A 72,089-nucleotide genomic window follows, 5' to 3' on the forward strand; every position below is an offset into this window, starting at 1 on the left:
TTACAACAAGTCGCTATTTTCATTCTTAAATTATTACTAGGTAGCGTGCCCATACGTTACTACGGGATAGCTAACAATTTATACTAAAAACACACAGATCGCACGATACGATAACAATTTAATGATGCTGCATAATCTGTTTTGCCAAGTTACTTATGGTCAGTTATTCATTCATGTAGTAGGCTTACCCTTTTCTCATCTTCTGATTAATTTTTTGCTTCTCTAGGTGCTATGATAGGTATAGTACCTGTTAGCTATACAGCCTGTTCGGGAGGCCGTATCGTATCGTGGATTATTTACTGCTGGCTGGATTGGTGTGAGAGAAAAACACTGTTCCCGGCTGGAAATTTACGATCGTTTACGAGCAAGCGAACAGGCTGTATATGTTTTAGATTGTAATGCATTGATGTGTTTGTTAACCTTCAATTTTGATTGGTTGTCTGTCCCTAATTTGCTACTCTGATGCATGTCCAGTTGGATGTTGAAGTTGTGCACCGTTCCTTATATATTATTGATTTTTTTGCAGGAAAGTCCACGCTTACAGATTCCCTTGTGGCAGCTGCTGGGATTATTGCCCAGGAAGTTGCTGGTGATGTTCGCATGACTGATACTCGTGCAGATGAAGCAGAGCGTGGTATTACAATCAAATCCACTGGTATCTCTCTTTACTATGAGATGACTGATGAGTCACTAAAGAACTACAAGGGCGAGAGGGATGGTAACCAATATTTGATCAACCTTATTGAGTCACCTGGGCACGTCGATTTTTCTTCGGAAGTTACAGCTGCTCTTCGGATCACCGATGGTGCTCTGGTGATGGTTGACTGTATTGAAGGTGTCTGTGTGCAAACTGAAACTGTGCTCCGCCAAGCCCTTGGTGAGAGGATTAGGCCAGTCCTTACTGTGAACAAGATGGACATGTGCTTCCTTGAGCTTCAGGTTGAGTTCGTGGAACACTTGTCCGTTTTGCGGGTCTTGCAGGTTTTGCATACAAGTTTGTTGTGTCCGCGGAACACTGGTCCGCGAGATCCGCAGCTTTGTGGCAAGCCGCAAGCCCGCTAATAAACTTTGCGCCAAGCGAGGCTGGTTAGCGGCCGGCCGCGAACGAGCCCGCCTGCAAGTTGAAGCCGTGCGATCCAAATGAAGTGCAACTACAGGTGATCTATCGTCATCAGAACATATACCATGTTGGTAGGTTATTGGTAAAATTTCTATCTTACCGAGGTGAGGTGAGGTCAGTTTCACTTTCACCGTCCTCACGTGGCCTTTCGTGTAACCCCGTCCAGTGCACGCTGGCTACTGTGCAGAACAGTGAGCACCTACCAACATTCCAGTACGTCATATTCCTGCTCCTAATCCTAGCGACTCCTAATACTCACTCCATTCGAAAAGAAAAAGTAATTACAGATCAAACTATCTTAAGTTTTACTAAGTTTATAAAAAAATTTATCAATACGTATGACTTCAGATATAAGTATAAAAACATATAATAAAATCTAATGGAAACCTTTTTTTTAATTGTCATCCAAATTTAAATTGTTTGACTTGGTAGGATTTTAGTATCTTTTTTTGAGATATAACTGCAGTGGTTATTTTACAGACCGGATGATCATCTTGGTTGGCGTGATAATAATTTATTGATATATTGCGGCTGTGCTTTTGTGCAGCGCAGGACGGTGAGGTGACACGATGACAGCACGGTTAGTGCCTGCTGTCCCTCTTTGTTTAGCCTTTGCTGAAAAGCATGGTGGTCACGGTGGCGAGACAGCAACCATCAACCGCCCAGCTTAATTCGTGTGCCGCCATCGCTTTCACTGAGAGTGAGCTTTCATTTTGCCGTTGGTCTGCTCACATACCACCGCCCGTGTCTTGTAGGACAAGGGTTTAGAAGGCAGCTTAATTCGAAAAATGCGTCCATTTGGGCCGTTTTCGTGGGAGGATCCGTGGGCGCGAAAAAGGATTTGTGCCATAAGTCATCCCATGGCCATGTGTGCAGGCTTCGGTGGCCTTCTGGGTCATGCGATCCGTGGGCCCGTAGCTGGATTGCGGGCCTTAGCTGGCAAGCGGTCAGATGCGATGCGCTGCTGAAGCTGGGCCAGGACAGGCTGATACCTCGATAGATGGGCTGGCGGGCCGGGATAATAGATGGGGCTGGTTACCGCAGGTCGAGAGGCCACAGCCCACAGTCCAGAGGCAAGATGGGCTGTGAATCTTGCTTCCCGCACCTCTTGTCGGAGTACGTATCTTCTGAAAATTTTGACTCTTTTTTTTTTTCATGTAGCCTGAAAGGTTTTGATTTCTCCGCGAGCATTTGTTAAATTCAAAAGCTCACAAGATTTTCTTCTCTTCATTCATGGTCAGTGTTGCTGCTCTCAAGCTGATGGACATATTCGGTATCGTCAACTTTAGCCCACTGCTTATTTAGCCAACGGCAGTATTTTTTCTAGTTTGTAGGGGGCTTGACTTTCTTCATTACTCTTTTCAATATTTTAATTTTAGGGAAATAGTGTACAGTTTCCAGCACGTGTCGTCATACCTGGCTTTTCGTAACGGCATGCTAGCATCCGGACATCCGAACGCCCGTGCAGCCCACCCCAGTCCGTCATTGCCCTAACTCTCGTCCGGATTCGCCCTGCCCCACGCACGCACTCCGTCCCCGTATCTGTGCCCGTCAGTCATTCCTCTAAAAGCTCTAGTTTGGTTTTGATGAATTGATAAAACCCTAAGTGCCAACCTAGTTTATCAAAGTGATCATAAGATAGATAGCACATTCTAAGTGATGGAGCAAGTGGTGAAGATCATAATGATGGTGTGACCATGGTGATGATGAAGTGCTCGGCTTGAAAAAGAAGAAAGAGAAAAACAAAAAGCTTAAAGCAAAGGTAAAACTTGATAGGAGCTTTTTTGTTTAGTGATCGAGACACTTAGCGAGTGTGATCATATTTAGGATCGATGGATGTACTATTAAGAGGGGTAAAATTCATATCGAAAAGCGGTTGTCAAAGTGCCACTAGATGCTCTTACTCATTGCAAATGCATTTAGATTCTAGTGAGTGCTAACACCCTTAAATTTTTTGTGAAAATATGCCAACACACATGCACAAGGTGATACACTTAGTGGTTGACATGTTTGAGCAAGGGTGGTAAAGTTTGGGAAACCGAGGAGGTCACTATGCTGACCGGACGCTGGACCTACGCGTCCGGTCAGTAGTGGAGCAGTGACGCGGTCTCGACTCTCGACCTAGTTGACTGGACATTGGCGCGATGAAGTGATCAGACACACAACCTCTAGGTTCGGTCAACGATGACGTATGGTGACATGGCAGCGAAACTATTTGGCGCGCAGCGGCAGTGAGGACCGGACTCGGCCCTGAGTCCAGTCATGCTCCCTCAGAGGCGTCCGATCGAGAAAGTACGGCTCTGGATGCTCGTTGGAAGTGATCGGACTCCGCGTTGATGGAGCGTCCAGTCATGCGTGACCTGACGTGTCCGGTTGCGATTTTGCTTCTCTGGATGCTTACTAGAAGTGATCGGACTCTAGGCGAGGGTGCGTCCGGTCATCTCCGTAGTGCATTCGGTCTCACTTTAATCGTGCTAATGTTGGAACTCGACCATTGGGATTGGTCGGCAGAGGTTTAAAGCAGGGGACGCGTGGAGCAAATCCAGTGATCGAACGCTGGGGGTCTGCGTCCGACAACTTAACCGGTGCGTCTGGTCACCCCCAAGGAAGCTGCAGTGAGGAGCCCAGCGGTTCTATTCATGGGGGCTCTCTATTTAAGCTCCATGGCCAGCTCAAGTTCATCCTCTTGGCCATTTGCATTGACATAACAACCTTGTGCGCTTAACCAAAGTCCTTCCACTCATCTCCATCATTGATTCATCATCTTTGTGAGATTGGGAGTGAATCTAAGTGCATTGCTTGAGTGATTGCATCTAGAGGCACTTGGTGTTCGTGTTTCGCTGCGGGATTCGCTTGTTACTCTTGGTGGTTGCCGCTACCTATACGGCTTGATCTAGCAAGGATCGTCGAGCGGAGGAAGGTGCTTGTCTCCGGCTTCGACCATGGTGATTGTGAGGGGTTCTTGACATTTCTCCGGTGGAGAGCCAAAAGGTACTCTAGTGGATTGCTTGTGGCTTATGTGATGCTCATCTTGTGTTGGTTATGCAGCACCCGGTTGCGGTTTTGCGTGTGACGCCAATTAGCGCGTGAACCTTCAAGTGAGTGAATCACCACAAGGGGGATTAGCTTGCCGGCAAGCAAATGAACCTCGGAGGAAAAATCGTTGTGTCTTGATTGTCTCCTTGGTATTCATCGGTATCCATTGTGATTGATTGGCTCCATCATTGTGATTGGCTCAATTTCTCTACACGGCAGTATAATCATCATATTCCCTACCTTGCATTTACATTTCTAGTGTTACTTTATCCTTTAGTGTAATTAGTTTTGAGAGCAAGCTTGTGTAGGGTCTAGTGGTTAGTGTGGCTCTTTTGTTAGTCTTTGAGAGCACACTAACTTAGTGTAGTGACATAGTCATTGTGTGCTTAGATATCATAGACACTAAAATTGTGGTAGGTGGCTTGCATTTTAGTAGGCTAGCGCAACACTCGATTTGCCGTTTAATTGTCTAACATCTTTGCTAAATGTTGTTGTAGAAATTTTTAATAGGCTATTCACCCCCTCTAGTCATTAGGACCTTTCATCCCCATACCCGCTCCTCTCTCTCCACGCGGGCGACACTTGAGAGTCGGGACCCGGAGTGCCCCCAGACTGGAGCACCCGTTCGCCTGTCCCTAGTGCCCCCGTCTGTAGCCCCCCGACGCGTCGCACACACCGTCCTCCTACCCCTCGGCTCGCTCCTGGCCGAACAACATAAAACATTTGCAACATGAATTTTTTTGAATGCAACATACGTCTGAAAACATAAAAAAACTTGCAACATGAAAAAACACTTACAACTTGCAACATGAAACCACTTGCTGCAACATAAGACTGAAACAATTGAAACATTTTGGAACATCTAGATAAAAAAATATTGCAACATATGTCTGAAAACAAATGAAATATTTTAAACAAATGCCTGCAACATGCATCTGAAACACTTGCAACATACGCAACATGTGCAACATCCTCGAATCTACTTTTGCAACATATGAAACGACTGAAACAATTGAAACATACATACGCAACATAGGGAGGGGATTGCCGAGGCCGGTCGATTCCAGCCGCCGGGGTCGGAGCCGGCAGCAAGTGGCGGCGCACGAGCACCACCGCCACCAGCAGCGGGTTTGGCTCGGCCGGGCGGGCGCACTAGCACCAGCAGAGCGCGCGCATCACCGACACTAGCACTGGGCTTGGCTTGCCCGGACGAGTGGCACGCGACGGGGGCGAGCGAGCGGCGTCGGATGGGGCGAGCGGCAGCAGCGAGGTAGAGTGACATCTGCGTTCGGGACAGGACGGACAGAGTGGCAGCCGCAAGGCGATGTGGTGGAGAGGAGGGGGCGGAAGGGATACGAAGGTTTTTTCTTTTTCTTTTATAGAACGGTTGGGGACGAGGACGAATGGATGATCGGTGTTGGGCTCCATCGTGGCCCACCATCATTACCGTTTTCGTAAAGAGATCGGGATGCTCAGATGATCTGTGGCGGTGGATGACGCACATGCCAATATATACGCCATCAAACATGGCACGTTAATTAATTCTTCTATTTCAGCTAATCATGGTTTATCCAAAATTAGGTTAAGTGCCATACTTTTTCCGTAGTTTAGTGTGATGGTAGAGGGTGACAAGAATGTCACCTTGCAGAAATCATCCCTGATCCATCCATCCATGCGTTGATGCATGTATCATTCATCCGCACAAAAAAAAGCTTAACCCATCATTTGGAAGAGCACAGGTATTCTCTTTTTTTCTCTCTTATGACGAAAGAAAAACCATATGCTCGCGGCTGATCGGATATTTGGACGCCACACCTGTTCAATCAGTGTTCACATGCATTTGAGTTGACCTTGCGCTGCGCCAATTGACAACGGGTGTCTGGCTTCTCTCACCTCAGCAAGTCATCCCATTCAACGCTAGTTGAGGAATGTGATCGATGAATCACCCGTCCATACCCACATCTTCCTCTCTTTGACCGTCTGGCGTCTGCCTGCCCCTCCCGGGCGTGCGTTCTTTTCGGCGCTGATAAATACCCAGCGTAGTACATCTCAACCGCCGAGCCGGCAAATCGTCGCCTCGTCTCTTCCCACACCTGTGAAGTCCCCTCCCCTCTCTATCCCCTCTCCCTCTCCCTCTCAAGTCCAATGGCTGTGCGCGCCATCCATACACTGCTGCTCCTCTGCACCATGGCGCTGCTGCTGACCGGCCTCGTGTTGCCGTCCACCGCCGGGCTCAGCCTCGACACGGCGAGGGACTTCCTGACGCGGGAGGAGGACACCATTGTGTTCAGCCTCCTCGAGAGGGCCAAGTACCCGCTCAACCGGCCGGCCTACGCCCCCCTCCACTTCGGCGCCGAGCCCTGCCGCCACCTCAACGCCTCTTTCGCCGAGCTCTTCATCCGCGACTCCGAGGCCGTTCAGTCCAAGGTACTACAATTCAGATGACGAATTCCTCTCCTCGTGTTGTTTTTTCAGCTTCGGAAGTAGTAGAATTCAGTTCTTGTTTCTCCGAACGGTAACGAAGAAGAAGAACAAGTCAGTTGTCGAGCAGCATTCTTTTTCGTGCGGATTACTTGCTCACCGGCTTTGTCAGCATCTGCATGTGGCGCGTGGCCGGCGATCCATTAATCTATGGTTTTGATTATGTGAACTTGTGGCGCTGACTTTGGGCGTATGAAAATCCTGGTCAAACGTTACAGTTTGTGGGGGAGGTGTTGGCTGATGCTAATTATTAATTCGTTTGCTTTCAATAACTTTCTGAACAATCTTTGATATGGGAAGAAAGTGGCAGGCCGGCACCGGCAGTACGTCTGTTTTAAAAATAGCAACGGGCCAGCCATTTTCTCTGTTTACTGATTGGATTGGAAACTATGAAAGCTTATATTAAACCTCTAATCACAAATATAAGCCAATTTTAGATTATTTGTTGTTGGCCACATTTTTAGCTTTGTCAATCTGTATATAAATGTTTACACAGATTGGCAATAAGATTGGTGCCACATGATCCATCATGAAAAATACTTTCGTGATATATAACTCATTCTATTTAACATAATAATTGAACCATCAACAGTTCAAAATTCATATACATTGATTGATAATGTAAGGCGATGTTTTCAGCATCATTAATAATTCACAATATATAATTCATTATGAATGTACTTCCATGACATATAAATATCTATTTGAAATAATGTAATTTCCATAGGTAAAGGTATATTTGTGATTAGAGGAAGTAGTTTTTGCATTGGGATTTGGATGCAGAACACTGTTATAAAGCATGCGTTAAATCCTAACGGCAAGCTATCTCTGCACTGCTACTGCCATTGGCATCAAGCAACACAAATTGCGTGAATTGTGACCAAAGATACGAAGTGAGTGCTAACTGAGAAACTCCACTAATCCTGAGTTGCAGCTCAACTTTTTCCATAGGCCGGAAGGTACCAAAGCCTACAAGAGATTCCATTCTTCGCTTACAGAGTTCCTTTCACTCTGGCACCTCCATACAACTTCACAAGAGTAAGCATCCAGCAGCAATTGCGGAAAGATAATGAGCCATGAACAACTATCTCTGAAACGATATATCACTGAACCCCGGAGCTTAATTGATGCTATAATTCCAGGATTTGTATCCCGCTGCCGCATTAGTTAATGTTAATGACGCCATATGGAGCATGTACTTCAATGAGCTTCTCCCTCTGCTGGCCAAGAACGGTGATGATGGCAACTATGCCGTAACTGCTGATGCAGATCTTACATGTCTTCAGGTACATAAACAATGTCACACTGCATGCTCCCTAATTCATAGTCATCACAAACGTATAATTCGTTAGAAGTCAACAATGAACACTGAGAATGTCTCCCTTTCACAGGTGCTTTCAAGAAGGATCAACTATGGCAGGTACGTGGCAGAGGTGAAGTTTGTTGTAATCACAGTGGACCTCTAGACCATAGATCGGGGTAGAGCTTCGACTAGATGGGGAAAACAGTTAGTGTACCTTAGTCTAGGTCACCGCTCTGTCCATGGCGCCGCAGCGGCTTGGACGCCAGTGTAGAGGCAGCTCGGCTCGGTGGAGTCCGTAGTGGTACGGTGGTGACCCTGCAGGGGCGACGGCGGAGTCGGTGGGCTTCCTGTCGCTAGCAGCACTACTTTGATCGGATTAGGTTTGCTGTGGTGGATCACGGCGGCTCAGACCAACCTCGTGACTCGAGCCGTGATCCCCACCTATCTTTATATGTGCTGTGCGACAGGGGCCCACCAACCTATTAGGGTTGGGCGCCCCCGATCAGGGCGCAGAGGCAAGGGCCCAATAGGCCGTTGGGCCTATTGGTGGAGATCAACTAACATTCTCTCCCTTGATCTCATTCCATCTTTCAATTTCATATCATTTACTTTTGTTCATTCCATTACAGATTAGCGCATAGAGCATGTCTCATCGTCACGGGCCATTGCCGATAGCTTTAACAGCTACAACACACTACTCTGTTCTGAAATAGATACTTATCTTTGGGCCTTCTTTTGTCCAGGAATTTTAGGCTTTCCCTTAAACCCATGTGAAAGCTCTAGTTTAGTTTTGATTAATTGATGAAACCCTAAGTGCTAACCTAGTTTATCAAGATGATTATGAGATAGGTAGCACTACTCCAAGTGATGAAGCAATGGTAAAGATCATGACAATGGTGATGGCATGGTGATGGTCAAATGCTTAAACTTGGAAAAGAAGAAAGAAAAACAAAAGGCTCAAGACAAAGGTATAAAATGTAGGAGTCATTTTGTTTTAGTGATCAAGACACTTAGTGAGTGTGATCACATTTATGATAGATAACCGTACTATTAAGAGGAGTGAAACTCGTATCGAAATGCGGTTATCAAAGTGCCACTAGATGCTCTAATTCATTGCATATGCATTTAAGATCTAGTGAAGTACTAACACCCTTGAAAATGTTTGTGAAAATTTGCTAACACATGTGCACAAGGTGATACACTTGGTGATTGGCATATTTGAGCAAGGGTGAAGAAGTTAGAGTTGAAATGGAGTTGGTCGAAATGATGCTGGCGTCGGTCTACTGACCGGACGCTGGGTCACTCAGCGACCGGATGCTGATAGGCTGCATCCGGTCAAACTGATGGGTCTGCACAGTACCTAGGGTATTGCACCGGACGCTGGTCTATGTCCGGTCAAGGTGGACCGGATGCGTCCGGTCGAAGAAATACGCCTCGGGGAGCTTACTGGAAACGACCGGACGCTGGAGCTTCAGCGTCCGGTCAGTTTTGCCGGAGTGTCCGGTCAGCAATTAGCCGTTGTGATCTGACGATTCAGTTTTAACTCAGAGTGACACGTGGCATAAATCAGTGGACCGGACGCTGAGTCCAGGGTCTGATCAGAGCGCGTTTTGCCCAGTGAAGGGGTATAACGGCTCTATTCCATGGGGGCTTCTATTTAAGCCTCATGGCCGGCTGAAGCTCTAACTCTTGCACATTTTCATTGACATAGCAACCTTGTGAGCTTAGCCAAAGCCCTCCACTCATCTCCATCATTGATTCATCATCTTTGTGAGATTGGGAGAGAATCCAAGTGCATTGCTTGAGTGATTGCATCTAGAGGCACTTGGTATTCGTGTTGCGCTGTGAATTTCTGTAGCACCCGGTTTTAAGAACAAAACCAGATACACACCATATGTGAGCCTAGGAAGTCAAATCTCACATATAGCCACAAATAAAGGTAATATCAATAGACAATGCTTAAATACATAGTGTATTAGTATAAAGATTATAACCTCAGAGTATAGACAGCGGAAAGACAACTCCGATCTTCAGGCGAAGACTCTAATCCATAAGGACAACTGACTGGTTGATCACAAGCCTAATTCCTCCAAACTCAAGAAATCTGGTACCCATCCGGGATTTTCATCCAAATATTTGAAAAGTAAAGCAAGCATAAGTACATGTCGTACTCAACAAATATAACATGGGGTTCATGAGGCTCAAAAGGTTGACACTGGTTTAACTGCGTTTAGCTTTTAATGGTCACAATTTTAGCAAAGGAGTAGCAACAAGTTTATCACAAGCCCATAAATACATGATCAGGTAAACATGAATATTGAATATCATAAACAATTAACCATGAGTGAGCATCTTCATCATCAGTATCATCTGTGTTCATCATCTATTCCGTAAATGTTCTAAGGCCGCTTATGACCGTGAGCACGGCTGATATACCAGTTTTACACTCTACAGAGGTTGTACACTTTCACTGTGAGTCGTGATTTACCCTTTCGCCCGAGGTAACTAATCTCTTGACCCACTTTCAAGGAAGGTTGGCAGGGTTCACTATGAAGCCTTTCAAAGGTTCGTCTAACAAGTTAGGGCCATTAGATTCACTCGGCAAACAGATGTAGAGCCCCCTTCCCGATGGCACATTGACACGCAGCCTATACACATGGGGACAGAGGCCGCTCTATACCCGATTCGGCAAGCCATTCTTACGCCAATAAAGGTAACTACTAACAAGCTAGAAAAGATCCTCATACTGAGCTAAAGCCAGAGCCATGTAGCCCTCACAGCTGCACTGTAAGTCCCGGATGATCACTTACAGATAAGTCCTTAGGGAGAGGAATCTAGAGCACCATGAATAGCCCAATGCTCTAACCCCTTGTTCCATGTTGCTAAAATGCATCTTTTAGTGTTTATTGCATATACCATTAGTCAAGTTACAAAATCATGGTTGTAGTTGAGCAGTAGCATCAAACTACCTAATGCAATACCCCATAGGTGACAAGGTACAAGTACAAAAGACTAGAATATCCTTAGTGGTAGTCAAGGTAGACACATGCAGTATGAATTAAATGATTAAATGTGAATAGGACAACAAGGAAGGTCCCATGCTATACTTGCCTTAAAACACCGATCCTTCGGTAAGCTTTAATCTTCAACGTTCTTCTTCTTCTTGATCACCACGTATATCTCACCGATTGGACGTAATCATAAAGCACCACACAAGCATCCATACAATCATACACAAAGCAAAAAAAATAGATCTAAATTAGAACAATACACCAATCATAAAATCAAGATGAAAAGTTTGTAAAACGAATCTACGTCTCGCTACGAACACACAGACGTGAAAAGCACACTAATAGGAAATGCAGTGAAAAAGATACATCTACCGAAAGATTTGCTCATAGGAGAAAATATAAAACTATTAGCTTCATGTGTTTTAAATATATAAAAACATATATAAGATATTTCATAGAGATTATAATTTAAGTCAAATTTAGATTTGATTTATAAAACTAAAGTGAAACAAATCATATTCTATTTATAAAATCCAGTTGCATAAGTGTTATTTAAGATATGATTCAAACCATGAAATTTTAGTATTAGTGACATGATAAACACTGTTACTAACACGTAGATCTTGATGCTATGAATCTAACGCAACTTGAATGGACTAAAACAGATCTAGGATGTAGAAGATATGATTTAAACAAGATTTCTTTTAATCAAATATTAGATTAAATCTAATCATGAATTTTTAAAAGTTAAAAACATACTGAACAGTAGTATGAACATGTAGATTATGAAATTACGAACCTAATGCAATTTGAACGGATCAAAACGGAGTTAAAATGGAAAAGTTATGGCCAAAACAAAATCAGTGGTAAATCTGTAAATAAGTGAAAACGTATTTTGGATTTAAACCGACGAAACTACGCTTTCCAAAGAGGAAAATTGATTCTGAAAAAGTTCTATGGGCTGCGGGTTTGAAAATAGAAAACTGGAGGGGCTCTTTTAAAACAAACCAGCGATGGCGGCGACGACAACGGCGACGGCGACAGCAACGGCGACGGCGAGAGAAAGAGGAGAAAAATATAATTTACTACACGAGGGATTTCCCAAACTAGGGGCTCCCCATATGGTAGTTTTGGTGTGCTTTGCCTAAGGGGTTGGTTGATATATATAGGAAGAAAAACTCCCCACATCCACGTCAACTAGCGATATGGTACTAATTGACGTTGCACCATCCGCCTGCACTAATGGGCCTAAATAATCATTAAAGCACATTAGTAAATAAATGCATGGGCCTTTAGGATTTATTAGGAATATTGCACATGGGCTTTGAGCGTTGTGAAAAATGAGAGATTTATTATTTTCGGAATTAATTAATTTCATGGATAAAATAATTCTAGAAAAGTCCAGAATTAATATTTAAGCTACGAAAAATACTCCGAGACCTCCGAAAATTTGGGAAAAATTCCCGGAGACACTTTGGAACATGATGAACCCAAATAAAGTATTTGGAGCTCATAAAAAGAATGTTGGGAACTTAGAACATAAAGATTAAGGTGAAGGAGGTAGGAATTAAATTCCAGAAAGAAGCTGTAAAATTCCTAGAGATAGATATTCGTCTCCTAAACGTATAAAAAAACACACATTTTCACATAGAAACATGAGGTGCGACCGGTATGAATGCAACAAACACGTTTCTACCTTATGATAGATTTTAAATTAATGAAAATTTTTATTTTCCTATGTTTTCATGAGCACAAAAATTCATAAATAAATCATTTTAATCCTATTTTCAAAAGCGGCAAATTTTGAGGTGTTACAATTCTACCCCCCTTAAGATGAATCTCATCCCCGAGATTCGGAAGACATCGACTAAGATATAGGGATACTCTAACTTTGGATTCTTCTTTACTTCATCATGTAGTTCCATCGTCTTAATAAGGATCCCACTTTACTTTGCATACATGTTGACCTTACTCGAAGTAATTTGCCTAAGTAACTCCAAGATTATGATAGGTACCTTGAGAAATTTCTAGGTAACTCCAATTACTAGGCCACATTTCCTTTAGTACCAATTCTCTTTCTTAAATATCTACCTTCCAACAAAGCCTGACAAATCTCTTGATCAGAAGGAAATTCTACTACCAATCTTCTAAACATTAATGATCCCAGTCAAATTGCTCAAACTTGGAATACAATTCTTAGTCCTTGGTGTCACCCGAACCTTCTTAGCATGACTCCATTGCTAAGGGCATCGGCCATGACTTTGCTCCTTGAAGCAATAGCACTTTTCTAAGTCATAACCTATTTCATTCCAACGAGGATTTCACAAGCTTAAGACCGCCTTAGTGAAGATGTCATGTAGATTCTTGTGATCCACCGAGATATCACTTTTACTTCTAAGAAGATATTACTTCCATGCTCCATAAATAACATGTTAGGTAGTTTAACTCATGCTTCCTTAGCTGACTTAATGAACAAGGTACTACATTTTTCTTCTTGCATAAGGACACATCCCACACCTTGACAAGGTGCATCCTCGTAGATTTGAAGCTCTCGTTTGGATCTGGCAAAGCTAATACTTATGTTTTACTTCAACCTCTTCTTGGACTCCTTCAACACTTAGTTGAAGTTTCTTTATCCAAACTAACTTGAAAACTTCTCCAGTAGCTCTATCAAAATCTTGATGATCTTGGATAAACCTTCCTTGAACCTTTAATCAAACCTCATTGAGACTCTGAACTTCTTTCACATCTTTGGGTACCACCACGCTTCTGCTGCGCAAACTAGAACGTATGATACTTCATCTTGTAAATTCTTCCACTTGGCTACCCCCCTTAAGAAAAATAAACTAGGGTACACCAAACATAGCTTGCATATTCTTTTAGATAAGCTAACTAGTATAAAGTCATTCTGACATCCCAATGATACTCTTGCATATGAGCAGGAACAAGAAATCTGGAATTCCTCGCGAGTAGAAAAACAATAGCGGCGTAAAATGGCTGTAACTCTCATTCTTTTAATCCAATGATATTGTAGCTTATACCATTGGAAAGATTATAAAATTCTCCACAATTTCCTTACATAATACTTTTCCAATTTCTGCCATTAACTTAGTCGAAAATAGGGTACAACAGAAACTGTTCTGAGTTCTAAACAACACAGATGCATCACCTTGTGATTTTCGTATCTCCATAACCAAAATAGCGATCAAGGTAATTCTTTCTCTCAGAGAAAGAAATTGAAGTCTACTATTGTCCAAAATTTTCTCATGATTTATGGCCATCCAAGATTAGAGAATTAAGCCGAAGAGTGCAGACTGCTCCGAAAAGATAGGATAGAGAAAACAGGAGATAAGCGAAACCCATCTACTTATTGCATTAATCCTTATGCCTTAGGCCTATAAACTAAATGAAATTGTGGGAACACCCAACAAGATCATTGCAATCATTACAAAGATTCAAAATAATCATAAGCATAATGACAATTCAACAAGCATTAAAGATGCACAATTCAATCATTGACTCAACTTGCGATATTATCGTCCTCATTATACCAGGGGTAACAATCCTAAGACTCATCTTTAGATTACGCAAGAAGGTGATAAGGAATAGTTCTAAAAGCATATCAAATCAAGGAGTGAAGAGGAGAACAAAGACTTAAAACAAGCATCAAGGAGGAGATAAATATCAATGATAGATATATAGTAGAGTAGAAAATATCAAGATTTATAGAACAAGGGGTTTATAGCAATTTCAAATCCTTAAGACGGCTAATTTATAACTAGGCTTGCGTCCTACAGTCAGCATTGCTCTGATACCACTTTGTAGCACCCGGTTTTAAGACCAAAACCAGATACACACCATATGTGAGCCTAGGAAGTCAAATCTCATATATAGCCACAAATAAAGGTAATATCAATAGACAATGCTTAAATACATAGCGTATTAGTATAAAGATTATAACCTCAGAGTATAGACAGTGGAAAGACAACTCCGATCTTCAGGCGAAGACTCCAATCCATAGGGACAACTGACTGGTTGATTACAAGCCTAATTCCTCCAAACTCAAGCAATCTGGTACCCATCCGGGATTTTCATCCAAATATTTGAAAAGTAAAGCAAGCGTAAGTACATGTCGTACTCAACAAATATAACATGGGGTTCATGAGGCTCAAAAGGTTGACACTGGTTTAACTGCGTTAGCTTTTAATGGTCACAATTTTAGCAAAGGAGTAGCAACAAGTTTATCACAAGCCTATAAACACATGATCAGGTAAACATGAATAATGAATATCATAAACAATTAACCATGAGTGAGCATCTTCATCATCGGTATCATCTGTGTTCATCATCTATTCCGTAAATGTTCCAAGGCCGCTCGTGACCGTGAGCACGGCTGATATACCAATTTTACACTTTGCAGAGGTTGTACACTTTCACCGTGAGTCGTGATTTACCCTTTCACCCGAGGTAGCTAATCTCTTGATCCACTTCCAAGGAAGGTCAGCAGGGTTCACTATGAAGCCTTTCAAAGGTTCGTCTAACAAGTTAGGGCCATTAGATTCACTCGGCAAACAGATGTAGAGCCCCCCTTCCCGATGGCACATTGACACGTAGCCTATACACATGGGGACAGAGGCCGCTCTATACCCGATTCGGCAAGCCATTCTTACACCAATAAAGGTAACCACTAACAAGCTAGAAAAGGTCCTCATACTGAGCTAAAGTCAGAGCCATGTAGCCCTCACAGCTGTACTATAAGTCCTGGATGATCACTTATAGATAAGTCCTTAGGGAGAGGAATCTAGAGCACCATGAATAGCCCAATGCTCTAACCCCTTGTTCCATGTTGCTAAAGACATCTTTTAGTGTTTATTGCATATACCATTAGTCAAGTTACAAGATCATGGTTGTAGTTGAGCAGTAGCATCAAACTACCCAATGCAATACTCCATAGGTGATAAGGTACAAGTACAAAAGACTAGAATATCCTTAGTGGTAGTCAAGGTAGACACATGCAGTATGAATTAAATGATTAGATGTGAATAGGACAACAAGGAAGGTCCCATGCTATACTTACCTTAAAACACCGATCCTTCGGTAGGCTTTAATCTTCAACGTTCTTCTTCTTCTTGATCACCACGTATATCTCACCGACTGGACGTAATCATAAAGCACCACACAAGCATCCATACAATCATATACGAAGCAAAAAATAGATCTAAATTAGAACAATACACCAATCATAAAATCAAGATGAAAAGTTTGTAAAACGAATCTACGTCTCGCTACGAACACACAGACACGAAAAGCACACTAATAGGAAATGCGGTGAAAAAGATACATCTACCGAAAGATTTGCTCATAGGAGAAAATATAAAACTATTAGCTTCATGTGTTTTAAATATATAAAAACATATATAAGATATTTCATAGAGATTATAATTTAAGTCAAATTTAGATTTGATTTATAAAACTAAAGTGAAACAAATCATATTCTATTTATAAAATCCAGTTGCATAAGTGTTATTTAAGATATGATTCAAACCATGAAATTTTAGTATTAGTGACATGATAAACACTATTACTAACGCGTAGATCTTGATGCTATGAATCTAACGCAACTTGAATGGACTAAAACGGATCTAGGACGCAGAAGATATGATTTAAACAAGATTTCTTTTAATCGAATATTAGATTAAATCTAATCATGAATTTTTAAAAGTTAAAAACATACTGAACAGTAGTTTGAACATGTAGATTATGAAATTACGAACCTAACGCAATTTGAACGGATCAAATCAGAGTTAAAATGGAAAAGTTATGACCAAAACAAAATCAGTGGTAAATCTGTAAATAAGTGAAAACGTATTTTGGATCTAAACCGACGAAACTACGCTTTTCAAAGAGGAAAGTTGATTCTGAAAAAGTTCTATGGGCTGCGGGTTTGAAAATAGAAAACTAGAGGGGCTCTTTTAAAACAAACCAGCGATGGCAGCGACGACAACGGCGACGGCGACGGCGACAGCAACGGCGAGAAAAAGAGGAGAAAAATATAATTTACTACACGAGGGATTTCCCAAACTAGGGGCTCCCCATATAGTAGTTTTGGTGTGCTTTGCTCAAAGGGTTGGTTGATATATATAGGAAGAAAAACTCCCCACATCCACATCAACTAGCGATATAGTACTAATTGACGTTGCACCATCCGCCTGCACTAATGGGCCTAAATAATCATTAAAGCCCATTAGTAAATAAATGCATGGGCCTTTAGGATTTATTAGGAATATTGCACATGGGCTTTGAGCGTTGTGAAAAATGAGAGATTTATTATTTTCGGAATTAATTAATTTCATGGATAAAATAATTCTAGAAAAGTCTAGAATTAATATTTAAGCCACGAAAAATACTTCGAGACCTCCGAAAATTTGGGGAAAATTCTCGGAGACACTTTGGAACATGATGAACCCAAATAAAGTATTTGGAGCTCATAAGAAGAATGTTGGGAACTTGGAACATAAAGATTAAGGTGAAGGAGGTAGGAATTAAATTCCAGAAAGAAGCTGGAAAATTCCTAGAGATAGATATTCGTCTCCTAAATGTATAAAAAACACACATTTTCACATAGAAACATGAGGTGCGACCGGCATGAATGCAACAAACACGTTTCTACCTTACGATAGATTTTAAATTAATGAAAATTTTTATTTTCCTATGTTTTCATGAGCACAAAAATTCACAAATAAATCATTTTAATCCTATTTTCAAAAACAGCAAATTTTGGGGTGTTACAATTTCGCTTGTTACTCTTGGTGGTTGCCACCACCTAGACGTCTCAGTGTAGTGGTGGAGGATCGGCACAAGTTGGTGATTGTTCGTGGCCATCTCCGGTGATTGTGAGGAGAGTTGTACCTTCCCCGGCGGAGCGCCGAAAGGTAACTCTAGTAAATTGCTCGTGTCATTGAGTTACCTCACTTGTGGGTCGGTTCTTGCGGTGTCCTATCATGTGGACAAGGTTTGTGAAACACCTCTTAGTCGCCAAACCACCAAGTGTTAGTCGACACAACGGGGACTAGCGTGTTGGCAAGCACATGAACCTCGGAAGAAAAATCGGTTGTCTCTTGTCTTTTGCATTCTCCCGATAATTGGCTTAATTTTTATCTTGTGATTGGTTCATCCTCTACACGGTGGTATAATCACCTTACTCACTTATTTACATTCTTGCAAACTAGTTGATACAAGCTCTTCAGTGTAATTAGAATTGAGAGCTTGCTTTATTATTTATATTTATCTAGTTGAGCTCTTTAGAGTAGCAAGTTTGAGAGCTCTTACTGAGTAGCTACATAGCAAGTTTGGGTGCCTAAGTAATCATTGCAACTAGAATTGTTGGATAGGTGGCTTGCAACCCTTGTAGAGCTAGAGCAAGTTTGCATTACGCTATTTGTCATACTAATCAAATTGCTCTAGTTGAGTTATAGATTTTTAAATAGGCTATTCACCCCCCCCCTCTAGCCATATTAGGACCTTTCAAATGGTATTAGAGCTGTGGTCACCGTTTGATTGAAGGCTTAACAACCTCGGTGTCAAATTATGGCTCAAGTTGTGTTCAACCATGTGGGGGGCAAACCACCATTTTTTTGATAGCACATGCTATGATTATTAGAAGAGAAAGATGAGGATGTATCTTGGTTCAATTAATGATCAAGTATGGGAAGTGACCGAGAATGACTATGCTATCATTGATTCCGATGATCCAACCAACCAAGATAAGATCAACAAGCAATGCAATATAATGGCTCTCAACACCATATACAATGCCATTGATTCCAAGGTGTTTGAGCAAATCAAGGATTGTGAAAGAGCAAATAAGGTGTGGAAGAGATTGGAGGAAACATATGAGGGCACACCGGCGGTGAAGAGTGCCAAGTTGTACATCCTCAAGGACAAGTTGACAAGTTTCAAGATAAAGGATGATGAGAGCATTCCGGAGATGTTCTATCGGCTACAAGTAATTATCAATGACTTGAAGGCTTTGGGAGAAAAGATCAAGGATGATGATGTCTCCCATTGATTCTTGATGTGCTTACCTCCAAGATTTGAGATGTTGAGATTGCTCATTATAAGAGGAGGACTGAAGGATATTACCCCTAACCAAGTACTAGGTGATGTCATGACACAAGAGACATACCGTGTGGAGAGGGAGGGGGATGACAAGGATGACAAGAAGGAAGAAGAAGACAAGAAGAAGAAAAGCATAGCATTCAAGGCTAGCTCATCATCATCAAAGAACAAGAGCAAGTCTAAGAAAGAATCAAGTGATGATGATGATCTTAGTGATATTGATGATGAAGCTATGGCTCTCTTTGTACGCAAGATAGGGAAAATTCATGAAGAAGAAGGGCTATGGTGCAAGAAAGAGAAGAGATCACACCAAGAAGAAAGAGTATGTGAGAAGATGCTACAATTGCAAAAGCCCCGATCATGTAGTAGCAAATTGTCCATACAATAGTGACAATGATGAGGATGAGAAGAAGAAGCACAAGGAGGATAAGAAAGAAAAGAAGGAGAAGAAGGAGAAGAGAATGACCTTCCTAAAAGAAGAAGGGTGGAGGCTATGTGGTCACATGGGATAGTGATGGCTCTTCGCATAGTGATAGCTCTAGTGATGATGACAAAAAATCTATCAAGAGAGCACTAGCAAGCATCACCATCAACAACAAGCCCTCCATCTTCGACACTCCATCAACGTGCCTCATGGCAAAACCTACCAAGGTAAAATATGATGTGAGTAATAATGATGAATGTGAAAGTGATGCTTGTAGGAGTGATAATGATGATGAGGAGTACACTAAGGAGGAGCTCTTGGACATGTGTGAGCAAGTGCATGCTTGTAATGAGATAAAGAGAAAGGAGTGCAAAGAATTGCACAAGAAATTAAAATCTCTTAAGCAATCCTTTGATGATCTAAATGCCACTCATGAGAGACTAATGGAAGCCCATAAGAAGCTTGGCAAAACTCACTCTAAGCTTGAAAAAGCTCACTCCTCTCTCATGGAGCAAGTCAAGAAGGAGGAGGCCAAGAAGGAGCAAGTGATAGTAACATATGATGTGGGACTAACATGTGATCTTATTGATGAATCTTTTCATGAACCCATTATTATTACTCCTACTAACACTTCTTGTAGCAAAACCATTGCCACTCCACCTATGAATGATATATCACTAATGGTGGAAAATGAAACCCTTAAGAAGGAGGTGAATGAGCTCACTCAGTGCCTTAGGCAATGCCTATGGTGGAGATGCCCGCTTGTTAAAGTACTTGGGTAGCCAAAGATTTTCTCTCAACAAAGAGAGATTAGTCTATACCTCCAAGAAAGGTAAGGCGGCCTTTGTCACTCCCAAAGCTAGCTTTGTGAAGGGCAATGGTCGGTTTTGCAATAGATACAAGCAAGTTGGGCATATAGAGCAAAGTTGCAAGACTAACAAGAACAAGCTACCTAATGTATCCTCAATTAAATTTGGTTCTTGTTACATGCTTTATAAGGGTGCTAATGGTGTGAAGGCTAAGTTCATTGGTACACCAATTGTGGACCCAAAGAAGAAGGCCATTTGGGTACCAAAGTCCTTGGTGACTAACCTACAAGGACCCAAGCAAGTTTGAGTACCTAAAAAGAATTGGTCTTCTTTTGTAGGTGAATTATAAAGCCAGGAGGAAGACATTGGGTGCACACAACACATGACTAGTGATTCAAGAATGTTCAATTCAATCAATGAAAGCAAGAGCAATGTGATTGATAGTATCATATTTGGTGACAATGACAAAGGCAAAGTCAAAGGCTTGATAAGATTGCAATATCCAATGATTTGAGCATTTCCAATGTGCTACTAGTAGAGAGCTTGAACTTCAACCTATTATTGGTAGCTCAATTGTGTGATCTTAGTTTCAAGTGCATATTTAGTGTGGATGATGTAGAGATCATAAGTATAGATGGCTCTAACTTGATATTCAAAGGATTTAGATATGATAATCTATACTTAGTTGATTTCAAAGCTAGAGAAGCTCAATTGTCAACATGTTTGATCACTAAGTCTAGCATGGGTTGGTTATGGCATAGAAGGCTTGGTCATGTTGGAATGAAACAATTGAACAAATTGATTAAGCATGACTTAGTTAGAGGCTTAAAAGATGTCACATTTGAGAAGGATAAGTTATGTAGTGCATGTCAAGCCAGAAAGCAAGTTGGTAATACACATCCTAAGAAGAGCATAATGAGCACATCTAAGACATTTGAGTTGATGCACATGGACTTGTTTGGACCAACCACATACACTAGCATTGATGGAAACAAATATGGATTTGTGATTGTAGATGATTTCACTAGATACACATAGGTGTTCTTTCTTATTGATAAGAGTGATGTGTTTGCAACATTCAAATTATTTGTCAAAGGCATACACAATGAGTTTGAAACAACAATCAAGAAAGTTAGAAGTGATAATGGAAGTGAGTTCAAGAACACTAGAATTGATGAGTTATGTGATGAATTTGGAATTAGACATCAATTCTTGGCCAAGTATACTCCTCGATCAAATGAGCTAGTTGAAAGAAAGAATAGAACCTTGATTGATATAGCAAGATCAATGTTGAGTGAGTACAATGTGAGTCATTCATTTTAGGCTGAAGCAATCAACATAGCTTGCTACTATAGCAACCGACTCTATTGTCATCCCATGATGAAAAAGACACCTTATGAGCTATTGAATGGAAGAAAGCCTAACATAGCATACTTATGGGTTTTTGGTTGTAAATGCTATATATTGAAGAAAGACACTAGATTAAGCAAATTTGAAAAGAAATGTAATGAAGGTTTCTTGCTTGGTTACTCCACTACTAGCAAGGCTTATAGAGTTTGGAATTTGGCTAGTGGCACTCTTGAGGAGGTTCATGATGTGGAATTTGATGAAACAAATGGTTCCCAAGAGGAAGATGAGAATCTAGATAATGTAAGAGGCACTCAATTGGTCAATGCAATGAAGAACATGGATATCGGTGAGTTAAGGCCTAGAGAGGTGATTGATGTTGAAGATGACAAGAATCAAGTGCTCTCTAACTCAAATGTGCAAGCTAGTGGTTCTCATGATCAAATCCAAGCAAGCACTAGTGATGGCAATGTGCAAGATCAACAAATGGCTAGTTCATCATCTCAACCTAGTGATCAATTAAATGCTAGCAATCAAGTGCAAGTGCTTCAACCAACCAATGTTGCAAGAGATCATCTATTGGACACTATCATTGGTGATATTTCAAGAGGTGTGCAAACAAGATCAAGATTGGCTTTATTTTGTGAGCACTTCTCATTTGTGTCATCCATTGAACCTAAGAAGATAGATGAAGCTTTGAGGGATGTTGATTGGATCAATGCTATGTATGAAGAGCTAAACAACTTCACAAGAAACCAAGTATGAGATTTAGTTGAGAGGCCTAAGGATCATAATGTGATTGGAACTAAGTGGGTCTTTTGGAACAAGCAAGATCAAGATGGGATAGTAATAAGGAACAAAGCAAGATTAGTGGCTCAAGGTTATACTCAAGTTGAAGGTCTTGACTTTGGAGAAACATATGCCCCGGTTGCAAGATTGGAAGCAATTAGGATCTTGCTAGCTTATGCTTGTGCCCACAATACCAAGTTATATCAAATGGATGTGAAAAGTGCATTTCTCAATGGGTACATCAATGAGCTTGTATATGTTGAGCAACCTCCCGGTTTTGAAGATGAGAAGAAACCCAACCATGTCTACAAATTGAGAAAGGCTTTGTATGGATTGAAACAAGCACCTAGAGCATGGTATGAGAGATTGAGGGATTTCCTACTCTCTAAGGGATTCAAGATGGGAAAGGTTGACACCACTCTCTTCACCAAGAATCTTGGAAATAACTTGTTTGTAATGCAAATCTATGTTGATGATATCATCTTTGGATCAATAAATCAAGAATTTTGTGAGGAGTTTGGCAAGATGATGGCAAGTGAGTTTGAGATGTCCATGATTGGAGAGCTTAGTTACTTCCTTGGTCTTCAAATCAAGCAAATGAAGAATGGCATATTTGTAAGTCAAGACAAGTATATCAAGGACATGCTCAAGAAGTTTGGAATGGATGATAGTAAAGCTATTAGTACACCAATGGGGACAAGTGGAAGCTTGGATAGTGATACTAGTGGCAACATGGTGGATCAAAAGATGTATCGGTCTATGATTGTAAGCCTACTCTATGTGACCGCATCAAGATCAGATGTGATGTTTAGTGTATGCATGTGTGCTAGATTTCAAGCCTCACCAAGAGAAAGTCATTTGAAGGAAACTAAGAGAATATTGAGGTACTTGAAGTATACACAACATGTTGGATTATGGTATCCCAAAGGAGCAAGATTTGAGTTAATTGGATATTTGGATTCTGATTATGCGGGATGCAAAGTTGAGAGAAAGATCACATCGGGCACATGTCAACTATTGGGAAGATCACTTGTATCTTAGTCATCAAAGAAGCAAAATAGTGTAGCACTTTCAACCACCAAAGCCGAGTACATTTCGGCCGGTAGTTGTTGTGCTCAATTACTTTGGATGAAGGCTACTTTGAGTGACTTTAGAATCAAGTTCAAGCAAGTGCCATTGCTATGTGACAATGAAAGTGCCGTAAAGCTCACCAACAACCCGGTTCAACACTCAAGAACAAAGCATATAGATGTCCGTCATCACTTCATAAGAGATCACCAATAAAAAGGGGACATTTGCATAGAGAGTGTGGGCACCGAAGATTAACTTGCCGACATATTCACCAAGCCACTTGATGAGAAGAGGTTTTGCAAGCTAAGGAATGAATTGAACATACTTGACTTCTCCAATATGTGTTGATGCACCCCCATTATATGACATGCCTCTCCTTCTAGCCAAACAAGGTAAAGTTGATTGACATGTCATCCATCCATTGCTAAGGACATGATTAGTGCATCTAGACATATTTCACATTTGAATAGGCTCATTCATGTCAAATAAATTTGATGCTTGTATGATACCACTATTGCTTGAATGTTTGAAATGATCTAGTGGTAGCATATGACATGTTTGTAGGCTTGTAAACCTAGTGTTTGATTTAGAAAATGAGCTATAAGTGTTTAACTCAACATGGTACAAGATAATCCTTATTTGGAGGTGTGAAGAAGCTTGTCCTTGGATCAAACCAAGTTAAATATTTTTTACAAGTAATCTAGATTGAACCAAATTGGGAAAATGATCCTCATTTCATATGATTTCACCCCAACATATCTATAATTGAGGACACCTTTGTGCAAATTGTTGACATTAATAATCGTACCCTATCTATACTTTAAGCCTTTGTGGTCATTGATAACAAAGGGGGAGAAATAGTGTACAAAGATAGTGAAACAAAGGGGGAGAGATAATATATGACAAAAAAGGGGATCAATTAAAATTTTGAGCATACAAGTAGGGGGAGCAAGCTCATAAACTTGTATAGTGCATTTGAATGTGCATTACATATATTTGCTTGCATGGCATAAGTTTTAATTTCAAATATCCATGCTTGTGTGGTGTATGCTAGTTGTAGGTTTGAATGTTGAAATGAAAAACTAGCATGCATAGGCTAAAAGCGACTAGACCTATGTTCACTCTATGGAAACTAGATCCTCGCTTGTAATATTGATCTCATGAGGTATTTTAGTTTTTGGTGTATATCTAGTTACTAATGGTGCTAAGGATGGTATATTGGTGCACTCCGATTGGTATCACGCTTCAAAGGTCCATCTCTTATACCTTAGCATCATTTGGTAGAAATTGACTAATATATTTCCTATCTAAGCATATGTACAAGCTTCAATTCAAACTCTTAGCATATATATAGGGGGAGCAATTGCTATCATATGGAGTTCATGAAACTTTCCCATATCCTTTACACATGGTAAATATGCTTGGGCAAGCAACATGGATTCAAATGAACTTTAATTCATATCCTTGTATAAGGGTTGTCATCAATTACCAAAAAGGGGGAGATTGAAAGCTCTAGTTTGGTTTTGGTTAATTGATGAAACCCTAAGTGCTAACCTAGTTTATCAAGATGATTATGAGATAGGTAGCACTACTCTAAGTGATGAAGCAATGGTAAAGATCATGACAATAGTGATGGCATGCTGATGGTCAAATGCTTAAACTTGGAAAAGAAGAAAGAGAAAAATAAAAGGCTCAAGGCAAAGGTATAAAATGTAGGAGCTATTTTGTTTTAGTGATCAAGACACTTAGTGAGTGTGATCACATTTAGGATAGATAGCCGTACTATTAAGAGGAGTGAAACTCGTATCGAAATGCGGTTATCAAAGTGCCACTAGATGCTCTAATTCATTGCATATGCATTTAGGATCTAGTGAAGTACTAACACCCTTGAAAATGTTTGTGAAAATTTGCTAACACATGTGCACAAGGTGATACACTTGGTAGTTGGCACATTTGAGCAAGGGTGAAGAAGTTAGAGTTGAAATAGAGTTGGTCGAAATGATGCTGGCGTCGGTCTACTGACCGGACACTGGGTCACTCAGCAACCGGACGCTGATAGGCTACGTCCGGTCAAACTGATGGGTCTACACAGTACCTAGGGTATTGCATCGGACGCTGGTCTGTGTCTGGTCAAGGTGGACCGGACGCGTCCGGTCGAAGAAATATGCCTCCGGGAGCTTACTGGAAATGACCGGACGCTGGAGCTTCAGCGTCCGGTCAGTTTTGCTGGAGCGTCCGGTCAGCACTTAGTCGTTGTGATCTAACGATTCAGTTTTAACTCAGAGTGACACGTGGCATAAATCAGTGGACCGGACGCTGAGTCCAGGGTCCGGTCAGTATGACCGGAGCGTCCGGTCAGAGCACGTTTTGCCCAGTGAAGGGGTATAACGGCTCTATTCAATGGGGGCTTCTATTTAAGCCACATGGCCGGCTGAAGCTCTAACTCTTACACATTTTTATTGACATAGCAACCTTGTAAGCTTAGCCAAAGCCCTCCCACTCATCTCCATCATTGATTCATCATCTTTGTGAGATTGGAAGAGAATCCAAGTGCATTGCTTGAGTGATTGCATCTAGAGGCACTTGGTATTCGTGTTGCGCTACGGATTTTGCTTGTTACTCTTGGTGGTTGCCACCACCTAGATGGCTCAGTGCAGCGGTGGAGGATTGGCACGAGTTGGTGATTGTTCATGGCCGTCTCTGGTGATTGTGAGGGGAGTTGTACCTTCCCCAATAGAGCGCCAAAAGGTAACTCTAGTAAATTGCTCGTGTCATTGAGTTACCTCACTTGTGGGTTGGTTCTTACGGTGTCCTATCATGTGGATGAGGTTTATGAAACACCTCTTAGCCGCCGAACCACCAAGTGTTGGTCGACACAACGGGGACTAGCGTGTTGGCAAGCACGTGAACCTCGAGAGAAAAATCGGTTGTCTCTTGTCTTTTGCATTCTCCTAGTGATTGGCTTAATCTTCATCTTATGATTGGTTCATCCCCTACACAGCGATATAATCACCTTACTCACTTATTTATATTCTTGCAAACTAGTTGATACAAGCTCTTTAGTGTAATTAGAATTAAGAGCTTGCTTTATTATTTACATTTATCTAGTTGAGCTCTTTAGAGTAGCAAGTTTGAGAGCTCTTAGTGAGTAGCTACATAGCAAGTTTGGGTGCCTAAGTAATCATTGCAACTAGAATTGTTGGAAAAGTGGCTTGCAACCCTTGTAGAGCTAGAGCAAGTTTGCATTACGCTATTTGTCATACTAATCAAATTACTCTAGTTGAGTTGTAGATTTTTAAATAGGCTATTCACCCCCTTCTAGCCATATTAGGACCTTTCACCATGCTAGCTACATGTTCTCTGAACACCATGTTTTCTGAACATGTTGGGTGGTAAGCCTTTTGTAAGCGGATCCACGAGCATCTTTTCTGTACTTATATGCTCAAGACTTATGACTTGATCCCGGACTTTATCTATCACAACATAATACTCTATGTCAATGTGTTTGACAGCACCACTTGACTTATGTTATGAGCATACTGTACTGCCAGATTATAATCGCAGTATAACTTAAGTGGTCTATAGATGTCATCAACCACCTTCAAACCGGGTATGAACTTCTTTAGTCAGTTCACCTACCCCGTTGCCTCATATCACGCAACAAACTATCATACATTATGGACGATGTAGTGACGGTTTGCATTTGAGCTTTTCCATGAAATAGCTCCCCTTTTCGAGAGTGAATACTATCCCATCGTGGATTTTCTATCATCTCTCACATAATCAGAATCTGAATTTCCCACTATGTGGAGTGAATTAGATCTTCTATACGTCATCATGAGGCCTTTCGTTCCTTGCAAATAATGCAAGACTTTCTTTACTAATTTCATTGTTCTGTTCCAGAATTGCTCTGGAATCTGCCAAGTAACCCGGTAACAAATGACAAGTCAGGGCGCGTACATACTTGAGCATATTGTAAGCTTCCGACAGCTAAAGCATATGGAACCACTTTTATTTGATTGAGCTCATATTGGTTCCTGGGGTATTTAAAATCCTCATATCTGTCGCCCTTGACTATATGAGCAGGTGAGGGACTATATTTGTGCATACATAATTTCTTTAAGATCTTTTCTATGTATGCCTTTTGTGATAGTTCTTATACCCCTTTACTTCTATCTTGGTAAATCTCGATCCCTAGAACGAACGAAACTTCACCAAGATCTTTCATATCAAATTTTGAGGACAAAAACTTCTTTGTCTCTAGTAGTAGACTGACATCACTACTAGCAAGTAAGATATCATCCACATACAGGACAAGGAAGATAAACTTCCCATTCTTAAACTTTGCATAGACACAATTGTCCTCTACATTCTCTTTAAAACCCAAAATACTTTATTGTCTGATCAAACTTCAAGTACCACTATCTTAAAGCTTGTTTAATCCTTAAATGGATTTCTTTAGGCGGCATCCCATTTGTTCTTTTTCCTTCCATGACAAAACCTTTCGGTTATGCCATGTAAACATTTTCCTCTAAGTCCCCTTTGAGAAATGCCGTATTTACATCTATCTGATGTAATTCTAAATCATAATGTGCCACTAATGCCATTATGATTCTGAAGGAATCCTTATATGAGACTGGAGAAAATGTCTTATTGTAATCAATCCCTTCTCTTTGCGTAAAGCCTTTTGCCACAAGTTGTACTTTATATCTCTCTATATTCCCTTGGGAGTCAAGTTTTGTTTTGTAGACCCATTTATAGCCTACTGTTTTGGCTCCTTTAGGAATTATCTTCAAGTCCCAAACTTTATTGACATTCATAGATTTCATTTCATCTTCCATGGCCTGAAGCCACTTTGATGAATGATTACTTTTCATGGCTTATTCAAATAAGGTGGGATCATCCTCCATTTGAAATTCCTCAGTGTTGTATACTTCATTGTCATCAGGAATAGCTGATTTTCTAACTCTTTGAGACCTTCTAGGGGCCTCCACATTTGGCACATCCTCTATTTGAGGCTGTTGTTGCTCCCCCTCATGTGTGGCAATAGGTTCTATAGGATCCCGAAGAACAGGTTCCTTATGGTCATTCATTGTTGCCACAGGCGGAATAACAATAGGTGCTGACACTATAGTATCTTGCACTACCGGTGCAGCGATAGTAGGTAGTGAGAAAATTAACTCATGAATCATTGGAGTGGGCGCATACACCCGTTTCTATTCAAGGTCAATTTCTCGAGCTACCATGCTCCCCCTCATCAATTCATCCTCTAGGAAGACTGCGTGTCTTATTTCCACAAACTTTGCATGTCTCTCTAGACAGTAGAAACGAAAACCTTTTAACTTTTCTAGGTAGCCAATAAAATGGCAACTCACTATTTTGGGATTTTGCTCCCCAATGTTTGGGTTAAATACTTTAGCCTCAGCAGGGCTCCCCCACACACGTAAGTGTTTAGTGAGGGTACTCTTCAGGTTAAATACTTTAGCCTCAGCAGGGCTCCCCCACACACGTAAGTGTTTAGTGAGGGTACTCTTTCTGTCCACAACTCATACGGTGTTTTGGACACCGACTTACTTGGTACTCTATTGAGAATATGAATAGCGGTTTTTAACGCCTCCATCCATAGGCTCAACTGTAAGGTGGAGTAACTTATCATACTGTGGACCATGTCCATCAGGGTACGATTGATTCTTTTAGCTATTCCATTCTGCTAAGGTTCGTTCGGTGTAGAATACTGGGCTACTTTACCATTCTCCTGTAAGAACCTTGTAAAAGATCCATGAACTTGGCCATATGGGGTATGCTGGCCATAGTACTCCCCCACGGTCGGACCTGACTATCTTAATCTTTAAATTACGTTGGATTTCAACTTTTTCCTTAAATATCTACATTTATCCAATGATGCTGTTCTTTCTTTAATTGGATAAATGTGGACATAATGGGAGTAACCATCTGTGAATGTTATAAACGAATCATTACCATCCACACTCTTTACAGGAAACTAACCACAGATATCTATGTGAATAATCTGTAAAATTCCTACGCTTCGTTTGACATCTTTCTTAACTTTCTTTACATACTTTCCTTTTATGCAATCTCTGCATTGTTCTAAATCTGAGAGCTCTAATGGAGGAAGAATATCATTCTTAACTAGTCTTTTTATTCTTCCCCTCGAAATATGGCCTAAACGACAGTGCCATAATTTCGACGATGCATCGTGAGCTCTCTTATGCCACCATTTCTAGATTAACACTTTGTGACCAGCTGCTTTATCAGCTAGGTGGCATATGTCTTTGAAGAGCAGTGAACTGACTCTTTATTCTATCAAGGTACTCGGTGACCGTGTCATACTCTGGGATTGAGCCCACAATTGCAGGCTCAATCGTGTTCTTTATCACAGCCAAAAATTTCTTGTTGGCAGTGACCCTCTTCCTATGCTTAAAGACATAGGACATCTTTTGGGATTCAAAATCCCTCTGTTTAGTTTCCAAAACAGCATCATCCTCGTTTGTCTCCCTCACCGGTGCCACAGAATCAGTGGGACACAGTGAGGTGACTACCTAGTCCACCTCAGCCAAGATGAAGACTAGGTCATCTTTTTCTTCACATAAAAAATAACACCATTTGCATGCCTTGATTCCAACGTAGGTTAAAATCAAAACATACAATTATTCTTATACACTAATTCTACATCACCGTTGGACAGAAATAGAATTAATGCATAAAATCATTAAAATTCATAACTTGCTCTTACACACTAATTCTACATCACAATTGGGCAGAAATAGAATTAATGCATAAATCATTAAAATTTACAATTGTTCTTATACACTAATTATACATCACCGTTGGGCAGAAATAGAATTAATGCATAAAATCTTTAAAATTATGATATTGTTATTAACAACGTTGGTCAGAAAATAACAACATCATAATCAAGTCAAAATATCTTTTTCTCCAATTAAATATCACGTTGATTCAAAATAACTGGAGAATAAACATTTCTTTACCAGCGAAAAAACTTTCTTTTTCTCCAATTAAATATCATGTTGGTACAAATTAACTGGAGAATAAACAATTTCTTTAGCAGCGGAAAAACTTTCAATTTAATAAATTTTGCCCACAGGACAAATCTCTTTTCTATTTTCTTTAAGCCATTTATTCATTTTCCAGGAAATAAATATTTGCTGGAAAAAGAAAAAAAACTGAATCATTTCTTACTGTGCATTCAGCCCAGCCAGCAAAACGGCCCGGCCCATCTCCCTTGACATGCGCGCTGGGGCTCCCAGGCCGCAACCTAGGCCTGGGCCGCCAAAGCTGCGCGGCCGCGCGCGCCCGCCTAAGCCGATCGCTGGCCCGCTCGATCTGAGCCGTTTGATGGAGATCGACGGCTGCGCGTGCTCTTCGGCCGAACAAAAACAGCGACGGTGCCGCTCTCCTGAAAACCTATCTCATTCTCCCCTCCCTCTTCTCTCTCTTCGCCTCGTTCTTTCTTCCTCAGCGCAACCAACAGCGACCGAGAGCGAGCGAAGGCGGTGGAGCGAGGCAGCCATGGCACCGTCGCCGGCCCCCTCGCCGACGCGCATGCTCCCCAACGGGTGAGCACGTCGCCGTCGAGCGACCGGGCCGCGGCGCCCCCTTGGCCGAGCCCGGCGAAACATCTCCCCCGCCTCGGTCTTCTTCTCCCGTGCCGACGAAGGGTCATCCCGACGCATGGCGAGGTAGGTTCGTTCCCCCTTTCCCCTTCTCCGATCTGGATCTGCTTTTCTCTTATCCGAACCAGTGTTGGGGATTAGGGTTTAGCTCTAGGGTTAGAGTTTCTTTTCCGATTCGATTCGTCCGATTCGGTTTTCTCTTCTTTTGATTTCTTTTCTTTTCGGAGTTCATCCGAATGTGGATCTTGGGTTAGGGTTTCGCTTTTCTTTTGATTTCTTTTCTTTTTAGAGTTCATCCGAATGGGGATCTTGGGTTAGGGTTTCGTTTTTCTTTTGATTTCTTTTCTTCTCGGAGTTCATCCAAATCGCTCTCTTCCCCTTCTTTATTCGAGTTTGGGTTAGGGTTCGGTTGAACCCGATTTGGTTTTTCTCTCGATTTTGATTCAAGATCGAGATGGGGATTCTTTCTGGTGTTTAGGGTATTACTGTTTCTCTTCCCCGTTGAAGACTTTTATGAGTTTAGGGTTCGGCCTGGTGTGCCGAGGGCCCTTCCTCTTCACCCAGTTAGGGTTAGGATTGGGGAACCACTGTTCTTCTTCCTCACGTCTGTTCGTGGGTTAGGGCTCGGCTTGAAGTGCCAAGAGCCCTATCTCTTCTCTTATCCGAATGGATGTTCTTCTCTTGTTTTCTTGCCGCGCGCCGGCGAAGACGTCGGTGCGGCATCTTTCCCCACTTGCGCGGTGGCGGTGGTGACCGGCAGTCAGTGACGTTCGCCACCCCCGGTCTTTTTTCAGTTTCTTTTACCCGGTTAGGGTTAGAGTTTCAATCCGAAACAGATTTAACCCATGTTCTTTCTTTTCTATGCTCTACCCGATACCGTCCTTGGCTCCGATACCATTGTTGTAATCACAGTGGACCTCTAGACCATAGATCGGGGTAGAGCTTCGACTAGATGGGGAAAACAGTTAGTGTACCCTAGTCTAGGTCACCGCTCTGTCCATGGCGCCGCAGCGGCTTGGACGACAGTGTAGAGGCAGCTCGGCTCGGTGGAGTCCGTAGTGGTACGGTGGTGACCCTGCAGGGGCGACAGCGGAGTCGGTGGGCTTCCTGTCGCTGGCAGCACTACTTTGATCGGATTAGGTTTGCTGTGGTGGATCACGGCGGCTCAGACCAACCTCGTGACTCGAGCCGTGATCCCCACCTATCTTTATATGTGCTGTGCGACAGGGACCCACCAACCTATTAGGGTTGGACGCCCCCGATCAGGGCGCAGAGGCCCAATAGGCCTACTGGTGGAGATCGAGTAACAAAGTTCAGAGGCGACCAGCAGACCTATACAAGCTTAATTCAGGCTAAGGTATTCAAATTTTCTAATGTTCACAGAGCATCAGGTGATCAGTTGGAGATTTGAAAGTTTATAAAGCTATAATTGGTGTTCCCCTTTTGCAGGATAGAGATGCTCTGATGAAACTACTGACATCTGAAGCCCAAGAAGACGTGGTGAAGAGAAGGGCAGAGAAGGCAATTGTGTTTGGGCAAAGCATAACATTAGATGGGCCAATCCAAACTGATGTCAACAATAGCAGCCTGGCTAACTTCGAAGTTGATCCTTCAGTTGTTTATAAACTGTATGATCAGTGGGTGATTCCGTTGACTAAACAAGTGGAGGTCGAGTACCTTCTCCATCGTCACGATTGATTGAATCAAATGTGTATCCAGCTAACCTATTTGTATACAATTGTAATCAATTGCTGTCACACCGACAACATACATACGCAATAAAAAAACATGCAGAAAGTTTAAACATTGTTATCCTCAGTTTCCTACGATCATTTATAAAGCATAATATCGATTTTCACCAGTGATTAATTGGACAAATTTTTTCCAAAAGGATGCAAACGAACATCAAATGGTAAAAACAGGGGTAAAACATGATATCAGATATCCACAAACAGAACTGAAGAACTGAACCTGTGGATGACAGGCATTGGATTTCCCCAAGAGGCAGTGCTTACTTTGCTAAGGAACGACGGATCGCCATTGGCCAATTGGCCATATAAGCTGATTTCCATGTGAACCACTAAAGTGTTAATATGGCAACACCAAGTATACAAAGTACACAGGCTATACATTGTACTCAGCCGCAAAATGCCAGGAGATGAGCAAGGCTGGAAGAAATGAGATGCGCTTTCAGTTCCTTACACGTTTCTCAAATTGCAACACCATCTTTAGCAACTATGTTTGCAACTGCTTCTCAGTTTTATGCACTGCGCATTACCTGCTATTTCTTTCCACCAAGATGGGTGGCAACTGTTGCGCTGTTGCCTTCTACCAATTGGGATTTTACATTCTGCCGGTGCCTTCTACCTCGGAGGTGGTTCTCCAAGTCAGACTCAGATGTACAGTTAGCCTGGCAGATGCTACAAGTCCATCCTGAGGTGGGCCTTTGGTTGATGTCAACGAGCTGTGGCTCTTTTTTTTCATAAAGGTTAGCCTCCTGGGATCCACTCTCCCCTTCATTTTCCTCGCTCTCTCTCCATAGAGCTCCTAAGTTCTCTTGGTGCCTCCTGCCATTCAAGTGATTCTTTAGGTCCAACTCGCCTGAACACTTAACTTGGCAAATGCTGCAATTCCATGCAGTAGGATTGTGATGCATGCCGCGGTACAACTCTGCTGTTGCTATCATTGTCGGCTCATCAGTTTTCATAGCCCATTTCATGTCTGCTACATTTGACTGGTGCAGGTAGCCAGCACAATGTTCCACAAAAGAGATTTCACCAGATGTATTCACGTGGCAGAGATCACAAATCCATTTCTCAGACGATCTTTTGTTTTTTGCTTCTGAAGTTTCATCAGTCCTTTTCCTCTTCACCCCAGAAAATGTCTTTTTAGGAAGCCTAGCCTGCTTAATGATCAGCTAGTTTTTAGTGACAGCCAAGGATAATGTCAAGAACAAAATTGTAACCATCTTCAACAATACGTTTTAGTTACGCAGTTTATAATCTTCAACGGGCACTAGATATAACAAGTTTCAGTGTTGTAGATCATACATAGCTTCTATTCCTGTGGCCCTACATCAGACTAGAACTTCCATCTATTGTACATCAAAATCTGAAGCACTCTGCCTAGCCTCTCTGTAACTGTCCTGATGAGAGTCCAGGCAGCATATGCATAAAAAAAGTGCATGCGGCATCCTCGCCAGATGAATCTTAAATTCAGTGAATAGTAGAGGGAATAAATTGAATATCAGAAAAGTTAAAACAAACTTGGGTCATTCTTCACACTGTATCCAGGATCATTATCCTTGGAGCTAATGTTCACCAAAACCCTAAACGGTAAACAGCTGGGCACATATCATTTGGCGTTTATTGGGCTCCACGGCCACTTAAATGGGATACAGTCATTAAATGGGATAAACAGTTGATTAAAAGGACACGGTTGGTCACCAAGTAACGTTTAAATGGCATGTAAACGGACCTACACGGCTGTTTACGGCAACACTGAGGGAGCAGAGCATCAACAAGAACATCATGTAAAAAAAAGCTAGGAACAGTAGTATATATTCTTCACACTGTGATTTTGTCCACAATCCATGCATTGATGAAGGCCCATGTTCGACACTTCACCATGATATTAGCGTCAAAGTCACATGAAGTATAAATATAGCGGTGATAGTCCATGGCCAAAAGGCAAAACAAAGACCCTATCACTTCTTGTTAAGCATACTAATAGATAGCACAATATAATTATTTGATGGAAACATTACCCTGAAATTGTGAAGCTTCACTATTAGGATGGATTAATTATTAAAATTCCACAATCTAATATTTACAGTGGCGCTAGAACAATAGGTTAAAAGGGTCCCTATTCCAGATGGTCTATTACAAATTATAGTCTACTTTGGCTTTGTCCTAAGTCAAACTTTACTAAGTTTACAGGGAAATGCACCAACATCGAAACATAAAACCAGTTTCATTAAATTATCCATGAAATATGTTTCGACAGAGCATTTATTTGAAGTTAAAGATGTTAATATATATTTTGTTTCTAAAAACATGGTCAAAATTAGATAAGTTTGACTTAGGACAAAGCCAAAGTAAACTATAATTTGGAACCAAAGGAGTATATGATAAGATGGATGGTCAAATTAATAGTTTTTCATTGCATGAAAAAATGCATACAGCAAACCAATGTCATACTTAGTCTCTAGTCCTAAGATAGGAAGATGAAAAATTTACTTTCATGACAAGCTAAATCCAAACATATCTGCATAGATTGCCAAAACAAATACTACAAAATAATGCTTGAAAGACTCTTTCATAAGTTGACAGGCTTCAAGAAAAGAATTAATACTTGAGAGATACAGAATTGCTAACCGGATTTTCAGTTTTCTTTGGAAAGATCAATCGAGTTTTCAGTTTATGTGCAGATAAATCTTGCACTGTTCAAGATTGGTGTGTCCTTTTACTAAATGCTAATGCTAGATGAAATTATCTTTAATGTGCAGATACAGCATTCAGTAAAAGGATACACCAATCTTGAACAATGCAACATTTCTATATTTTTAACATGCATATATATAACAGACTAAGGAAAAAACGAGGAGGGGAATAAGCTCACCCATTCAATCAATGCATCCTCGTTTGCTGATAGTCGATGCCATGGAGGCCGATACCATTCATCAATTCGATCTTTAACAGAGCGTCTGGGAACCGGCATACCTCCGGGCATGTGGAAGTGGAGCAGACCCTCTTGCCGCACAGGGGATGTATCATGGTGGGGCAACGTGGTCAGCTGGAGCCCGGCAGGGGCGCACAGGGACAGGGGACCGGCGTGCTCCAACCCGAGCTCGCACTGGACCTCGGACTCTAACCCCCGCTGCTCCGCCAGCTCAGCGGCGATGATCTCCTGGATAATGCTCTCCTTCACAAGCTCCCTCCGGAGCGCATCCACTGACATTTGCCCTGCATCCCCAACGCCACCGCTGTCAGTTTTCTAAAACGGACGGCATTTTGTCCGGATAATAATGTGGTCCGGTCATCAAATTCCTCGCCCATGAGGCACAATATTATCTTAAAGCTACCGATCGAATTCGCACTATAACATTTTTTCCGGAAATACGAGCGCGATTTTGTAATCATTTAACGGATTAGAATCGGCCACCACTTCCTAAACCCTAGGACATCGAGAAGAGCAATGGCAACTATCGAGAAAAGGACAGGAAACTAGTGAGATGCGATCGCAGAAACGAAAGCAAAGGACAAGTTCCATCACCGTGCGGAGGAGAAGGATCCGGAGGCGGTAGTCGTCGTCCAGGCGAGCCGTAGCGGCGGCTCGGCGGACAATAAATTTCCATGGCGGGGGTAGGGTTTGGAGGATAGGAGGCGTGGCCTCGGGAGCCGAGAGGTCTGTGGGCTGGTTCCTGTGGTCAGGTTCGAACAGTCGTTCAGAATTCTACAGCTCCAGCACGGCGTGTTCGTTCATATGCACATTTGAATAATAGAATCATGGTTCTTTTAGAATTTAGAAAATGGAATGTTATACATAAAAACTAGATATACTTAATCTCCTACAACTAAAAAGAAAAAGTGTGGACATCGTTTTGGTGCGACAATAGCCTTTGTTCAGTCCGTCTGCCACTCCATGCGATCGATCCCACCTCCCACGCTGTCCAACGGCGAGCGAGAAAAGGAAAGGAGCGAGCGAGAAAAAAAAAGCCCGCGATTTGTCTCCTTGATTGAATATTGCATATTTGCAAAATAAGAAGTAGAAAATTATTGTGCTATCTATATACACATTGCATGTTTGCATGCACCAGCATACATGGCAACGAGTAAAAGGAAAGAGAATTAACCCAGAAGGAAAGAAAATTAAGACAAAAGGAAAGAGAGAGATTGCTATCAATCCTCTGCTATAAATCCTGTGGCCTCGCCATAGCGCCCACCCTCGCCAGCTTAGCTCGCCCTCGCTCGCACCGGCCTCCGCCCTCACGCCCTCCCTCGTCTATGCTCTTACTTGTACATTTTGATTAATTGGACATTATCTTTCCACGATTTATTGACGAATATTTAAACAAGATGCTCATAGATTAGCCAAACAAGCTTGACAATTTACTTCTCAATCTTGTACTTCTACCTGTGAAAAAATAATTATTCTGGTGTTTCTATAATGTATTAGGGCAGTCACAATGCTATACCTATTAATTTTCATAGACACTACATATATAAACCATGGTCCTAATGGATAGTTTCTACAGAATAATTTTTTATCCAACCACATACATTCTCTCTTTATTCTTTACCAATCACACCCCTTTATGCCTTGGTTCTCGTGTAGACATATCCCAAGAATTTGATATGTGTCATGATTTCAGAATTACATGCTACTCCCAGGGCTGGATGATGAGCAGATGATTTCTTTGTGGCCAAACTACTTGCACAGAATAGTGAGGTCCTGGGATCATGCAACGGGGAGGTTGTATAGTTTGGAGAGGATGGTTTAGAAGCAGAGCTTGTTGAAATCGAACATGGAATGATGCTTACATGGTGTTGAAAACTTTAGACATTTAGAGGTTGGCTGGAACTGGATGGTGCTCGGAAGGTAGTAAAACTGACAGCCATCGCGCCTCAATGAAGAGTTGACGATTGACTTTGTGAAGCAAATTTAAAAACCTTTGTGTTATAAGGGGGAAAAACTTGAATTTGTGGTTTCTGAGCAGATAATTTCTTCTTGTGAAATTGTTTCTAACTAATTCAGAGTGGACCAATGAACCTACGAAAAATTACTTTCTCAATTCCAACTTATATGACGCTTTGGCTTTTCTAGATACATAACTTTTTTATATGCTTAGATATACATAATTAAAACAATATATATAGAAAAACCAAAATATCTTATAATTTTGAACTAAGAGAGAAAATTTCAATTATTATTTTATAGTGAATTAGCTTGTACCCAGACACAATGCATGAAAATTATATATTTTGAAGTTTACCTTGGACATCATCATTTTAAAAAACTAGGAAGAATCAAATGTACAATTATGATAACCTCTAATTTACTTTTATTCGTCGCTTGCAATAATAATACCTATGATTTAACTATTTCTATATATTGCTGTTGGTGAATCTTACCATAGACACTCAAGTGGATACCTTATTCTACAGTATATGTCTGCGTGAAATAGTCCTAAAGCCACACATATTTATACGGTGAGTATAACATACTTAAGGTATTATAAGAGATTTTTCAAGATACGTGGTATTACCCATGTGACATGAATTAATATTTATATATATACTCGAACTTGTGTACATGATGGTATGAAGATGCGGCAGAACTTATTTATGGATTTATTGGCGTACGAAAGAAATAGATATCGGAGATTTCTTTCTGCCGATATAAAACATTATCTTAGTCGCATCACGAAAAAGTCTATACAGTAGAGTTTGTGAGCTTGCGACGCCGCGCTCCGTGACTGTGTTAATTTCACGAACTTTGCCTTTTAGATTAAATATCACTTTAATGTCGGTAATTAATTTTATAGTATTGTTATCTTATCGTGCGATCCATGTATTTTTAATATAAAAGTTTAGCTGTCCCGTAGCAACGCACGAGCACACTACCTTAATGCATATTTGTTAGTTTGGAAGGTTAACTTTCTTTGACATATTACCATTTGCATGGCCTTAGAGCAGTAGCTATCAAACTCATACAGTTTGTTCAAACATATGGTGTATCCTGTTGCCATTTAAATAGACCATTTCGTCTAATACTGGCTGCGTTCGGCTGGTATGGAGAAAGTACAGCTCCCAACTGAACTTTACTGTTCACGGATGATTCCTCTCACAAATTTCTCCAGATTCATCCAGATTCTTCCAAATTCCTCCAAGCGAACGGGGCCACTGTTGATAAGCATGTAGTTTAATTTCAGACAAGAACGACCACTAGCGGCTTAGCAAAATTGCTTTAGTTTGTTTTAGTTCATAAGACAATTCAATTTTCAATTCTGGATTTTTTATTATTTATTTTCTAACTCGTTGGAGCTATGGACCTTGCGGATGTAATTTGTTTATTGCATATGAACCTTGGTGGATGTAATTTGTAATCTATTTATTTAGGCATTGTTATGAGTAGGGGTGAAAACGGTACAGATATTTTTCGACCATATCTGAGACTGAATCCGTTTAGAGGGTTTAGATCTATCCGTATCCGAGTCTGGATATTCAACATTGGTAATTATTGGCGCACGAAAGAATTGGATATCGGAGATTTCTTCCGACCAATATAAAACATTATCTTAGCCAGATCACAGAAAAGATCCATAAAGTAGAGTTTGTGAGCCTGCGACGCCGCGCTCTCTGTGACTTATGTTAATTTCACACACTTTATTTTTTGGATTAAATGTCACTTTAACATTAATATTTAATTTTTATAGTATTGTCATCTTATCGTGCGATCCATGTATTTTTAAGTATAAAATGTTAACTATCCCGTAGCAACGCACAGGCACGCTACCTAGTTATTTTAAAAACTGGAAGTTACGATGCCAATTTTAAATTTCTCAAATTCTATAAATTTTTTTTGAGACCTTGTACACACCCGTAAACATGAGAATACACTCACTCTATGAATGGGTACACACACTCTACTTCTATGAGCATCTCCCAATAACTCTCCTGCACCTATGAGGGAGTTGGACTAGCGAATCTCGAGACTGATAGAAGTCGAATTTCTAATTTTTTATAAACTTTTTTTGCAAGACCTAGTATAGACGCAGTCACTCATATACACTCACCCCTACGAGCTAGGCTCATACGTTTTAGATGGTATTGATTCAGGGGCTATTTAGTAGAGCTCCACTGATTCTTAAATCTAGTTAATTAATTCTTTGGTGGAGTGATTCTAGTTCATTTTAATAGGTAGTAGTGATTTTGATGGAGATTGAGGTTTCTTTGGTTGGCTTCCAAAAAGTCAAAAGACAACCAAAAAGTAGGATGGGCGGGTGCAGGCGTGCAGCCGAGAGGCCTAGCTTGCCGCCTCGCCCAGGTAAACAATAAGATAGTCAATCAGCGGATAATCAAGTCATTATATAAGGATTATAAGCGCTAATTGTTATTAGGCACATGCTAATTAGGATTTACTACAACCAATCTGTAGCATCAAACAACGGTCGCTTAAACATAATATTAACGATCAACAATTGCTCGGTATACATTTCTAATAAATCATCAACTGCTATTACTTGTACCGACTGTGTATCGGTCTGTACATATATTTAGCTGTTTCCCCGGGCAATCGGTCGGTAAAAATACATATTAGAGTTAAACTATCGGCCGCTAAAACGTGTTTTCATTATGGCACCCTTAGCCTAGCCCATGCACACGCAAAGTAATTTTGTGGCCCACCTATCGGACGTACATTCAAAACCCTATCTTGAACACACTAACCGTCCACCCCAGCAGCCACCGTCACGGGCTCGAGTTTCTCCAAAAAAAAACTCATGGACTCTCTCTTCGGACCTCCACCACCACTGCGTCATCGGAGGTGCCGCCACTGCCGTGGCTGCCATCCTCGCTGCCGCATCCGTCGTCTCCACTGCCACGGCTATCCTCAAACCATTGGTTGCTAAAATGTATAACAGATCATTGGTCGGTACAAGTATGAACGTCCAACTATCGGTCGATATATAATCCTGTCGGTCGCTATAGATTTATACTTTACATCGGTCGGTATAACGCTATAACGACTTATAGCGACTCTCTTGCAGTCGCTACAGATAGGTTGTGATATAATGGTAACTGGATATATGCCCGTGAGTTACACGGGTTCACTGATTTTTTGTCTACGTCTACAGCGATGCATATGTCATGTGGCTTTGATGCCAATGATGCATTGGCAGGCGCATCCATCAACTGTGGGTGCTCGATATCCTTCCTCATCGACGTCATTGACTCTTCCACTTGGTTTAACTTTTTTTTTTTACTCTTTCCGTCCTGAAATATAAGGTATTGAAGGGTGTTCGAGGTGAATTAACTCCCTAAAACTACAAATAATATGCGTACCTGTCATGCTCGAAATATAGTAAGCACAAGGTTTCTCTACAGTTTAAGGATGGTTACATGCATAATTTGTTTGCCTCTTAATCTATACTAAATTGCTAGAATACTTATTTGATCCATGATCTTTATCATTTATATTATGCATATGTAGCCTAATAAATTTGATTTCACTTTTTTTTTCCAATTAATACTTGTATAAATTATTATTATGCATTTTACAAGCTTAAGCTGATTTTATTATTTTAAAAAATAGTAAATACTCCATCCGTTCCAAATTATAAATCACTTCGACTTTTTTGACTTATCTATTTTGCTATGTATCTAGATATATTATTATATCTAGATGTGTTGAAAACCCTAAAGTAATTTCAAATTTATTCAGGCTTTCTCTATTTTTTTTGTCTGGCTTATTATTATACTAGGTTCTTGCACATGCATTGCTACGGGACAGCTAAACTTTTATAATAAAAACACACGGATTGCACGATAAGATAACAATACTGTGGAATTAAATACCGACATTAAAATGATATTTAATCTAAAAAGCAAAGTTTATGAAATTAACACAGTCACGGATAGCGCGGCGTCGTAGGCTCACAAACTCTACTGTATAGACATTTTTGTGATGCGGCTAAGATAATATTTTATATCGGCAGGAAGAAATTTCCGATATTCATTTCTTTCCCTGCGCCAATAAATCCACAAATAAGTTTCGCCGCATCTCCATACTATCTTGTATACATGTTCGAGTATATTTGTAAATATTAGTGCCTGTCACATAGATAATACTGCGTGTCTTACAAAATCTCTCACAAAACCTTAAAACAATGCATGTTATACTGATCGTATAAATATGTGTGGTTCAGATCTATTCCATACAGACATATACTGTAGAATAAGGTATCCACTTAAGTGTCTGTGGCAAGATTCATCATCAGCAATATATAGAAATAGTTAAATCATATGTATTATTATTGCAAGCGACAGTGACTCTGAGTTCGTTACCCATCTATGTCATCTGTAATGTTTTTTCACGAGTGAATTTTCATTTGAAGATATCCTCGTTCCATCCAGGAACATGTACATTCACCAGCATTGGTGTGTCTTTATACCACTTTTCAATAGGTCTAGAGTCAATCATGATAAGCATTTTCTCCTGCTGATCGAAAATATAAAGCATATATTTTTGAACGTGTAGCCATGACAAAAGAAACTGCAAACATGGTAGCTGTCCCATATCAGTTAACTGCAAAGAAAAATAATCAATAAACCAGAATTGCTTGTATTTTTAGTTTTTTACTAACCTATTCTAGTTAAATCTTTATAATGAGCATATATATCAAATTTGTAGCTGTTTGAGATAATCAATTCTTCAATGGCTGGAATGATGGAGATAAAGAGTGAATAAAGCAAGGAAGCAAGTAACAAGATTTTGCTGCAAATTAGCCTAAGTGTAAGGACATTGCACTGTCAGACATGTTTATTCTGTAGTCCTGATGTGTATTTAGATGGTTTCGATTTAGTTGATTGTAGTGAGAAAATATGCACAGCAGGAAGGGAAGAGAAGGGGTTGGCACACCTGGTGGCAGCAGCGAGGGAGGGTGTAGGACTTGAAGAAGAAGCTGCTGCTCAATGTGCTGCGGGCCTGCGCCGTGTCCGGCAGCGGAGCGTCCGACGGCGGCGGCGTGTGTTGGTCGAGGCCGAGGAACGTGGCGGAAACAACGCCGGTGCATCGCGGCGTCGGTGGGTTGGCAAGGTCATCCGATGGCTTCGCGGTCGCAGGCTTCACCAGCGGCGAGCAGTGCGGCGTTCAGAAACCTCTCTTCCCCTTCCTCGACGTGTGCCACGGATCACATGCAGAAGAGGCAACTGTGATTAGATCAGATCCAAATAGAAATACCCAATTAGCTTAAGTTAGGGTTAGGTGCTCGGTTTTACACAGCAGGAATGGAAGAGAACGGGGTTGGCTCACGTGGTGGCAGTAGCTAGCGATCGAGTCCAGGAGGGCGAGGGCCTGAGCTGGAGTGCAAAGCTCGAGTTAGGGCTTCTCCCACGTGATCACGCCTCCGCGGCGGCATGGAGCGGGATAAACGGAGGGAACCAACAGTGGCGGCGACGGCAGCGGGACGGTGGCGCTGCGCTATGCTTTTGCGGAGGGACGGTGGGGGCACATGTGCGTCCGCTCAGCTCAGGCGAGGGCGAGGAGAGGAATGCACGTGCTAAGGGCGAGGAGAAAGGAGAGGAATGCACGTGCTAATGTTACAGTAGCACATAACCAAACAAATCAAATAACTAAAAGGCATACTCCTTCCAGCCTTTGAATAACTGACGTTTTGAGATTGTTCTAAATCAAATGTTTTAAACATGAAGACGCAGGATGACACTACAATATCACAGAAAGACTATAAGTGAAAAAGAATGAAAAGATAGTTCAGTTCCTGTTGTAAGGAAAATTAATCAGTAATAATGTGTTGTTTAGACAATTACAGCGTGGATACCTGTTCTTCTATTTGTTTTGGCCCTGACCAGTGCCACACGCACCTCACGCTGAATGTGTAGTCGCTGCACAACCGCCTTAGCGTGCTCCTCTCACTGACTCCATTAGACAAGATATTTTTTGGTTTCTCATTCCAAATCTCAAACAAATTTGTATGCACCGACCAAATGATAATGCAACTACCAAGTCACAGTCTCAGATTCGGAAAGCATAAAAAAAATTGAAACCACTTGTCTACAATCGACTGCAAGTTCACGACTCAACTGCCAAGAATGATGACAGGTAGCTCCATAATCTGAATTCTAATATGAGCTTGGCTGCATCATTGCAAGCAAATCATCACATATAAGCAGTTGTAAGTCAATGCTATTTTTTTTACCACACGACCATACTTCAGATGTGGATCACTCTCAATTGAACGAAAAAGCAGTGCATCAATCGAACGGAAAAGCAGAAGGGAGGGTTCCAAACAGACACTGCAAATAGGATCAAAGTGACAATTCAGTATTTAATAATTTAGATAATAGGTACTATCTAGAAAATTTCAGACCACTCTAATTTAGATAACACTGCAATAGGATCAAAGTTACAATTCAATATATCAACCAGACACTACATGAGATGCTCTGTCCGTTTGTCGAAAGCATCAAATAAATCTAACACACACACCGACAATTCCAGCTATCTTTGCATGTCTACTGAAAGGCTCGTTCAACAAAACAGCATGCTAGTGAAGTTTAATTAACCGGGATTTAGGGCAATTTTAGCAAGCCTATTGATGGCGCTGCAATAATTTATTGATATTTATTCATAGGAGGTACAAATACATAGCACAGGCAATATAGAATTTCAAAATTTGTCCATACCATGCTAATGAAGATACTACAATAGTGACCAAGAATTGACACAGGTTTGTTATGAACTGAAACATGCTCTGCACCATCTTCCCGCAAAATGACTAACCAACAACAACAACAACAGCAGCAAAGTCTGTCAGTCCCAACCAAGTTGAGGTAGGCTAGAGTTGAAACCCACCAGGAGCCCCCTAGTCACGGTTCAGGCACATCAATAGCTGCTTTCCAAGCACTCCTATTTAAACATAGATCTCTATGTATATACCCAAACTTTCAAATATCTTTTTATTGCCTTCCCCATGTCAATTTCGGTCTACCTTTACCTCTTCCTCACATTACTTAGCTTGGCTTAGGACTCCACAATGCACTGGTGCCTCTGAAGGTCTCCTTTGACATAGGCAAAACCACCTCAACCGATGTTGACAAGCTTTTCTTCAATTAGTGCTACCCCTAGGCAGGTCACGTATATCATCGTTCCTAACTCGGTCCATTTTTATGTGACCACAAATCCAACAAAATGACTAACCAAACAACACCAAATTTATCCGCAAAAGTTACATACAGGTCATCGTTGCTAATAGCAACTGCACTAACCATCTTCTCCAAAGTTCTGCAATTGAAAACACTGCAACAAATTCTTATTCAAATTACATTCTCAAATCTCAAAAGTGTGAAATTTGATGTACTTAACTATATAATGAAATTCTATAACAGAATTAACATAAAAAATGTTGAATATGGCTTTTTTTAATTAAATAATGTCAATTGTAATAATGCAATATTGCAATGGAACAGATTCCAAGACTACGGATACTGCAAACTTGAAGCCCCATTGTTTTGGTGCTAATTAATTATGTTATCGACAATGAGAATTTAGAAAAGAAGAGCAAAGTGTGGCACTTACATAGTCTGGATGCAACGCCATGAGTCAGTCTTCCATATCTTCTCAAGTTTATCGTCAGCAGTAGATGCAAACAAAGCTCCACCCACACTGAAGCAAATAGGTCTTATAGTTTCTGAATGAGAACGGCCTGAAACTGGATGACCAGCCTTGGAGGAACAGAGTAGATACTTATTTGCACATTCCACCAAGTGAAATGCAAAGAAAGGCCCTCCACTTCTTACTGGAACATGTGAATTCAGGATTATGCAATATAAAATTAAGTACCTAGGACCTGACAATTTAGTTAGTAACAATTTACACAGACTTGCAAGAATTTCATCGTTCTCTTGAAGAAAATTCCCCATTCATCCCCACACGAAACTAATTTATAAGAGAATACAACTAACGATAAGAAGATAGATTCAGTTCAACAACGGACTACCACCTCCTCCACCAAAATCTACCAATCGTGTAATCAAACACGAGCCCTTTCTACATAAGAGGACCATGTTTAATTAGGAAGCAGCCATAGAAGCGAAGATATGGTCTTCCAATATCCAAACCTGAGATCGAACACGCGGAGCTCAGGCCCGATGGCAATGACGACGGAGTTGCCGTGTGGGTGGCGACGAGCACCGGAGCGAACTCCGCCGCGCCGCTCACCTCGGGCCCTTCGTAGGGGGAACCAAATTAACCTGCTTGTGAGAGATGGGGAAGGTGAGTTTCCCGGACGCCTCTGGGACGCCCACGATCTCCTTCAAGGCGGCCCTCCAGCAGCGGTAGACGCCGGCGCAAGCCACACGGCACGGCGGCCCACCCACCGTGTCTCCTCGTCGTCGATCTTCGCCAGCACGGGGGGCACCTGCGCCCAGCAGCTCTCCCACAGTGCCTCGTCCGGCTCGTGCTAATGCAACGGCGGCGTCTAAACTAAAAAATAAATCAACTATTGAAAGAAACATAAATTCATAAACCAATGAAATAGTAGTTTGCCTATGCTACATACACATCAAAACAACCAAAAGGCAATACTATATATTTCTATAGTTAAGAATAAAATGAAACATATAAGTGAATGTCCCCATATAGCCTGTTCACAGTTTTTAAGCACCTTCATGAGAGTCAAGGTACAGTTTCTGTGTTAAGTACCATTTGTTGCACCTAAGGAGTACAGATCAAATTAAAGTATACAAAGAAGGCATGCTAATTTTGCAAGAATCAAAACAAAACCAAGTAATTGTTAATAATTTTTCAAAGAAATTAGACTTACCAATTTCCCATTTGCATATTAAACAATGCTAAAATCGAGCAACACGCAAACTTCTCTCACGGTGGTGGTCAGCAGCCTGATGCAGTCGCTCCTGCGCTTCTAGGTCGTTCCTCGCGCTCTCCGCCTTGTTGAGCTTCTCGAGCGTCTCCTCGCTGTGGTGTTCGTCGAGCGACTGCCTGCAGACCCCTGATTGCCTACGTGTAATCCCTGGCACAATCCGCGAGCTCCAGCAGCGCCACGTGGCTCCGAGCAGCCCATCTGTTACATAGCAGTAGCTCAAGTTTACATCTGGTAGATATAAACGCATATTTCCAACAGTAATCACACAAGGACAATGATTAGTGAAAAGGATTATACAGACCTAATGCATAAGCAGGTACTATTATGGAATCAAACAACCAGATATCTGCATACTGTGAATCAAAAGAATGGTGAAACGGATCATGTATTCTATATAAAAGGCATTCAGTTTGCAATTGGGAATCCAACAAGGATAGATTACCTGAGACGCATTTCGCTGCGTACGGCGCCCAGGCAGCACTGCGTACGGCGCACTTCTCGGCGGGCCGACTCGTGGAGGGGCTCAAGAACCCCAACTCAAATCATAGAATCCATGTGAGAGATGCCGCCATGCGAATGACGGGGCCAGTGAAGCGCGGCGACCTAGGCCGTAGTAGAAATGTCGACCTCACCATGATCCCGTCGCAGGCGCTGGAGTGGAGGAAGCACCATAAACCAAGACATCCCGCTTTCGCTCTCCTTGCGGCGGCACATCCCGTCATGGCGTCCTGCAATGGCCAGGCACGCTGCACGCCGCCTCTACTCCTTGTGAGAATCAATGTGTACCTCTGTGTGTAACCATAGATCCGGGTGAGCATCCTCGTTCTTCTCAGTAGATGCACCGCAGCGGGTAGACGCCGGTGCCGTGGTGTTGAAGACGTGCAGTGCGGTGGAGAGAAGTCCAGTGGCGCTGCAGTGGGGAGGCGACAGTGTTGGTGGCGCATCCTACAGAGGCAACGGCGGTGATGGTGGGGCACATCCTGTCGCTGGCAGCCGCTCTTTGGATCGGTTTAGGGTTTTCTGTAGCAGGATGGCGGCTCCGTTCAACCTCGTGACCCGAGCCCAATTTCCCACTCCTCTATATATATGTGATGTGCGACAGGGGCCCACCAACCAGTTAGGGTTGGGCTCCCCCGATCAGGGAGCAGAGGCAAGGGCCCAATAGGTCGTTGGGCCTGGAGATCAACTAACATTCTCCCCCTTGATCTCATTCCATCTTTCACTTTCATATCATTTACTTTTGTTCATTCCATTATAGATTAGCTCATAGAGCATGTCTCATAGTCACGGTCCATTGCCGATAGACTTAACAACTACAACTCATTACTCTGTTCTGAAATAGATACTTATATTTGGGTCTTCTTTTGTCTAGAAATTTTATAGGCTTTCCCTTAAACCCATGCTAGCTACATATTCTCTGAACACGTTGGGTGGTAAGCCTTTTATAAGCGGATCCGCGAGCATCTTTTCTGTACTTATATGCTCAAGACTTATGACTTGATCTCGGACTTTATCTTTCACAACATAATACTCTATGTCAATGTGTTTGGCAGCACCACTTGACTTATGTTGTGAGCATACTGTACTGCCAGATTATAATCGCAGTATAACTTTAAGTGGTCTATAGATGTCGTCAACCACCTTCAAACCGGGTATGAACTTCTTTAGTCAGTTCACTTGCCCGTTGCCTCATAACACGCTACAAACTGTCATAAATTGTGGACGATGTAGTGACAGTTTGCTTTGAGCTTTTTCATGAAATATCTCTCCTTTGCGAGATGATAGAAAATCCATATCTGGATATGCATTCACTCTCGCATAATCAGAATCTGAATATCCCACCATGTGGAGTGAATCAGATATTCTATATGTCATCATGAGGCCTTTCGTTCCTTGCAAATAATGCAAGACTTTCTTTACTAATTTCAGTGTTCTATTCCAGAATTACTCTAGAATTTGCCAAGTAAAACCCGGTAACAAATGCCAAGTCAGGACACGTACATACTTGAGCATGTTGCAAGCTTCTGATAGCTGAAGCATATGGAACCACTTTCACTTTATCGATTGAGCTCATATTGGTTCCTGGGGCATTTAAAATTCCTATATCTGTCGCCCTTGACTATAGGAGCAGGTGAGGGACTACATTTGTGCATACTGAATTTCTTTAAGATCTTTTCCATGTATGTCTTTTGTGACAGTCATTATACCCTTTTTCTTCTATCTCGGTGAATCTCGATCCCTAGAACGAACGAGGCTTCCTCAAGATCTTTCATATCAAGTTTTGAGGACAAAACTTCTTTGTCTCCTGTAGTAGACTGACATCACTACTAGCAAGTAAGATATTATCTACATATAGGATAAGGAAGATAAACTTCCCAATCTTAAACTTTGCATAGACACAATTATCCTCTACATTCTCTTTAAAATCCAAAATTCTTTATTGACTGATCAAACTTCAAGTACCACTGTCTTAAAGCTTACTTTAATCCATAAATAGATTTCTTTAGGCGGTATCCCATTCGTTCTTTTTCTTCCATGATAAAACCTTTCGGTTGTGCCATGTAAATATTTTCCTCCAAGTCTCTGTTGAGAAATGCCGTCTTTACATCCATATGATGTAATTCTTAATCGTAATGTGCCACTAATGCCATTATGATTCTGAAGGAAACTTTACATGAGACTGGAGAAAAGGTCTCATTGTAATCAATTCCTTCTCTTTGTATAAAGCCTTTTGCCACAAGTCACACTTTATATGTCTCTATATTCCCTTGAGAGTCATGTTTAGTCTTGTAGACCCATTTATAGCCTACTGTTTTGACTTCTTTAGGAATTATTTCCAAATCCCAAACTTTATTAACATTCATCGATTTTATTTCATCTTCCATGGCCTCAAGCCACTATGATGAATGATCACTTCTCATGGCTTCTTCAAATGAGGTGGGATCATCCTCCATTTGAAATTTCTTAGTGTTATACACTTCATAATCAGCAGAAATAACTGATTTTCTAACTCTTTGAGACCTACTAGGGGCCTTCACATTTGGCACATCTTTTATTTGAGGGTGTTGTTGCTTCCCCTCATCAATTCATCCTCTAGGAAGACATCATGTCTCGTTTCCACTAACTTTGTATGTCTCTCTGGACAGTAGAAAACGAAAACCTTTTGACTTTTCTATGTAGCCAAACAAATATCAACTTACTATTTTGGGATATAACTTTCCAATATTTGGGTTAAACACTTTAGCCTCAGTAGGGCTCCCCACATTCACGGAAGTGGTTTAGCGAGGGTACTCTTTCTGTCCACAACTCATACGGTGTTTTGGGCACCGATTTTCTTGATACTCTATTGAGAATATGAGTGGCAGTTTTAACGCCTCCATTCATAGGCTCAACTGTAAGGTGGAGTAACTTATCATACTGCCCACCATATCCATCAGGGTGCGATTGATTCTTTTAGCTACTCTATTCTGCTGAGGTTCGCCCGGTGTAGAATACTGGGCTACTTTGCCATTCTTTTAGGGTATGCCGACCGTAGTACTCCCCCACGGTCAGACCTGACTATCTTAATCTTTAATATCTTAAATTTATCCAATACATCTTTTCTTTCTTTGATTGGATAAATATAGCCATAATGGGAGTAATCATCTGTGAATGTTATGAATGGATCATAACCATCCACACTCTTTACAGGAAAGTTGGCCACATATATCTGTGTGAATAATCTATAAAATTCCTGCGCTTCGTTTATCATCTTTCTTAATCTTCTTTACATACTTTTCTTTTATGCATTTCCTACATTGAACTTAATCTGAGAGCTCTAATGGAGGAAGAATATCATTTTTAACTTGTCTTTCTATTCTCCCCCTCGAAATATGGCCTAAACGACAGTGCTATAATTTCGACAATGCATCATGAGCTCTCTTATGCCACCTTTTTAGATTAACACTCTGTGACCAGCTGCTTTACCAGCTAAGTGGCATATGTCTTTGAAGAGCCAGTAAACTGACTCTTTATTCTATCGAGGTACTCAGTGACCGTGTCACATTCTGGGATTGAGCCCACAATTACAGGTTCAATCATGTTCTTTATCACAGCCAAACATTTCTTGTTTGCAGTGACCCACTTCCTATGCTCAAAAGCCATAGGATATCTTTTGGGATTCAAAATCCCTTTCTTTAGTTGCCCAAGTGGCATCATTCTCTTTTGTCTCTCTCACCAGTGCCACAATCTCAGTGGAACACGGTGAGGTGACTACCAAGTCCACCTTAGACAAGATGAAAACCAGGTCAAAACTTTTCTTAACATAAAAATAACACCATTTGCATGCCTTGATTCCAACGTTGGTCAAAATTAAAATATACAATTATTCTTATACACTAATTCTACATCACCGTTGGGCAGAAATAGAATTAATGCATAAATCTTTAACTTTCACAATTGTTCTTACACACTAATTCTACATCACCGTTGGACAGACGTAGAATTAATGCATAAATCATTAAAATTAACATATGTTCTTATACACTAATTCTACATCACCGTTGGGCAGAAGTAGAATTAATGCATAAATCATTAACATTACGATATTGTTATTAACAACGTTGGTAAGAAAACAACAACATCATAATCAAATCTAAACTCTTTTTCTCTAATTAAATACCACATTGATTCAAAATAACTGGAGAATCAACATTTTCTTTAGCAGCGGAAAAAATCTCTTTTTCTCCAATTAAATACCACATTGGTTTAAATTAACTGGAGAATAAACAATTTCTTTAGCAGCGGAAAAACTTTCACTCAATTTCTTGAATTTTACCCACAGGGAAAATTGCTTTTTCTATTTTCTTTAATCCATTAATCAATTTCCAGGAAATAAACATTTAGTGGAAAAAATTTCTTTTTCTTGAATTTTACCCACAGGGAAAAATTACATTTTCTATTTTTCTTTTGAACCATTTATTCATTTTCCAGAAATAAATATTTGCTGGAAATAGAAAAAAAGGAAAAACTCATTCTTTTCTGTACTGTTCTTTCGGCCCAAAACGGCAAGGCGGTCCACGGCCCACGCTCGCTTGGGCGATTCCCGCGCTCTCCCCCGCGCCCAGGCCGCAACCTGGGCCTAGGCCAGGAATTCGGCCTGGCACACGCACCCGCCTGGGCTGAAAGCCGGCCCGTGCTTTCATCGCCGTCAGATTTCATCTGACGGCCATCCGTTCATCTCGGCCGAATAAAAACCAACTCCGGCCGCGGTCCCCAAAACCCTAGAGTCATTTCACTTCCTCCGCTTCTCTCTCTACGCTCTCTCTTCTCAGCGCTGTGAGCACCGAGCGGGCAAAAACGGTGTAGGGATAGAGCCATGGCGCCATCGCCGGCCCCCTCGACAGCGCGCGTGCTCCCCAACGGGTGAGCACGCCGCCGTTGAGCGGCCTGGCCACGGCGCCCCCTTGGCCGAGCTCTTCTTCTTCCGCACCGGTGAAGGGCCGGCTCAGCTCTTCTTCTCCCGCGCCGGCGAAGGGACATCCGACGCGCGGCGAGGTAGACTTTCTTCTCCCTTCGGTTTCGATTTCTATCTTCTTTCTTTTCTTTTCACTTGTTCACCCGAAAAGGGGAACTAGGGTTAGGGTTCGGTTGAACCCGATTCATGTTTTCTTTTCTTTTTTTGTTTGATTCGAGTTCACCAAGATTATCCCCTTTCCCCTCTTCAGATTTGGGTCTACTTTTCTCTTATCCGAACAAGGATTTAGATCTAGGGTTCGAAATCCAACCCTCCCCTTTTTCCCTTCTCTGATTTGTCTTTGGATCTACCATCTGAATCGGTTCCCTTCCCTTTCTTCCCCTTTCCCCTACTCTGATTTGGATCTGATTTTCTCTTATCCGAACTGATGTGGGGAATTAGGGTTTGGGTCTGGGGTTCCTTTTCTTTCTTTTGATTCGACCGATTCGGTTGTTCCCTTTGGAGTTCATCAGAATGGCTTTCTCCTTTTTCCCTTTCTCCATGCGAGTTAGGGTTAGGTCTTAGGGTTCGGCCAAATCCGAATTAGATCTGTTCTGTTCTTGGGTTAGGGTTCGGCTTCGTGAGCCGAGGGCCCTATCTCTTCTCTGATCCGAATGGATCTGTTCTTTTCTTTTCTCTTGCCGTGCGCTGGTGAACGGTGCGACATCTTTCCCCCCACGCACGGTGGCGGTGATGATCGGTAGACAGTGATGTCCGCCACCCCGATCACTCTTTTCTTTGCTTTTACCCGGTTAGGGTTAGGGTCACACAGAGGCAACCTTGCTCTAGTACCATTGTGAGAATCGATGTGTACCTCTGTGTGTAACCGTAGATCCGGGTGAGCATCCTCGTTCTTCTCAGTAGATGCACCGCAGTGGGTAGACGTCGGTGCCGCGGTGTTGAAGACGTGCAGCGCGGTGGAGAGAAGTCCAGTGGCGCTGCAGTGGGGAGGCGACAATGTTGGTGGCGCATCCTACAGAGGCAACGGCGGTGGTGGCGAGGCACATCCCGTCGCTGGCAGCCGCTCTTTGGATCGGTTTAGGGTTTTCTGTAGCGGGATGGCGGCTCCGTTCAACCTCGTGACCCGAGCCCAATTCCCCACTCTTCTATATATATGTGCTGTGCGACAGGGGCCCACCAACCAGTTAGGGTTGGGCTCCCCCGATCAGGGAGCAGAGGTAAGGGCCCAATAGGCCGTTGGGCCTATTGGTGGAGATCAACTAACACTCCTTGGGCCAGCGAGCCCCGCCTCCGCCTTGGGCCACGGGCGTCGCCTCCGCCGCTGCTCCTTGGGGCTGCAGCAGTCGCCTCATGCCAGAGATGAAATCGATCGGATCGGGGAGCTGGTGTGTCCGCGTTTAGAAGGGGGGCGAGGATTCGCATCTCGCGTTGCGTGCGATGGGGGCACCGCCGTGCTGACACCCGGCGATTGGGGGCCCCGCGTGGCTCCGAGCCCACGCACCGTGGCGGCGCCCACAGTTGCACGGTGATTGCGGTGATTTGCGTGTGCGGGAGGAGGCCCACCTGCCGGCGCACGGAGTCGGGGTGTCGCAGCCGTACCACAGGCCGTCGTAGCGAGTTTTCCTCGCATGGAGGAGAGGCACAGCAACGACCCTAATAATTATCGCACCGTTGTGTTGTTTTAGTTATTGCGTTGCGTTGAATTAACGATTGACAAGAGGCAGTCCAAAAATCAGAGACGCAAATTTGATCCTAAATTACCTGTACTGCATGCACGTGACTCCACCAAACCAAGGTCTAGCAGGCTAGCAGAGTTCGTTTGATTTTTTATTTGGGAGGAGTTGACGCGACTCTCAGACTGGGCTGCAGCAGCCCAAGCCCAACAAAGCCACGTACTCCGTAGAAGACCCGTAGAAGATGGAGATGGTTTAACGTATGTAGAATGCGAGACGATGCGAGCACGGCGGCGTTAACGCGGCGTGGGCGGGGGGTAAGACGATACGCTTAGTTATTTTTTAGGTGTGTATAGATATAAATATAGATTACTTGTTTATCTAAACATATACCGATATATACAATCATTTATTCCTTCGTTCAATCTCTATTCCTTTACATTCACGAACTTCTAGTTTTAATATTTTGGACACACATCAATTGTAGGATTGTCTACGTATACTATTAATAAGATTTAAAACAATGAATTTCAGGTGAACAGAGAGAAATTTAGAAATAAACAAATTGCTTCACCCAACCCAAATTCAACCCTATCTTGGACAGTGATTGCTATTCAGCCTCAATTAACTTTCTCTTTCTTTGACCATTTGACACCACGTATCTACAAAGTTATCTTGATCTAGTTGGGTGCATGTTGCCATCTCCCTATTTTACCCACAAGTTGTAATTTAATGTAGGTTAGTATCACGTGGGTGTATGGGTGTGTTTTGTTGCCCGCTTCCACCCCATCCTGGCTCCGCTCATCTGGATACGCACAATTAGAAGTCCATTTGGTTGCCAGACTCCACCGTTTCGGCTTGACTCCACTCATGCAGGCATACGGTCTCATCCTGGCCCGGTGGAGACGGCCAAAATGAGCTTCACTCTAGAGCCTGGCCCGGTGGATGCAGGTTGCAGAGGATGGGCCCACACATCAACCTCACATGTTAGCCAAGCTGTATCTGCTTACGCAGGCAACCAAACAATATATTAGTTTTTTTTATATCTGCTCATGCAACCTCACCAAACACCTTCTGCTTTGAAATATGGTTCACTCAACCTGCATCTGCTCATGCAGCATATACGATGGTGTAGCATAGGACCAAAGGCAACAGGGGCCAATCAACATATTAAGTGGAAATTGGACATTTAATTTATGGTGTAAAAAGAACATATAGCGGTAATAAAAAAAGAATAGGAGTGGCCATGGTCCAGTTGACCTCAAGGAAGCTCCACCCCTACTCCCTCCGTATGCTCAGTTGTCTTTGTTATCTGAATCTTAGTGTCATGATGCCATGCAAACTATCTTCTCATTCGACCCTGTGCTTGTTTCTCAGCTATCCCTTCTCTCATAAGGGTATCATTGCCTAGACATGTCCATCCGCCGCATTATTATCACACTCCACATCGAGATCGATGAGTCTATGTTTTCGTTCGCCTCGCACCCTCGGTGGCCTTCGTGTCGTCATCACTAGATTTTTTATGCAAGGACTCTCCCTGACATCGGTAGCTCCACCCTTTGGCCGCTGCGCCCCTCAGTTGCTTCCTCCTTTGGCAAGGTCAAGCAGCCAGGCATTTAGGATCCAACGATCATCTGCGTCGTCCCTGGTGCCGACCAGTTGGGCTGTTGTAGCCTAGTCGATTGCTGCACCCCACTGCCTGCTACAATGGGCACCCAACCGATTGTGACACCTTCTCAGCTGGCTACGACCTGTCCCCCTCCTAACGCGGGTGGCGCCACATTGACCATTATTGTGCAGTAGGTAGCCTATGGATGGGCGACGCTTTGATGTCATCTACCAATGGTTGTAACCACCCATCACCTTCGCTGCATCCGTTGCCTACTTTGCCATTGCCCGCGGTGCGTTTGGCGATAGTGCGCGCTCCAACATCGCCACTTTCCTCATGGCCAACGATATTGTCGGGGACCAATACTAGGATACCTATCGGGGACCAATACTAGGGTACCCAAAGAGGAGGGGCTAATGGTCGTTATACGTTAATCCGTCCAGGTAGTCAAAGGTGCGACTACAGCTCCAACCGACACCGAGGCCACGGGCTCCGCCTCGCCCGACCTCTAAGGGCGGGCTCCGCCTCACCCAACCCCAAGGTCGTGCGATCCGCCTCGCCCGACTCCAAGGTCGTGCGATCCACCTCGCCCGACCTCTGGGGACGAGCTCCACCTTGTCCGACCTCTGGGGATGGGCTCTGCCTCGTCCGACCTCTAAGGGCGGGCTCCGCCTCGCCCAACCCCAAGGTCGTGCGACCCGCCTCGCACGACCTTTGGGGACGGGCTCCGCCTTGCCCGACGTCCGAGGGCGGGTTCCACCTCGCCCGACGTTTAAGGGCGGGCTCCGCCTCGCCCGACACCGAGGCCACAGGCTCCGCCTCGTTCGACCCCAAGGTTGTGCGATCCGCCTCGCTCGACCTCTAGGGGCGGGCTCGCCTCATCCGACACCGAGGCCGTGGGCTCTGCCTCGCCCGACCCCAAGGTCGTGCGATCCACCTCGCCCGATGTCTGAGGGCGGGCTCCGCCTCGCTCGATCCCTCGGGCATGGCTCCTAACGGAAGCTCACGCCACCGCCAACCATTACGGGCCAGAAAGTACAACCCAAGGTCAAACTTCTGGCATCGTGCAGGGAGTGGTCACGTCTCAACACGACCCATCCCCGTGACTTGTCATTCCAGGGAACTCACATCGCCCACAGTGACGGACACACGGTCACTATGCTACCTACTCCCTGTATGGCCGCTGGTCGGCATGCTGGTTCACCGCGCCGCCAGCCGGGGTGGAGTGGGACGTTACGACCCGCTGACAACGCCAGGGCATGACATCATCGGGGGACAGGCGCTCGGCGTGGAGCTATCCCTGTCACCACCTGCCGTGTCAGCGGGGCCCGCACGAAGGAAAGGAAAGGCCCGGCGCCCCCGAAGGACTTCCTCTCCCTCTCGCTCTCCCCTTTTCTCCCGTTGTAACCCATGCTTTCCCCTGGCCTATAAAAGGGAAAGCAGGGCATCCCATTAAGGGGCATCGGATCACATCGGATTCGAATCCATCGCACCGCATCACACCAAAACCACTAAGCATCAAACCTCGAACACATAGCTTAGCAGCGACCGAGCTCTTGGCACCTATTCGTTCTTTTCACCAGAGACTTGGGATGTGTCCCTCTCTCGCCCGTTTGTAACCCCTACTATGAACCTTTCAGTGCTAGTAACACGAGCAGCAGCAACGAACTAGACGTAGGGACATTCTGCCCAAACTAGTATAAACCTCATGTCCTCTTAGCACACCATCCGGGCCAAACGCGCAATAATAGAAATTTACTCGTTGGCAGTTTACTCGAAACACCAACAGTTGGCGCGCTAGGTAGGGGCCTTTTTCGTGTCTCGACATCAACACCTAGGCTTTGGATGGCCAATCACGACATCAGCTGGGTCCTAGGTGCGCACGTGCGCTTCAGGGACCTGGACTTCATCATCATGATGGAGGGAGAGTTGGCGATGGCTCCTGCCGCCGTCCGACCTCTCCCCCCCGGCCTTGACGCAATCGCCGAGGCGCTTGAGGAGCTACAACTGCATGCACCAGAGGCCCACTGCCCTCGGGAGCAACCAGCTCCTCGACTTCGACTACGAGAGGTTGGAGCCCTAGCTTGATGCCTTCCTGGGACCCTAAACATCCTGGGAAGACCTGTGCCACCTCGCCTTCTCGTTTGCCAACGTCATGGCACAACTTGCCAGAGGGAAATCACTCTCTCCGGCATACCTCATCTGGAGCGCCTCGACAGCGCTCCCATCTGGTCTCCGCAATGCCACAGAGACCGTTGGCCACCCTACGGCACAACGCGCGCTTTCAACCTCCACGAACGATGAGTTCATGGGGATGACCGAACATGTCACAGAGTCTTTCCACGACCTCCTCGCAGAGGAGTCGGAGTCACCCTCCGGCTCTGACTCTAGTAGGGGAAGCCATCACCCCTCTCGTGAATGCTTCATGATAGGTACCTTCGAAGGACACATTGAAAGCATCCGCAAGGAGGAGGCTATCCCGATGAATGACCTCGACAATGAGGTTGAGGGTGATATAGGGGCCCCACCCCGCCTGCGGGTGGAGCAGCTGAAGGCCCAGCACTGAGAGATCGAGGAAGCATGACTCTAGCTCAAGCAGGAACGCGCGGAGCTCAACCACGAGATTGAGCGCCATGGAGACGGTGGGCGCGCACGCGCCATGGCCCACGACATGAAGCAAAGGATCATCGAGGATGATGAAGCCCTCCCACACTTCGCTTGGGTGAGCCAGAACATCGCTACTGCGGCGACCTTGCTCCGTGGGCTTTCGAGGGCCATGACGCCTGATGAACGTCGGGCCCACCAAGAGATTCGCACGCTGCTCAAGTGCGCAGCGGCTGTAGCAGGCCGAGAGCTCACTGTCTCGGTGACTGTGAGCTCGACGCCAGCCAGTGCACGCCCTTAGAGCGACCAGACAAGGACGCATCAGTCCACCAGGTACCGTAAGGTGGTAGGCCACGCATCATGGTTCCGGTGCATGAGCGCCTTGGTCGCAACCATGACGCGCGTGACACGTTCGACGCCCGCAGGCGTACCCGTGGTGATGCGGGGGAGGGGGCCAGCCACGGCGACCACCCTTGATGTGGCGGATGCTACGATAGTGGCGAGGACTGAAGCCCAAGCCTTGGCCTGCCGGGACCTCATGCCTTTGGCCAACACATCCTCAATGCCTGCCTTCCCGCCAAGGTACCGACCACCAACCAACATCCCAAAATACTCTAGGAAACGAACCACGGACTATGGCTCGAGGACTATCAGCTTGCCTGCCAAACCGGTGGGGTTGATAATGACGATTTTATTATCCACAACCTTCCATTATTCCTAGCCGATTTGGAGCGGACATGGTTGGAACACCTTTCGCCCAACAGAATCCAAAGTTGGGCAGGACCTAAAAGAGATCTTCGTGGGGAACTTCCAGGGCACGTACAAGCGTCCTAGGAACCCATGAGATCTCATGAACTACCAGCAGAAGGCTAGAGAGACCCTCCGTGGGTACATCTGGCGCTTCTCTCGGCAGTGCAACGAGTTGCCTAACATCGCCGACGCTGATGTTATAGGAGGTTTCCTATCTAGGACCACCTGTGAATCCCTAGTTCACAAGCTGGGATATAAGGGCCCACGAACCACCAAGGAGCTCCTCGACATCACCATCAGCCATGCCTCGGGCGATGAGGCGGTCGGAGGGATCTTTGATCGCCTCAAAGGCAAGGCAAAGCGGGACGAGGACGCCAATGAAGGCACCTCCAACTGTCCCATCAAGAAGAAGAATAAGCAGCGGCGCGAGGGCTCGCTTGTGGCCACTACCGACCGCAGGGGTGGTTGGAAGCCCATGAAGGGTACTCCAAACCACTTTGAGAAGCTGCTCGAGGGGCCATGCCCGAACCATGCCTTCTCTATCAAGCATCTGTACAAGGACTACGGCCTCATGAAGTGGTTCTTGTCTAGAGGCTCCAACAAGGGGGAGCATGGGAAGGACCCCGACCCAACCATGGATGACGCTGATGGGAAGGACAATGACTTTCCAATGCCGGATGGCTACCTCATGATCTTTGGGGGTTGGCAGCCTATGACTCTAAGCGCCGTCAGAAGCTCACATGCCGCGAGGTCTATTTGGCCGAGCTAGCCGCACCTACCTTCCTCTAATGGTCAGAGTCTGCCATAACCTTTGATTGGACCGACCACCTGGAGAGCATCCCGTAGTCGAGGAGATATCCGCTCGTGGTTGACCCAATCATTGGCATGAAGTGGCTCTCCAAGGTGCTGATGGACAAAGGCAGTGGCCTCAACATCATGTACACCAAGACGCTCGATGCCATGGGCATTGATCGATCGCGCATCCAACCGACCAGAGTTCCTTTCCACGGCATCGTGTCTAGAAAGCAGGCCATGCCGTTCGGGTAGATCGATCTGCCCATCACCTTTGGGAATCCATCCAATTATAGGATGGAGACCCTCACCTTCGAGGTGGTGGGGTTCCATGGAACCTACCATACCATCCTAGGACGTCCATTTTACAGTGAAGTTCATGGCCATCCCCAACTATAGTTGAAGATGCTAGGCCTAGGTGGGGTCATCACCATCGGCACCTCCTTTCAGCATGCCTATGAGTGAGAGGTCGAGTGCTACGATCATACCACTGCAATTGTTGCCACAAAGGAGCTTACGGCCATCAGGAAGGAGGTCGCCAAAGAAACGCCCGATGACCAGAGGTCGGCAGGGTCTTTCGAGCCGGTGGAGGGCGCTAAGGAGGTCCACATAGACCCCAGCGGCTCCAAAAGCAAAGTGGTGCTGCATTGGCACTGCACTTTCCTCCGAATAGGAAAGTGCGCTCGTCGACTTCGTCTACACCAACAAAGACATCTTTGTGTAGAAACCCTCAGACATGCCAGGCATTCCAAGAGAAGTCGCCAAGCATACCTTAAAGATCAAGCCAGGCTCCAAGCCAGGTGAAACAGTGCTTGTGTCGCTTCGACGAGGGGAAATGTAGAGCCATCGACTGAGGAGATCGCAAAGCTTTTGGCGACTAGTTTCATCAAGGAAGTATACCACCCTGAGTGGTTAGCAAATCTTGTTCTTGTATGAAAGAAGTGTGGGAAATGGAGGATGTGTGTTGACTATACGGGTCTCAACAAAGCGTGCCCAAAGGATCCATTCCCTTTGCCATGCATAGACCAAGTAGTTGACTCCACCTTAGGGTTCAAAACCCTTTGCTTCCTTGATGCATACTCTAGGGTACCATCAGATCATGATGAAAGAGTCCAACTAGCTTGCGACAGTCTTTCATCACCCTATTCGGATTGTTCTGCTATATCATGATACCGTTTCGATCTGAAGAACGTTGGGGCTACATTCTAGCATTGTATGCTCAAGTGTTTTGAGGATCTCATTGGGCAAACCATTGAGGCCTATGTGGATGACATCATGGTCAAGTCCAAACAGGCTGACCAACTCGTAGCCGACCTAGAACAGACCTTCTCAAGACTCCTGAGCAAACAACATTAAGCTCAACCCCGAGAAATGCATTTTTTAGGGTCTCGAGGGGTACGCTGCTTGGTTTCATCATCTCCGAGCATGGAATCGAAGCCAACCCTAGAGAAGATCTCGGCCATCACAAGGATGGGCCCAATTCAGAATGTAAAGGGGGTACAACGAGTTACCGGATGCCTCGCCACGCTCAGACGCTTCATATCATGCCTCAGCTGAATGAGGTCTCCCCCTTTATCGGCTTCTAAAGAGGGCCAGCCACTTTGAATGGACAGTCCGAGGCTCAGGAGGCACTTGACATAGTCAAGCAGCTTCTGATGAAGGCCTCGATCCTGGTCCCTTCGATCGATAGAGAACCGCTTCTGCTCTACATTGCGGCCACCACGCAAGTGGTTCAGCGCCACCCTGGTAGTGGAGCGAAGAGGCAGAGGGCCACTGCCCTCAAAGTACAGCGTCCCATGTACTTCATTAGCGAGGTCTTGTCCTGATTCTAAGATCTGCTACCCCCAAATCCAGAAGCTCCTGTACGTCATCCTCATCGCTAAGAGGAAGCTGTGCCACTACATCGAGTCACATCCGATGACAGTCATGATGTCCTTCCCCCTCGACGAGGTCATCGAAAACTAGGATGCCACGGGAAGGATCGCAAAGTGGGCGCTCGAGCTAATGGGTCAAGGCATTGCATATGTCTCCTGGACAGCCATCAAGTCCCAAGTGCTGGCTAATTTCATTGTAGAGTGGACCTGAGGTCCAAAAGCCACCAGTGGTCGTTGACCAAGAGTACTAGACGAATGTACTTCGATGGATCGCTGAATGAAGAAAGGCACTGGCGTAGGGCTAGTCTTTGTTTCGCCCCTTGGGGTACGCATGAGGTACATGGTTCACATCCATTTCCCCTCCTCCAATAATGTGGCCAAATATGAGGCGCTCATCAATGGCCTTCGCATCACCATCGAGCTCGGTATTCGATGCCTCAACATCCAGGGCGACTCCTAGCTGGTCATCGACCAAGTCATGAAGGAGTCGAGCTACCACAAGGCCAAGATGGCTGCATACTACTGAGAAGTCCGCCAGCTGGAAGACAAGTTCGATGGCCTTGAGCTCAACCATATCCCGAGGCTTCTCAACAAAGTGGCCGACGCGCTGGTGAAAGCATCATCCGGCCGAGAGCCGGTGCTGACCAGCGTCTTCGCTAGCGATCAGCACCAGCCCTCGATCCACTACGATGAGCTGGAACTAGTCGGTGGTAGACCGCCTGCGTTGGGATCTAGGGCTAACAAACCATCGGTTCCATCTGACCCCGAAGTCATGGAGATCGATGAGGATCCAACGACAGAGCCTGACCCTTCGGTCAATTGGAAGACACCTTACCTCGACTACCTCCTCCGTGAGGCACAGCCGATGGACAAGATGGAAGGTCAGGCGGCACGCACATCATGCCAAGTCCTTCGACCTTGTTGAGGGTGAATTCTACAAGCGAAGCCACATCGAGATCCTACAGCGCTACATCCCTATCGAACAGGGGAAGCGGCTGTTGAGCGACATCCATAGTGGGGTCTACGGTCACCATGCCGCATCGAGGACCTTGGTCAGAAACGCATTTCGTTAAGGCTTCTACTGGCTGACCATAGTAGCCGATGCTGAATAGATTGTGCGCACCTACGAAGGGTGTCAGTACTATGCTTGGTGGACTTACGTACTGACCCAAGCGCTCTAGACGATCCCCATCACGTGGCCATTCATGGTCTAGGGGCTCAATTTGGTCGAACCCCTCAAAAGGGCGCCCGAGGGCTACACCCACTTGCTTGGCACCAGTAGACAAGTTTACAAAGTGGATAGAGGATCGGCCGATCTCCACGATCAAGTCCGAGCAGTCCATGCTTATTCTTCCTTAACATCAGTCCATCGCTTTGGAGTCCCAAACTCCATCATCACAGGACAACGACACGCAGTTCACCAAAAAGAAGTTCCTCTGATTTTGCGATGAATACCACATCCAGGTCGATTGGGCCACCGTGGCACACCCCCACACGAATGGGCAAGTCAAGCACACAAACAGCATGGTCCCATAGGGCCTCAAGCCTAGGATCTTCAATAGGTTAAATAAGTTTGGTGGACGATGGGTCACTGAACTTCCCGCGGTGCTCTGGAGCCTAAGGATGACCCCCAGCCGGGCCACCGGCTACACGCCATTCTTCATGGTCTACTGGTTCTAAGGCTGTCCTCCTGACCTGACCTTGACTATGGAGCACCAAGGGTTAGGGCATACGACGAACAGGGAGCCAAGGCATCCCTTAAGGATGCCATGGACTAGCTAGATGAAGCACGTGACGTCACCCTCCTCTGCTCGGCCAAGTACTAGCAGGTGTTGTGTCGGTACCACAGCCGACGAGTGCAGGGTCAGGCCTTCAATGTCGGAGACCTGGTTCTCTGTCTCATACAGAGCAGCAAGGACCGCCACAAGCTCTCTCTACCATGGGAGGGACCATACATTGTCACGGAGGTGCTCTGACCAGGCGCTTACAAGCTCAAGACCATCGATGGCAAGGTCTTCGCCAATGCCTAGAACATCGAGCAGCTACGTCTCTTCTACCCTTAATAAACACACACTTTCTCTTATCAGTTTTGCTTTTGAACTCCCCATCCTTTAGTGACACTTGGCCCCAGCAACGGCGGGGGGTCGGGCCTCACTTGGGGGCTAATAAGAGCATATCCATCCTATAGATAGACTCTATGTCTGACCCTTTCTCATGATTAAGGCCCAAAGGTGAAGTTTGCAGAAACAAACCCTAAGTAAAACTGGTTGGACTACGAGAAACCTATGCCTCGGTGGCTATAACGCCTTTGCTCACCAGCATGATTAGAGTTTTCTTTTGGCACCCTTGGGCTTTTTTGGCCTTAGTCATGAAAAGTGTCAGTACATGTTTAAAAGTCTATCTGCCTAGCAAACGTTTCTCTGTGTCCGACCCCCTCTCATGTTAAGACCTAGGGCTAGGGTTATGGGAGCAGACTCTGAGTATAACTGGTCAGACTATGAGAAACCTACGCCCCAGCGGCTATGACGCCTTTGCTCACCAGCATGATCAGAGTCCATTCACCCGCACCCCAAGCTTCATAGCCTCAATGATGGAAAGGGTCAGAACGCACTAACCTTTTTATATGAAAAAGGGGAGAAAGGCTAAAAAGCTATTTGGCCATAACGAGATTTAAAAGCTTGTCCATTTATTACAAGTTCATCGCCAGGCTTATCTGCCTAACTAAATTCTTGTGTGGGATGTTCTCATCATCTATCTCCATAGGTAAGTCCTATCCCAGCGGGTCATACAAGCTGTCCGAATGGCTTAACCACTACCGAGGGAAGGGTAGGGAGCAGTAGGATGCCCCACGTGGGTTATGCCAACCCTATCACGAATGACAGACCTGGATTCAGCTTGAACATATCCGGTAAGAACTCTCTGGACCCATCACTCATGCCATCGAGGTAAGCCCTGTGCAAGCAGGTCACCCAAGTCAATCGAACGATTTGGGCCACTATCGAGAGACGTTTCACCCTTACTTTAACACACATTTATTTCACTATCGAGCCCCCGACCCCAGCAATGGCAAGGGGTCGGGCCTCGCTCGGGGGCTGGCAAGAATATCTGTTCGCTAGACATTCTCTATGCCCAACCCCTTCTCACATTAAGAAACTAGAAGCAAGGTGTGCGGAAACAAACTCTAAGAAACACTGGTCAAACTGCTAGAAACCTATGCCCCAGTGGCTATGGCATTTCTGCTCACCAGCGTGATCAGAGTTTTGGTCCCCGCATCCTGAGCTTTAGCCTCCACCTTCCTCAGAAGGATTTGGAGAGGCCCACCTATGGAGTCTCCAATGAGGAGAGGTCGACAGGTTAGGTCACGGCTGAGATACGGGCAAAGGGTAGTGGGATACCTTATGTAGGTTATGCCAACTTTGTCATGAACGATAGACCTAGACTCCACACAAACATATCCGGTAAGATCTCCTCGAACCCGTCACTCAAGCTATCGAGGTAACTCTACCAACCCCCACTTTTTCTTTTCCAGTGCATGAACATTCATTCATCCACTCATTCATACATTCATTCATTCATCCATTCATCATACATTCATCCTATATATCCAAGCATTGCATATGTAATTGTTGCATCACAACACTTCACATCGTGTCACGAAGCAGGTAGTCGTCCCATTCGACATGAGTGGCAATTGACCGAGGTTCGAAGGCTGGCTCGTGAAGGGCTTGAGGCCACCTCGCATCAAACAAAGCTAGGGGAGAAAAACTTAGATGAGCCCCAGCAGCCTTGCCCAACACCACTCAGAAGCGGATAGGGACATCTAGACCTTTCTCGTTCGATCCTAACCTCGAGCCAAGCCCATAGAATCTCCATTGAGGAGAGGCCAGCAGGCCACTTGAGTCGCTCCAAAGTGACATGGGCATCTATCGGGAGGTGGGTTAAGGAGTAGTGAAATGCCACATGAGGGCTATGCTGACCCCATCAGCAGATGACGGAACCCGGATTCTACTTGGACGTGCCCATTTGCGAGCTCACCAAGCACGACACTTGAGCCATCGAGGCAAGTGTCGTTAGCTCAGCCCCTCTGGTTGTAGAAACCGAGGATAGGGTGATGCATGAAATCTGGCCGACCCCTAATGACCCCATGGGGCTCGAGGGCTCGAGCCGCCTGACCCAAAATCGGGAGACTAGGGTTCGAAGGCCACCCGTGAAGGGCCTGAGGCCGCCTTGTGTCGAACAGAGCCAGGGGAGAAAACATAGATGAGCCCCTAGCGGCCTTCGCCTGACCTGCTTGGAAGCAGACAGGGTCATCTCAATCTTCTCGTTCGATCCTAACCTCAAGCCGAACCCACAGAATCCCCATTGTAGAGAGACCATCGGGCCACCTAAGTCGCTCCTTGGAATGGCTTAGGCATCTACCAGGAGGTGGGTTAAGGAGCAGTGGAATGCCACACAAGGGCCATGCTGCCCCATCACAAATGATGGACCCAGATTCCACTCAAATATGCTTGTTAGCGAGCTCACCGAGCGCATCGCTCGAGCCATCAAGGCAAGTGACACTAGCTCAACCCCTCCGGTTGTGGAAACCGTGGATGGGGCAATGATCATAAAGATGAGACGACCCTCGACTGGACCCCTGCTATGCGCGGGGGCTCAAGGCAAGTTGGACTCACAAGGAGACCGAACACGTGGTCACAGAACGATGGCTCAGAACCTAGGGAGGGGGTACAGTGCAAAAATAAGAGACGTTTTCTCCTGCTAATTTCTCTATCCTCTCCTAGATCTTTAGTGACACCCAACCCCAGCAATGGCAAGGGGTTGGATCTCACTCGGGGGCTGATAAGGGTATAAATACACCCTTTCTGAAATAGTCACAGCGCCTGACACCCTTTCTTACATTAAACCTAGCGGCAAGGTCTGCAGGAATGAACGCTGAGTAAAACTGGTCGGACTACGAGAGACCTACTCCTCGGTGGCTACAGCATCTTTGCTCACCAGCATGATCAGAGTTTCTGTCCTATACCTCGAGCTCTACGGTCTTAACAAATGGAAGGGTTGGAATGCATTAACCCCTTTTCACACATAAAAAGGGAGGAAAAACAAAGGAACAGACTTGGTCAAACAAAACAAAATGATGAGTTTGTTTAAATGATACAGAGGGGTTGGAGCTTGTCTGTTTGTTACAAGAATGATTACCCGACCTATCTGGCTAACTAACCCCTCTAGGGGAGAACTATGCTCTCTATTCTTTCCAACAGGTCCTATGAAAGGGGAGCCACCACCGTCTCCATCTCCTCTAGCTCATCGTCTCCAAGTCGATGCTGTCTCCCATAATGAGAACGAGCAATCACGAAGGATTGATTCACCCCAGCGCGAACGGCATTCCTCTCAGGCTGGTGCACCCGAGTTGTGATCTCAATAGCATGGGCCACGAGTGAGCCAGTTCTCTATGACCGCACCACCTCAAGGTCGTCAGTAGATGACTCCAAGGGCGGCACTCAGGATATCAAGCCTCATCGCTCTCCGCCTAAAGATTCCTCCTCGCCTCGGCGAGGTCCATGGATAGCCCGGCTAAAATGCTCTCAGGCCTCTAGCTTCTCGGACATCGCTGTTTTGAGCTTAGCCTAGAGGGAGCTGACCTTCTACTACGCATCATGGCACTTATGGTAGGCCTGGTCCCACTCTCAGAAGGCCTAGTCACGCTCCTCGCAAGCCATGCCACATTCCGCGTGGAGCCTCTCCGAGGTTTGGAGCAGCTCATCGTGCTCCTTGCGCAACTGGGCAACCTCCGTAGCATCTAGGCTCACCCTTTTCTCTAGGGCCATGAGCTTCTCCTTCTCAACCTTGGCCAGAAGGTCAAGGATCCATTGGTGAGTCTCAGTGTCCTTCTAGAGCAGCTCATCCCACTCCTTCTTGACCTTGGCGGCCTCCTCCTTGTCCCTCTGCGATCTCACTGATAGGGCCTCAAATGCCCTCTCGACCTCGTTAGTGTGCCAATGGGCCTCGGCCACCCGCGACCGAAGACTGTCCACCTCCTCAGCAAGGGGAGTCAGCTCGGCCACCCTCTGCTAGGTGGCAACAAGCTAAGTGGTCCCCTCCCTACGTAGCCACACCTCCTCGATGAGGCGGTCCTAGATTTCCTTCTGCTCACGAAGGAACCGAGACTTCTCCCAGCTACGAGCGATAAGGGACTAAAAGAAGATGATGGTCAGAATACAAAACATATATAGAGGAAGAAAAGGGTGAGAAGCAGGGGCAAGTGAATACCCATTTGGAAGGAATGACAACGTCGCGCAAAGCACCCCGGGCATGGTCCAGAGCTTCGAGCATGGACACGACTCCAACGTCGAGGCTCTCCCGCTCCATGCTCTCAGTGGCATCGTCGAGGGTGAAGAGCATCGACATCGAGTCCTGTGGATTCGTCCACCAGAGCAGGGGCTCACCCTGCCCAAGCGAGTCACCGCCCACTGAGGTTAGGGCCAGAGATGACTCCCCATCAGCTCCAAGCGCCGTTGAGCCCTCTCGCCATGATGTTCCCACCGGGACGACCCCTTCGGCGACAGAAGGGGTCAACAGTATGAGTGCCGACCTCTCTCCCAGCACCACGACGTCCAGAGACCCCTTGGCCATGTCCCCCTCCATTTGGCCCATGCCAAACTCCGTCGCCTAGGCTTCCGACGGTGCGGGTCACATCGGTACCTCAGGCACCACCACGATAGCGTCCGGCTATGACCCACCTATCACAGCCACCGCCACCTCCACTTACATTGGTGGGGTCACAACCGACTGCGTCGTGCCCACCATGGTCGGCGCCATGAGCGTGGTTGGTAGCCCCATCCAACCCATCATTGGCAGCAGTATCGCTGCCATTGCCGACCGCTCGGCGACCTCTGAGGGCACCCCTTGGGCCCCCACGTCCGCTCGTCCCACTGAGGGCACGCGCGCCACCAAGGGTAGCGCCTATCTAGCTAGATGCGTGGTCTCACTGGCACCACTCCCACCTAAAATAGGCGCTTCACCAGTCGACGACTGCAGCCTCACTTGGAGGGCAACGCTCTTCTTTGGCGCCAGCGCCAAAGGATTACGCTATCTCCTGATGCTACAAGAAATGAAAGACATCAGTCATGATGAAATCCACCCAAAACAGAGCAAGCAAGGGAACTAATAACTTACCTCAGCGTCATCAGGCGACATATATGTTTGGGGGGTGAACCCCCCGACCTCTGCTTCGCCTCGTCGGGGCGAGGTCGCTTCGAGCCTACCCCCTGCTCCTAGGCAAAGGGGCTCACTCCCCTTGACTCTTGGGGGTGGTAGCGAAGCCGCTCCCCTCCATCGGCATCTTAGGCACGACATTAGAGCCACCCGTCCCTGTTGACTCCTAAGGGAGGCCGACGGTATGTCCTGCCTCTGTTGGCTCCCTAGGCGTACCCTCACCTCCATGGAACGTTAAGGGTCTTGACTCCTGCAAGGGCGAACCATTACCTATCAGTGCATCTTTGTTCTCCAGGATGCCCCACTCAACATCATCAGCTACCTCATCATCATCGCCATCATCATCGTCGTCGTCACTATCAGTGTCCTCCCTCATTCCCGTGCTTGCAGCTTCTGCTACCTTTTCCTCCTCTTGTCCTCCTTCGCCTTCCTCAGCCGCTCACCCTCGGCATGATTCTCCGCCCTCATAGACGAATCCCTCGGCAACAAAGCTAGGTGATCCATAAAGATGAGGTCCCTTGGCTGGTCCTGTCCCCCCCAAAGTTAGTACCAAGAGGTCAGGAAATCAATTGAAAAGAAGGTATGAGGAGGGGGAACTTACGAAGACGATGTGGCCTGGTTCCAGCCACATCGGAGGATGCCCTAGCACCGGGAAGACAAAATCAAGGGGGGCACCCGCATCGTCCCACGAGGGCTCCATCGCCTCCTTGATCCATTGCATGATCTCAGAGTTGGGAAGCGCCCCCTCAGCGAGCGTTGTTCTATCAAATGATGCCTCGGGCGCCATCGCATAAAGTGGGAGCACGCATGTCATCAATGGTGCCACCCTCCTTGCATGGTAGGCCCTAATGACGCCTGACCCCTTCAAGCCTTTCTCCTTGAGGATCTAGATGGAGATGATGTGGTCCTGGATTTTCTTCTTGTCCTTCTCTAGGACGTCACACTTCCTCCATGACTTTGGGGCCTCTTCGATCAGGCACCCGGTGAACTTCGGCAGAGCGACGGCGGCGTCGTTCTTGAGGTAGAACCACTATGAGTGCCACCCCTTGTTGGATGTCGACAGCCGCATTAGCGGGTACTCACCAACTGATTGTTCCAGAGCTAGATGCCGGCGCACCCCATCGGCATGTGCAGCTCCTGCCTGCCGCTTTTCTCCCTCTTCTTCTAGAGGGTGATGGCGAAGAAGTACCTCTAGAGATTGAAATGGGGGCTGATCCCTAGGAATCCCTCGCACAGGGTGACAAACGCCGCCATGTGCTAGATCCCATTGGGATTGAGGTGCTGCAACTCAATCTTGTAGTAGTGCAGTAGCCCCTAAAGAAATTTGTGGGCGGGGGTAGCGAACCTGCACTCATGGAAGTGCGTGAATGACACCACGTAGCCATCGGGCGGCGACAACAGATCCTCCTCACCGAGTAGAAGCCCCTCTTCGGCCGAGGTCCATGTGCGGAGAAGGCCACGATGGACAAGGCCCTCCATGCACAGGAAGGTGATGTTAGAGCGGCACCATAGATCCATTGGAAGATGGGGGCAGTTGGATGCGAGCTCAACAACGGCGGGTGAAAGGTCCTAATGGCTAGAGGCGGGGTGAATAGCCTATTAAAAATTTCTACAACAACACTTAACAAACCGGTTAGACAATTATGAGGTGAAGCAAGTGTTGCGCTAGCCTACTAAAAATTCAAGCCACCTATCACAATTCTAGTTTATATAGTTTCTATCCACACAATAGCTATGTCACTACACTAAGTTAGTGTGCTCTCAAAGGCTAACTAAAGAGCCACACTAACCAAACTAACAAGCTCTCACAACTAGCTACACTAAAGAGCTTGACAACTAGTTTGCGGTAATGTAAAGAGAGTGAGCAATTTGTTTATACCACCATGTCGAGGAGTGAACCAATTAATCACAAGAATGAATACCAATGAAGACCAATCACCTCAGAATCAAATGATGAACACAATGATTTTTTACTGAGGTTCACTTGCTTGTCGGCAAGCTACTCCTCGTTGTGGCGATTCACTCACTTGGAGGTTCATGCGCTAATTGGCATCACACACCAAACCCTCAATAGGGTGCCACACAACCAACACAAGATAAGGATCACACAAGCCATGAGCAATTTACTAGAGTACCTTTTGGCTCTCCGCCGGGGAAAGGTCAAGAACCACTCACAATCACCACGATCGAAGCTGGAGACAATCACCACCCTCCGCTCGACGATCCTCGCTGCTCCAAGCCATCTAGGTGGTGGCAACCACCAAGAGTAACAAGTGAATCCTGCAGCGAAACATGAACACCAAGTGCCTCTAGATGCAAACACTCAAGCAATGCACTTGGATTCTCTCCCAATCTCACAAAGATGATGAATCAATGATGGAGATGAGTGGGAGGGCTTTGGCTAAGCTCACAAGGTTGCTATGTCAATGCAAATGGCCAAGAGAATGAGCTTGAGCTAGCCATGGGGCTTAAATAGAAGCCTCCACGAAATAGAGCCATTAGGCTCCTCACTGCACTAACACGGGCCGACCGGACGCTCCGGTCAGATTAACCGGACGCTGGACCTTAGTGTCCGGTCACGCAATGCGATCCACGTGTCCCCTCTCTTCAAATGCTGAACGCCCAATCTCAACGGTCATCGGACGATCGGACGCTGCAGCAAAAGTGATCGGACATTGAACCCCCAGCGTCTGGTCGTTTCTAGTAAGGTTCCAGAAACGATTTTTCTAGACCGGACGTGTCCGGTCGCCCTTGACCGGACACACCCAACGTCCGGTCACTTAGCAACTCTTCTATGCATTGCCTGATAGCATGACCGGATGCAGCCTTCCAGCATCCGGTCGCTGAGTGACCCAGCATCCGGTCACTTCCACTGACCTCCGTCTTTTCTGTCTAGGGCGCCGGTGGCATCGTTGGACTATCCGCACTCTATGGGCGGACACTCCACCGGTGAAGTTTCCTACCCTTGCTCAAATGTGCCAACCACCAAGTGTATCACCTTGTGCATATGTGTTAGCATATTTTCACAAACATTTTCAAGGGTGTTAGCACTCCACTAGATCCTAAATGCATATGCAATGAGTTAGAGCATCTAGTGGCACTTTGATAACCGCATTCCAATATGAGTTTCACCCCTCTTAATAGTACGGCTATCAAACCTAAATGTGATCACACTCTCTAAGTGTCTTGATCACTAAAACAAAATAGCTCCTACCATTTATACATTTGCCTTGAGCTTTTTGTTTTTCTCTTTCTTCTTTCCAAGTCCAAACACTTGATCATCACCATGGCATTGCCATCATCATGTCATGATCTTCATTTGCTTCACCACTTG

The 72,089-nt window shown here is 44.6% G+C and overlaps 2 protein-coding genes and 1 long non-coding RNA gene across 8 annotated transcripts; 1 reads left to right on the plus strand and 2 right to left on the minus strand.

Annotated features, from left to right (window-relative positions):
* The first annotated feature begins 6,301 nt into the window (after positions 1 to 6,301).
* LOC136499924 (chorismate mutase 2-like) lies at positions 6,302 to 32,723 on the plus strand. Its single transcript, XM_066495411.1, has 6 exons — positions 6,302 to 6,583; positions 7,589 to 7,675; positions 7,780 to 7,923; positions 8,029 to 8,057; positions 32,392 to 32,521; positions 32,614 to 32,723. The coding sequence occupies exons 1-5, from the start codon at positions 6,302 to 6,304 to the stop codon at positions 32,408 to 32,410; spliced, it is 561 nt and encodes a 186-aa protein (XP_066351508.1). The 3' UTR covers positions 32,411 to 32,521; positions 32,614 to 32,723.
* A 514-nt stretch (positions 32,724 to 33,237) lies between these two features.
* LOC136501836 (uncharacterized) lies at positions 33,238 to 36,603 on the minus strand. 2 transcript variants are annotated; one of them, XM_066497365.1, is made up of 3 exons: positions 36,439 to 36,603; positions 35,785 to 36,128; positions 33,238 to 34,066 (listed from the first exon to the last, which is right to left on the minus strand). In XM_066497365.1, the coding sequence occupies exons 1-3, from the start codon at positions 36,518 to 36,520 to the stop codon at positions 33,446 to 33,448; spliced, it is 1,047 nt and encodes a 348-aa protein (XP_066353462.1). In that variant the 5' UTR covers positions 36,521 to 36,603; the 3' UTR covers positions 33,238 to 33,445. The 2 variants fall into 2 exon arrangements, with proteins under 2 accessions (XP_066353462.1, XP_066353461.1); XM_066497364.1 differs by having other exon boundaries at positions 33,238 to 34,069.
* Positions 36,604 to 42,158: 5,555 nt separating this feature from the next.
* LOC136501141 (uncharacterized) lies at positions 42,159 to 47,435 on the minus strand. Of its 5 annotated transcripts, none has more exons than XR_010770179.1 (7): positions 47,229 to 47,435; positions 47,088 to 47,139; positions 46,727 to 46,984; positions 46,023 to 46,381; positions 45,481 to 45,700; positions 42,805 to 44,198; positions 42,159 to 42,438 (listed from the first exon to the last, which is right to left on the minus strand). It is a non-coding gene; the product is annotated as an uncharacterized lncRNA (long non-coding RNA). The 5 variants fall into 5 exon arrangements; XR_010770178.1 differs by having other exon boundaries at positions 42,805 to 43,053; positions 43,724 to 44,198; positions 45,481 to 46,381; XR_010770175.1 differs by having other exon boundaries at positions 45,481 to 46,381.
* Positions 47,436 to 72,089: the final 24,654 nt, after the last annotated feature.

Source organism: Miscanthus floridulus, chromosome 13 (assembly GCF_019320115.1).
Source record: "Miscanthus floridulus cultivar M001 chromosome 13, ASM1932011v1, whole genome shotgun sequence".
Classification (NCBI taxonomy): Eukaryota; Viridiplantae; Streptophyta; class Magnoliopsida; order Poales; family Poaceae; genus Miscanthus; species Miscanthus floridulus.

Coding starts and splice junctions, on each gene's coding strand:
- LOC136499924 (XM_066495411.1), top strand. CDS start 6,302: ATGGCTGTGCGCGCCATCCATACACTGCTGCTCCTCTGCACCATGGCG. Junction 6,584..7,588: donor CCGAGGCCGTTCAGTCCAAG/GTACTACAATTC, acceptor CTTTTTCCATAG/GCCGGAAGGTACCAAAGCCT. Junction 7,924..8,028: donor CAGATCTTACATGTCTTCAG/GTACATAAACAA, acceptor TCCCTTTCACAG/GTGCTTTCAAGAAGGATCAA.
- LOC136501836 (XM_066497364.1), bottom strand. CDS start 36,520: ATGGAAATTTATTGTCCGCCGAGCCGCCGCTACGGCTCGCCTGGACGA. Junction 36,129..36,438: donor GGATCCTTCTCCTCCGCACG/GTGATGGAACTT, acceptor TTGGGGATGCAG/GGCAAATGTCAGTGGATGCG. Junction 34,070..35,784: donor AGGATGCATTGATTGAATGG/GTGAGCTTATTC, acceptor CTGATCATTAAG/CAGGCTAGGCTTCCTAAAAA.